This window comes from Archocentrus centrarchus, chromosome 3, assembly GCF_007364275.1.
Source record: "Archocentrus centrarchus isolate MPI-CPG fArcCen1 chromosome 3, fArcCen1, whole genome shotgun sequence".
Classification (NCBI taxonomy): Eukaryota; Metazoa; Chordata; class Actinopteri; order Cichliformes; family Cichlidae; genus Archocentrus; species Archocentrus centrarchus.
In genome coordinates this window covers 13,733,346-13,800,919 of record NC_044348.1, presented here as the reverse complement: position 1 = coordinate 13,800,919, position 67,574 = coordinate 13,733,346, and the positions used below count along the sequence as shown (strand labels likewise).

At 40.1% G+C, this 67,574-nt stretch overlaps 2 protein-coding genes across 3 annotated transcripts; both read left to right on the top strand.

The window, feature by feature from the left end:
- Nucleotides 1-8,488: 8,488 nt before the first annotated feature.
- On the top strand, nt 8,489-43,513 carry ano5b (anoctamin 5b). 2 transcript variants are annotated; one of them, XM_030758572.1, is made up of 21 exons: nt 8,489-8,782; nt 13,021-13,065; nt 24,838-24,896; nt 27,539-27,646; nt 32,310-32,378; nt 32,599-32,883; nt 33,060-33,179; nt 35,001-35,116; nt 35,196-35,330; nt 36,475-36,580; nt 36,883-36,943; nt 37,324-37,475; nt 37,584-37,658; nt 37,742-37,988; nt 38,076-38,254; nt 38,395-38,492; nt 39,168-39,298; nt 39,417-39,622; nt 39,741-39,919; nt 41,316-41,421; nt 41,542-43,513. In XM_030758572.1, exons 1-21 carry the CDS (start codon nt 8,707-8,709, stop codon nt 41,764-41,766), a joined length of 2,778 nt encoding a protein of 925 aa, XP_030614432.1. In that variant the 5' UTR covers nt 8,489-8,706; the 3' UTR covers nt 41,767-43,513. The 2 variants fall into 2 exon arrangements, with proteins under 2 accessions (XP_030614432.1, XP_030614440.1); XM_030758580.1 differs by lacking the exon at nt 13,021-13,065.
- A 1,883-nt stretch (nt 43,514-45,396) lies between these two features.
- slc17a6b (solute carrier family 17 member 6b) lies at nt 45,397-58,884 on the top strand. Its single transcript, XM_030758592.1, has 12 exons — nt 45,397-45,984; nt 47,956-48,211; nt 49,175-49,293; nt 50,950-51,064; nt 52,294-52,381; nt 52,503-52,589; nt 52,989-53,131; nt 53,322-53,471; nt 54,287-54,419; nt 54,768-54,878; nt 55,968-56,095; nt 56,362-58,884. Exons 1-12 carry the CDS (start codon nt 45,911-45,913, stop codon nt 56,701-56,703), a joined length of 1,746 nt encoding a protein of 581 aa, XP_030614452.1. The 5' UTR covers nt 45,397-45,910; the 3' UTR covers nt 56,704-58,884.
- The last annotated feature ends 8,690 nt before the right edge of the window (nt 58,885-67,574 follow it).

Sequence of the window (67,574 nt, the reverse complement as noted above, 5' to 3'; positions counted from 1 at the left end):
TACAGAGGAACCTTTTATAAAATCAGCTTGGGTAGTGTTGGCATATATACTAACCTGCAGCCTCTGCAGCTTATCAGTAACACGTTTCCTCATCCTGTTTGATGGGTGGTTTTCTCTGTAATCACATTGTCTTTTTTACTTGGTTGTCCTTAGGTTTCAAGCCCAGTTGAATGTTTATAACATGGTTTGGGAGTGGAACAGTAGTCGGTAACTGCGGTTTTCATTATGTAATTATTAAATGTTACATTGTTTAAATGATATACAAGCTTGGGTGTTACACAAAATTAGAATTTAAAAAAGAATTAGAGAATTGCAAGTTCTCCTTTATTGCCAACAATCAGAAACAAGATTGTAAATACAAATTATTTGAACTGTTATAAATTGAAACAGCTTGTAGTTTTCTCTGTAATAAATTTTTTTTGGAGAAGTTTACTCGTTTCTTCATTGAATACCACTAATGGATCACACACAACATCTGGTGATGTCAATAAGAAACCTAACAGCATCTTTAAAGGGTCCATAGTTATGATGAACCACGTTTTGGTAAAGTGAAAACAAGTCAAAATGAGAACCAAACTCTGTTTCAGTCCACTGTTTGGCTTCTTCAGAGGAGAAAGGCTCCAGTCCAAAAATGGAATCTCTCTTCAAGGCTGATCCCACCTCCTGCTGATACAGGTCAGCTGCAGCGGCAACCATTAGGCAGAAGTTCCTCAGCAATTTTTGCAGGACACCCCCCTTTAGCCAGTTCATTTGGTATTCCTTTTCCTGCATGACACACAAGTGTGTTTTAAGGGTTTACAAATGAATGAGTTAAAATTTACTTGGTATAGTAAAGTGAACATAACTGCAACAGATTCACAGCATTTAGAAATATGAGCTTATCTTATTACTTTAGTGTTGCTTCAAAGGGGTGATTATGTGTTCATTGAACAGATCTAGATATAAATACAACAATAAAAGGAAATCTACACAAAATAGCAAAATACCCAAATAACTCAGGACAAATCGATGAGGTATTTTATAAATTGAAGCTGCCCCATCTATTGAAAATTTCAGTCAGTAGTGAATATACAGATATGCAAATAAGCTACACATTTGTAAATGCAGTTCATATCAAAATTTACTACAGAGTGGTAAACTAAATTTAAATTGCTTTGTGAACAAAATATTCTTGTAACAGAGCCAGTAAAAAGGAATGAATCATACCTGGGATTCTGTGTGCATTCCATGCCTCTACAACATTAGTGATACCAATCCTGGCCATCTGGCATGTCAAGTTTGACACACAGTACTTGGATGTGCTGTCCTCCATGTCCAGTTCCTCCATGTCCACCAGTTGTACCAAAGCAGTCTTCAGAGGATAGTTGACTCGGGCATTTACCTCTGACCACATTCTCTCAATCACATGGTTCTGTGCATATTTTAAAACAGCATGACTCGACTTATTCTCATCTGAAATGAGTTTACAAAAAAAGAAAATATTTTACCACCACATTGTTACCCTTGTAGAAGGTGTCTGAATGTAGGGCTGCCTCTGACAATTGTATCTGTATTGTGCCAGCCTTTCCTGGATGAACAGTGCCAGGTAAAACTCCTTCCCACAGTCAACTCTGACCTGATCCCACAGTCCACAAGAAAGCAGAGCAGGTCTGAAGATAAAACACACAAACATAAACCCTTTAAACCTAACAAGCATCCCAGCCACTCCTAAAGTAACGATAAAAAAAGTATTTAGTTAAAACTGGACGGAGCAATAATAGACTGAGGAATAAATGAATACTAGTAGCAGTAGTCAGGTTATTTTACCTGTACACATCCTCGTAAATGATGATGATTGTTTTTTACCGGCATGGTGGAATGACTGACAATCTTCTTGCTGAAACCATCAATAGCCATGACATGGGTCACTCCAAACATAACAAGTTTTTCATTTGATCTAAGTGAAGCTTATGACCTAGGTATTCTGCATTGTAGGGTATGGGGTTGAGAGTTCGGGCACCTAAAATCAAACAAACTATAAATACTTCAATATATTTGCAAGATTTAGATTCTCAACACCAGTGCTCTACTGGAAAACTGGTATTTAACATTACCTGCTGTCTTGCTGCATGATAGGGTTGATGAATGCTTATCAACACTTTGCCCACTCTGCTTCAGAAGCTTTAATGCCTTTTGCAGAAAGATATCCAGTCATCATTTTTCGACCAAAAGATGATCCAGTCTAGAAGTGTGTGTGTGTGTGTGTGTGTGTGTGTGTGTGGGTGTGTGTGGGGGGGGGGGGGGGGGGGGGGGGGGGGGGGGGGGACAGACTTCACAGGTCACTACATGCTTGGAGAAAAAAAATGGGAAGCTTGTGATGTTTGCAAAGCCCAACATAGTGACTTAAAAAAAAAGTTTAAGCACAGAAGCTGACAGTTTATCCATAGAGGCACTAAATAGGGAAGAATACTGTTAAAAATAACTTTACATTTCCAGTGGAATGTTGGAGAAGTAAGACTGTTAATACTTATCATGTTAATAATGTGACAAGTGAAATATATTATTTGGATAAATTATGTGTATAGTCCTTCCATGCATTTTTATCCACGTATCCAGTTCAATGTGGGAGACTCTCACCCTCACCCCTCTGGCAGCTGGAGCCTATCCCAGCTGCCAGATGGGGTGAGAGGTGGGTTACAGCCTGGACAGGTCGCCAGTCTCTCGCAGGGCTAACAGTGTATTAGCCATTTAATTGAATCTGTAAATTGTAAGCATACGACTGATGTCTGGCTTCCCATTAGCTTGTAGTCAGCTTTTTAGCTATATTAATGTAGCCATTGCATATTTCACAAAAGCATTCATCATAAAAATAATTATAACAATGAAAAACTTACCTCAGCAATACCTTCAGCGACTCCATCTTCAAGCTGGCTGTCTGAACAGAATTGTGTGAGCAGCCCCTGCTCAGCACCCCATCTCCGCACATTCCTCTCAGAAAAACCCCGTCTTGTTCCGAAGTGGGTGCATAACATTGATGCGATTTCGCTACAACACTTGCCATTTCTTCTGCTTACTGCAATAAAATCTGCATATTCGTGCAACGACATGTCTTCTTAGATGTATATGTGAATCATGGCTACTAATCAAATCAAACGTACCGCCAATGTCTGCGTGTGCCGCGAGAGTTCGATCATTTCCGGGTCAAGATACAAAATGAAGAAAAATGAGAAATCCGATTTCCACGCCGGATTTTTAAAATCCATTTTTAAATTTTTAATCAGGAAACAAAAATCGGGAAACGGCTCGTTTTCCATTTTTTTATTTTCCCATTTGAAATGAAAATCAGGAAACGGTTCGTTTTCCGTTTTCCGTTTTAAACTTTGAAACTAAAATCGGGAAACGAGAGGCGTTTCCCGTTTTTCGTTTTCTGATTCCTAAACGAAAATCCGTTGGCCGCAAAATACACGGACCTTATACTGAGGCTTTTATAGCAGTTATGATGTTTAATACTAGGGCTAATGAAAGGTAGATCTGAGATTTTGATTTTTCCACAAAACGCCTGTTCTAGATCCAGCCATGGGTTGTCTAATGAATTGGATTTGATCCACTTTGAAATATACTGCAATCTACTGCTTAAGAAATAGTAATAAAAGTTTGGTAATTCCAGACCTCCACTTTGTTTTGGCTTTTGTAAAGTTTTTAAGCTTATTCTTGATAGTTTGTTTTTCCATAAAAAATTTTGAGATGTTTGAATCTAGTGACTTAAACCAAGGAAGAGAAGGTTTATTAGGGATCAGTGAAAATAGATAATTAATTTTTGTTAAAACCATCATTTTAATTGGCAGCAACTCTCCCATGAGTGATATAGGTAAAACTATTCCAACTTGTGAGATCATCCTCTATTGTTTTTAGTAAGGGGGTATGATTTAATTGTACCAAGTCTGAGAGCTGGCGGAAAAATTTATGCCTAAATATCTAATATTTCCTGACTTTAGTGGGGCCCTAGAGGTTCTATGGAAAATTACAATTTAGAGGCAAAATTGTTGATTTACTCCAATTGATAGGAGTAATCAGATATAGATGAGAACTATCTATTAGTGTGATAGTCTTCAAGAGAGAAGCTTGTGAATTCCCAAGGAAAAGTAATACATCATCAGCATAAAGGCTAATTTTATGGTCCATATTTTCAGTTTGAATCCCTTTAATATTTGCGTTTTGACGGATTGCTGCTGCTAGTGGCTCAATGAAATTACAAAAAGAGAGGGAGAGAGTGGGCAGCCCTGCCTGGTGCCCCTCTGCAGACTGAAGCTTTGGGAAATGAGATCATTTTGTCCTAACACGTGCATTTGGGGAGCTGTGTAATGTTCTGATCCAGTTTATAAAGGATGAACCGAATCCAAATTTTTGTAGAACTGCTAGTAAGAATTTCCAATTTACCCGATCAAATGCCTTTTCTGCATCTAAAGACAACGACTGTCATCTCTAATTTGTTAATAGAACAATAGTCTATTATATTTATCAGTCGATGTGTATTATTGGCTGAGTGCCGACCTTTGATAAAGCCTGTTTGATCTGGATGTACAATAAATGGAGTAATACTTTCTAATCTTTTGGCAGGGCTTTGCCAGAATTATTTTAAGATCTACATTAATGAGAGAGATTGGGCAGTAGCTGGATGGGAGTGTGGGGTCTTTGCCTGTTTAAGAAACAGGCTAATGTTAGCAGAGTTTAAGGTTGGAGATAAGATGTGATCATTCTGAATCTGAGTTATCATTCTGAAAAAAATGGGAGCTAGCTCTGACCAAATTCTTTATAAAAGTCGGCTGGAAACCATCTGGGCCTGGGGCTTATTATTTGGGAGATGCTGTAGGGCTTCACTAAGTTCAGACAATGAAAGAGGTAAATCCAGAGCTGCAGCCTGTTCGTCATTTAGTTTTGGTAGATTTAAATTGTTAAGAAATTCTTCAATTTCAGTATCAGATGGGTTAATCTGTGGTGAATATCAGCTTCATAAAAGTCTTTTAAAAGAGTTATTTATTTGTTGTGGGTCATGAGTTATGTTAACAGTTGAATCTTTAATGGAATAAATAGCTGTTTTTTCTTTATTTAGTTTTAATTGGTTGGCCAAGAATTTTCCAGATTTATTTCCATGCTCGAAGTTTTCTAAACGCAGCCTCTGCAACATAAATTGTGTCCTTTTATCAGTTATTTCATTTAATTCCAATTTCAGTTTCCTCAGGTTGTTAATTATATGTTCTTGTGGTGAAGTAGCATAGGCAGTTTCTAGAGATTTAATTTTCTGTTCTAATTCTAACACAAGTGTTTTTTCCTCATTTTCTTATGCGAGCAGTAAGATATTATTTTGCCCCGCATTACTGCTTTTCCCGCTTCCCAAAGAACACATGGTGATATTCCTGGCAGATCATTATTTTCTAGATATATAGCCCACTCCTTTTTGAAATAATTAATGAAGTCTTGTTCTTTAAGTAATGATATATTAAATCTCCAGTTCCTGATTGGTGGTGTAACTCTTTTCTGTGTCAGAGAGAGAGACACCGGTGCATGATCACTGATCGTGATAGGGTGAATCTGAGTGTCTGTGGTGTCCATCATCATGGAGCTGCTAACTAAAAAGTAATCTAAGCGGGAGTGAGACTTGTGTACTCAGAGTGGGGTGATGTGAACGCCAAGCATCACAAAGACCAAAATCCTTCATGTACTGTTTAAGAATGTCTGCATATTGACAGTTCCTTTGACTCACTGCTGTACTGAGCCTGTCAATGTCTGCATTAAGTAGTAGGTTGAAGTCTCCTCCTATTACAAGTGTAGTGGCAGAATGATTAGATAGTGAGGTGAAGAAAGTATGAAAGAAGGAGGGGTCATCAACATTTGGTCCATATATGCTAGCAATACATAATCTATATTCTGAATAGATAAATTAAGTATTATAAATTTACCTTCAGGGTCTATTGTAGTGTTGCTAATGTTAAAGTTTATCTTCCTGTTAATCAGTATGGCTACACCTCTTTGTTTGGTGTTATAGCAGGCTGAGTAAGTGTGAGAACTGTAACTGTGGAGAGGAGAGAGTGTGCACAGATGTTTTGGACACATGTGTCTCCTGTAGAAGAACAACATCTGCTTTTAAGTCTTTTAACTGATTAAAAATTTCAGTCTTTTTTCCCTCGAACCAGCTCCGTGTGCATTCCATGAGACAAATCTGAGTGTGCTCATGTTTGAATTAACTGATGGACTGTTGTGTGCTCACTAAAGATGTGTGTGTATATGCGCTGTATGTTGGTGTGTGTGTGTGTGTGTATGTGTGCGTATGCTCTGTATGTTGGCGTGTGTGTGCGCTTTATGTTGGTGTGTGCATGTGTATGTGCGCTGTATGTTGGTGTGTGTGCGTCTACGCTGTATGTTAGTGTAGTAACTTGTAGCATTGCAAGTGACGTAAACATACTGCTGATTGCAGAGAAAAATAAAAATAAAAAAGACGTGAAAAAAGTGACCTGAGTGACATAAGACTGAAATAAGAAGAGGGGAAAACAAAACAAACAAACCCTCACGGCACTATGCTGATTAATCGGCGTTAATTACTATTTAGACAGTTGAATATACATTTCGAAAACTGCAGAGAAAGAAGAAAAAGTAGAAAGAAAAAAAAAATAAAGAAAGAAATAAAGAAAACTCAGAAAAGAGCATTAATGTGGCCACAGATCACCTGAACGATCAGTAGAGCCATGGCATGGTGTTTTTGTCGCGGTAAAGCTGTCCGTTTACATACAGTTTGTCCACGGCGATGACAGCCCAGGAGCCTCCCTGCATGAACTTCTTCCGGATGGGGAACAGGACCTTGCGTCGCTCCAGGATCGTTGACGCTGAAGTCCGTCCCTCTCAGCTCCCGGCCGCGGCTCTTCACCAGCTCTTTTTGCTTGAAGTGTTCAAATTTGGCCACGATCGGTCTGGGTCTGCGTGCGTGCCCCGGGTCGTTTCCCTCCCAGGCGGTGGACTCTATGGAAGGCGATGGTCTTCACGGTGTCCTCCGGGAGCTTCAGGTGAGTTTGGATAAACTCCTTCACTGTAGTCTCCGGGTCCTCCTCTGCCTTCGCCGGGATACCTGAAAACACAAGATTTCTCTCATGCTGCGGGCATGAAGCTCGATAACAGATTCTTTGATTTTCTTATTTTCATCTAAGAGCCAGATCATTTCCTCGGTGAGGGAATTCACCGACTCTCTGAGGACAGCGTTTTCAGCAGCCAGTGTTTCCACCTGATGCTGGCTGAACTCGACTGACTCCCGCAGGGCCTGAAACTCCTTGTGGAGGATTTCAACCAGGGCCAAGCGGGCGTCAAAGCTTGACAGCTTGTTGTTAATGGACTCCAGAATGCCCACAATATTGGTGGTGGGTGGCGATACCGCCTCTGGGGAATCTTCGGGGCGGCTTCTTTTCGTGGACGGAGTTCCCTTGCTGGTGGAGGGAGTCAGCGTCTTGTCGGTTTTCCCCATAACGACTCGCTCAAAACACCCGTCGATGTAACGCAGCAGACTGTCCAGGTCCTCTTCACCGTCCTCCAGATTGCTGAAAAGAATTTAAGTTAGGCTAAAAAACTACCTATATTAGTTTTAAGCCTGTCTACTTATAAATTGGCGGAAAAAAAGCTAATCACTAATCACTCAAATGTTTGCAGAAAGAGTCACGACGCCATTGACGATACTGCCGAGATTCACAAAGTCTCGCTTGACTACAGCATAGCCTCAGTTATATATTTTAATTTTTTACAGACCCTTGGTGCAACCCCTCAGTTCATCCGCCGTTTTTAGCCCCTTTCTCTTTAAGCCAGCTTTCCTCTGATTGATCTGATTGGTTGACTCTTGCAAACAGAAGGTTTGAACAGCAGGTGGGCGGGGCTTCTGTGCACATCTCCAGAACTATGCCTAACATTATCATAAAGATTACTTGCACTTACACAAACCTCAATTATTTGAACCTTTAGCCATGTTAAATCCATCACTGTAATAGTAAATGTATATGGCAGAAACTAAGGAAAAGTCCTTTTAATGTAGGCCTGAATAAAATAATAATAATTGCTAACCCTTCATATTATCTGAAATACTGCTTACCCTCTTGTTACAATAGGAAGCTATAAAAACAAAGAACTTAAGATTCAGTACATGTGTGAAATATACAAAATGGCCACAAGGTGTCCTCAGCCTTGTTGTTTTGCTGCTTCCTTTGTTTGCGTTTTTTTTTCCTTTTCAGCTCATACAGGTAACCCGCGCCACCGAAAAAATTGATCTATAGTGCACTTTCACAAAACCGACTCACTGCATAATTTTTCCTAATATTTCCTACATGCTCTCTCTCTCTCTCTCTCTCTCTCTCTCTCTCTCTCTCTCTCTCACACACACACACACACACACACGCACGCAATTTTGCCGACAAAAAAAAAAAAAAAAACAAAAAAAAACGACAGCCACTCCCCTTTATTCGTGCCCAGTCTCCTCGGGTAGCGCTCTGGAGCTCTGTTTGAACCGTCTCAGTGAAAAAAACGATTATGATACAAATATGATCCATACACCATCCCTTGACCCGGATCGCTGATTTCAGTGTCTGATCATCCAATGCGCTCGCTGTGGATTCTTCACAGACACCGACAGGAGACAGCGGCATCCTCACCGCCTTCCCCACTTTCCTGAGGAGGTGAAGCGGTTACAATAACAGCGCTATGAAACGAATAAGTGGAAAGGCGAAGGATGAAACGTTGATCGAGCTGCAGAGCGCCAGGGATTCACAGGTTGCAGGTAACCACGTAACTACACAGCCGGGACGGTTTTTATTTCTAAATGTGGTAGCTACTGTGGCAGAATGACACTCTACAGGTTATAGTAATAATAACCCACTGATTAAAATCATCTTTTGAACAGGACAACCATATCAAGGTCCGTGTAAACTCAGAATTCAGCAGTGAATGGTGAATATTTATACCAAAATTATATCCTCTAGTTATTTAGTATACGCAGTAAAGCCAGGTTAAAATGTGTCCAAGCTAATAGGCTGTAATGTGGTTACTTGACATGTGCTTGTCTATAGTTAGTGATGTGCGTTGCACCCAAGGTCCCATAAACAAAACACATCAAAACAGACATGCAGGTTGTTCTTAGTCTATTGCTCTGATACAGGAAAGTCCCTCAAAACCGCGAGTGACACTGAGGTCACACAGATAGTCTGTTTCCCAAACTGAGCCAGACTGTATATTTATTTTTAAGACGGGGTTTAATTAAAGTCATATCACTGTAAAATCTCAGTATGGACTGTAATAGACGATCCTAGAAGAATCTCAGGCATTTTGTTTTTAATGAATTAAGTTAGAGGAAAAGACAAACGAAGTGAAACGTGAGTAAACAGTTTTGCTCTCTGTCAGGCCTACCATGTGTCCCCTTACCTAATGGGATTGCCCTCTGTGAGATAGGCTTCACTGATGGTTCACAGTCTGAACAATGTGCAGCTGTAGAATTACTTTCAGATATGATTGCATTATATTGGTTTACTGTGATTTGTTGCTTCCATGTGGACATCAGAAAGTGAGTGAAAATGATGGAGCCTCATAATTCTTAATAATTTGGTTCTGCGGTCATTTTGGTCCTGAGAGGATGACATTAATCAGGTGATATTTCTGCACAGGACTTGCACCCGGCTCCTGGAAAATCTTATCAATGATGCATGAATGAAATGATTTACTTTCACTTCCACATCTAAAGCAGTAGATTTCTGAGTTAACAAGCACTATGCCTCAGTGTCTAAATAATCCATGTCTGGTGTATCTCATAAACAAGAAGTCTTAATTTAGTCCTGTTCCTCTCACTGACATTTAAACTCCATACACGTGCAGTGGTAAACTTTTCAGCCTCACCAAAATATGTTTCATTATGAGAAAAGAAAAGAAAAAAACATGTATAGTATTTATTTTCCAACATTCTCCTTCAATTAAACCGTGCTGAGTGACATTTCAATTAGACCTTCCCCTTTTGTATTTGTGTACCCTTTGCTGTGTTTATTTGTGGGTTGTTTATGAAGATATGTTGCTGTTTAGTGAGCAGTAGATTAAAAGACTGGCCTGGCTCTACAAAGGCTTTGTTCAGGCTTTTATCAGGGCAGACTTTCAGCCGCAAGTGAAATAGGAAACAAAGGAGGCGAAAGAGTCTGTCCTCACCTCGGTGTTTGTGCCTGTGTGTATGCCACCTTGTTCACAGCTGCTCAAACATTGATTTATAGTCATAAATGGCATTCTACTGCTGGATAAACAACAGATGAGCTTGGACATTGGACACAGTTTGGTGGATGATTTTCTAAAATCAACCTGCTACTTGTTGTCATCCTCTGTCAGTAAATCTTTTTATTTGCCTGTGGACAGTCAGGGAATCAATCTTATGACTTGACACCACTTTTAAGTGTCCCCAATATTTACTAATTACTCATTTATATCAGGATTCGCCTCCTTCAAAGGTGATCTCAATCTGCTATCTGCGGTACAGCTGATGAAGTCATCTGCCAGTCAGAGGTGAAACAGAGCCAAAGCAGTTGCTATGGAAACATGCTCTGTAATTAAATTACTCCCTTTAAAGGAGGCATAATAGTGAATTAGACTGGAAGGCAAGCAAGACTTCCTCTCAACACGACTACAGTAAAACTGTATGAGGTTTCAGACTACAGCCTTTTTGTTTTGAGCATAAAATACATTTTCTGGTCTCTAAATTTAGACCATCGCTGCCCTTTCCCTTGGCCTCCTGCTCTGGATAAATTGTGTAGCGACAAGTGACAAGCTAATAGAAAACCTTCATGTGTTTTAGTAAGGTGTCGGGCCTCTGCACGATGCCAGAACAGTTTCAGTGTGCCTTGGAGTTGATTCTCAAAAGTTGTTTTCACACATGCACTGCAGCCCTGAACTTCTCTAGACATCCCTTGACATGTGGTGCATGTGAGAAGGCAAATGTCAGCTAGATTGGAGATTACCTAGTCTTTAAATAGCGGTTTCCTAGTGCAATGGCTGTGTGATATTAAGAGCGTGCTGATGCGTGAATAGCGCTTCTTAGAATTCTTTGCACTTGCAGCTTGAGAATGGGCCTGCAGGGAGGTCCCTCACACAGAGCATTTACAGTAGCGTGAAAACGCACAAAAAAAAGTGTTTCCCATTCTGTCTTATTTGAGAAAGAACAACAACACCTATCCTGACCTGGTTCTAGATCAATTTCCCCAAAGCTCCTGTGAAAATGCCTCAAGTCTCTGGAACTCTGATGGAAAGATGGAATACCATTCTTCCAGAAGATATACCCTGATCTGGTGTTTTGATTAGGTGGAGATCTTGTGACTGAAAGCGCAATATCAAATGATTTGTATAATTTTCATACTGATCAAATCATTCGTGCCGCTACATCCCATCAAGATAGAAAAGTTTCATCGCAGGACAAAGGTGAACAACTTTGTACTGATTCTGATAAGGAGATTCAAACTATACCAGCAAAAATTCCCCCGTAGCACAACAGAACCAACAATATCCTTACTGTAGGAGTTCAGGTTTTCCTTTAAATTGTCACCAGACTATATGTGTATTCTTTACAGGGCAGCTTTGTGTGCAGGAACTAGACTTGTTGTAGTACAATATTGCTTGGTTGCTAATCTGCTTATAGGGTGAACAACCAGCCCAAGGCTTGCATATCATACGAGCAAGAAAGCTGCTTTTGTGTCCTAATCTATCTTGTCCAGTGTTCCTTTGAAATGGTTTTTGTCGAGCATCTCTTCCTTAAAAGACCATCAGAGATCTCAAGTGTTGAATTTCATGAATTATGCCTTCTGCACTGCATGTGACCTCTTCAACAGTGTTGAAGCTTTCCAGTAACTGTCAGAAAGCCACAACAATATCCTGATGATAAGAAAAGAAATTTGAATTCTTGGCAACAGTGCAAGCATGATGTAAATGTGAAAACACAACTGTCAACATTTCACACAATGCTTGCTAAAAATAAAAGACAGTATCTTTTTTCGCTTCATCAATAGCATTGAATTGTATATGTTTCACGCCTCACACATTCAGATTTTTACCAAAAACTATATTCATCTGGAGACAGGAAACGTTGGCTGGCTGATGGAGAGGATGTCTTGTTCTTGAAGACAGAGGCCTGAGTTCAAGCTCAGGATGTTGTGGTTTCACTGTAGCAGGGTGTGCACTGTTTCTGCAAGATTAGCAATATGTTTGTATTTTGGTATTAAATTTTACATTTTAATCCAGTTCTTTTCAGAAGAGCCTGACATACATGCCTAATGCACTCATCAAGACAGCCTTTTGGGTTGTGTGATACTGTATATTAGATGACTTTCAGTGTGAATCCCTAGTATTGCTCATTACATTAATATTTCATATAAATCGTTGTGCAACTCAAGCATTTGGCATTAATAAAACTCATGAACAGAGAGAAGCTGTGGAGCAATCTGTGACATGTTTGTATTACTTCTCGAGAAAGGATTATGTTGTGATAATAAACTAGAGCTGTGTTTTCCATTTGTTGAAGTGCAAGGTCAAATGACGTTTTGAAGAGCTCTTAATCGAGTAAAAAATAGAAAGTTTGTTTCAGTACGCTGAGCGGGGCAGTCTAGCTCTGTGCCAGCCACACTGCAGAGCTACACGAGAGCCGGTACCGGTGCCTCTTTTGAACCATAGGCGCCCACGCAGATTGCTTGAGTCATAGTAAAAACTATTTGCTTGATACTGAATCAAAGGTGCAAAAACACAGCGAGTGCTTTTCATGCTATCAACAGTGCTTGTGCAGATGCTCTGCACCATATAAAAGCCGTGGTCTGATTTCCAGCAGTGATAAAGGACTTTCAGGCTGTTTTATAAAAGTCTATGTTAGGTGTGCTTCCTTGTATAAGTGAAAGTCTGATGTGTTTTGCAGTAAAGAGTGCCTCGATAATTAATAACCATTCTCTTGTCCTGATCTACAGTTTAATATTACCTAACCAATGTCTGTCTGTCTGTCCCTTAAAGATGGTCCTGCTGTGTTGACTGCATTCAGGATTAACCTGCATCCAGGTACGGGCAGATCAGAGGCTTTATGTGATGCCTGTCTGTCCGTCCTCATGGCATCATCTCTTCTATTTTTCTTTGATTCCACATACACTCTCACCATGCCAAACTCTCTTCAGCAGTGAACAATTTCAATGTGTTTGCTGCTTTGTTGTGTAAGTTTGTTGCTGCTTTCCTGTTTGTCTGCTAGTCAGACTCAAATGTCTGTCTGCCTGTTCTGTCAGCTTTCATCTGTTTAGCTGTCTGGCGTTTGATACATTAATTTGCTGTGTTCTTGCTACTGATGCATGCACCCATAGGCTGCATTTAGTGATGTGCACATGGTGTCTCAGTTGTGGCTAGGGTACTTTACCATTTATATCATAAGGGAGATAGATACATTTTTTAATCAAGAGAATTTTCTGGACTGTGCAGGGTCATTTTGTTAATGCTCTGTAAAAAAATCAATTCAATTCAATGGCCCACTCTTGTTTACAGTGTGGCTTTACTTCATTGAAGTTTGCAGGCATTAATTCATGCATAGCTCTATTAGGGTCCAGCCACAGCATTTAGATCTAGACTTTGATTCTTTTCTTTTTTCATCTGCTGTAGATTTGATGCTGTCCTTGGGATCATCGTCCTGTTGTGTGACCTGATTTTAGCCAAGCTTTAGCTGTTTGACAGATGTTCTCACATTTGATTCTAGAATCGTTCGCTATACAGAGGAGTTCATGGTCAACTCAGTGACTGCAAGGTGCCCAGGTAATGTGGTTGCAAAACAAGCCCAAATCATCACCCCTCCACCACCGTGCTTCACATTTGTTACGACATATTGGCCCTCATATGCTGTGTTCACCAAGTACGGTGGTGAGGAGCTCTACACCCAGAAGTTCTAGAAGTCTTGTGGTTTGTGGTTATTTTGCGAACGTAAGCCATGCTTACGTGTTCTTTTTAGAGAGAAGAGGCTTTCACCTGTCAACCCTTCCAAACAAGCCATACTTGTTCAGTCTGTTTTTAATTGTACTTTCATGAACTTAAACATTTAACAGGCTAACTGAGGCCTGCAGAGTCTGAGATGTAGCTCCTGAGTTTTCTGCAGTTTCTCTGAGCATTGCACGGTCTGACCTTTAGGTGAATTCGCTGGGACGTCCACTCCGGTGAAGACTGACTGTCTTCAGTATTCTCCACTTGTGAATAAACTTTATTATTTTAGAATGATGGACTTCAGATTGTTTAGAAATAGCCTTATAACCCTTTCCAGATTGATGAGGAGCAAAAGTTGCTTCTTTGAGATCATTGCTGATGTTGTTCCTCCTTGTTATTGTTTTAACACATCTGAATGCTCCAGACCAGCAAACTGCTGAAAGGTCTCTCGCTGATGCTGATGATCAGTTAATCAAGTGCATTTGATTAGCTGCATCTGGCTGCTACTTACTCTCTTCATTCTTATGGAAGCAGTGGGGGTGTATTAGTTTTTCACAGGACTGCATACAGTCATACGGAAATACTTTAGTACTTTAGTATGTAAAGTACTTTGTTTGACTAAATAACTTGTTACATTTCATCTCTGTTGGTCTGTTGTTTCTGCCTTGTACATTAGTCATTCAGGTGTGAACAAAGGGCATTATGTATTGTGTTTGTGTGTGTGGGTTAGTAGGTGGCTGACGTATATTTTCACATCCCCATATCTGATAAACACTAAACCCAAGACATTGATTCAGACTGAGAAATGCAAGTTCTCTTCCATAATCTTTCAGTGTGAGGAGGCCATTGGCCTTACAGTTTCACATACAAAATGAAACTGTGTGTGTATCTCATCTCATCTCATCAAGTTGCAAAAATTAGAGACAGATTTTCTGTAACAGACAATCCTGTAACAGGAATGATTGTGCTATGGTAAATTTGACTACCTTAGTCTTAATAACAACTTTGCTATTGGATGCAAGAGAATATTTAACATATGTCTTCATCAACATATCATCCTGTTTGCAGTCACAGTAGCAGGCTGCCTGTTTAGGTTAAAAAAAAAAATGGCTTACTTTAAATAAAAAGTTAACACAGGGTTTTCTGTGTTTCCATATCATCAGATTGTCCGGATTAGATCATTGTTGGATTGTAGCACTGAGGGAGGAGTCATAGCCCCTGCTGTTCTTCTTTCTTCCTCAGGAAGATCAGCAGCATCTTCAGAGAAGTAATACACTGGCAAAATATCTCCTCTTCTGTTCTACTGCTGTGCTGTAAATTTCAATTCAATTTCAATTTTTATTTATATAGCGCCAAATCACAACAAACTGTCGCCTCAAGGCGCTTTGTATTGTGGGTAAAGACCCTACAATAATACAGAGAAAACCCAACAGTCAAAACGACCCCCTATGAGCAGCACTTGGCGACAGTGGAAAGGAAAAACTCCCTTTTAACAGGAATAAACCTCCAGCAGAACCAGGCTCTGGGAGGGGCAGTCATCTGCCGCGACCGGTTGGGCTGAGGGGAGAGAAAGACATGCTGTGGAAGAGAGCCAGAGATTAATATCAATTAATGATTAAATGCAGAGTGGAGTATAAACAAAGTAAATAAGGTGAATGAGAAACAGTGCATTATGTGAACCCCCCAGCAGACTAGGCCTATAGCAGCATAACTAAGGGATGGTTCAGGGTCACCTGATCCAGCCCTAACTATAAGCTTTATCATAAAGGAAAGTTTTAAGCCTAATCTTAAAAATAGAGAGGGTGTCTGTCTCCCGAATCCAAGCTGGAAGCTGGTTCCACAGAAGAGGCGCCTGAAAGCTGAAGGCTCTGCCTCCCATTCTACTCTTAAGTATCCTAGGAACCACAAGTAAGCCAGCAGTCTGAGAGCGAAGTGCTCTGTTGGGGTGATATGGTACTATGAGGTCTTTGAGATAAGATGGTGCCTGATTATTCAAGACCTTGTATGTGAGGAGAAGAATTTTAAATTCTATTCTAGATTTAACAGGGAGCCAATGAAGAGAAGCCAATATGGGAGAAATATGCTCTCTCTTTCTAGTCCCTGTCAGTACTCTAGCTGCAGCATTTTGGATCAGCTGAAGGCTTTTCAGGAAGCTTTTAGGACAGCCTGATAATAATGAATTACAATAGTCCAGCCTAGAAGTAATAAATGCATGAATTAGCTTTTCAGCATCACTCTGAGAAAGGATGTTTCTAATTTTAGAAATATTGCGCAAATGCAAAAAAGCGGTCCTACATATTTGTTTAATATGTGCATTGAAGGACATATCCTGGTCAAAAATGACTCCAAGATTTCTCACAGTGTTACTGGAGGCCAAAGTAATGCCATCCAGAGTAAGTATCTGGTTAGACACCATGTTTCTAAGATTTGTGGGGCCGAGAACAAGAATTTCAGTTTTATCTGAATTTAGAAGCAGGAAATTAGAGGTCATCCAGGCCTTAATGTCTTTAAGACATTCCTGCAGTTTAATTAATTGATGTGTGTCATCTGGCTTCATTGATAGGTAAAGCTGAGTATCATCTGCATAACAATGAAAATTGATGCAGTGCTTTCTAATAATACTGCCTAAGGGAAGCATGTATAAAGTAAATAAAATTGGTCCTAGCACAGAACCCTGTGGAACTCCATAATTAACCTTAGTGTGTGAAGAAGACTCCCCATTTACATGAACAAATTGGAGTCTATGAGATAAATATGATTCAAACCACTGCAGTGCAGTACCTTTAATACCTATAGTATGCTCTAATCTCTGTAATAAAATGTTATGGTCAACAGTATCAAAAGCTGCACTGAGGTCCAACAGGACAAGAACAGAGATGAGTCCACTGTCAGAGGCTGTAAGAAGATCATTTGTAACCTTCACTAAAGCTGTTTCTGTACTGTGATGAATTCTGAAACCTGACTGAAACTCTTCAAATAAACCGTTCCTCTGCAGATGATCAGTTAGCTGTTTTACTCTTTCAAGAATCTTTGAGAGAAAAGGAAGGTTGGAGATTGGCCTATAATTAGCTAAGACAACTGGGTCAAGTGATGGCTTTTTAAGCAGAGGTTTAATTACAGCCACCTTGAAGGTCTGTGGTACATAGCCAACTAATAAAGACTGATTGATCATTTTTAAGATTGAAGCATCAATAATTGGAAAGACTTCTTTGAACAGTCTAGTAGGAATGGGATCTAACAAACATGTTGCTGGTTTGGAGGAAGTAACTATTGAAGTTAACTCTGAAAGATCAACTGGAGCAAAAGAGTCTAAACAAATACCAGCAGTGCTGAAAGCAGCCGAACATGAAGAATAATCTTTGAGATGGTTATGAATAATTTTTTCTCGAATGTCTAAAATTTTATTTGTAAAGAAATCCATGAAGTCACTACTAGTTAACGTGAAAGGAATACTCGGCTCTACAGAGCTCTGACTCTTTGTCAGCCTGGCTACAGTGCTGAAAAGAAACCTGGGGTTGTTCTTATTCTCTTCAATTAATGATGAATAGTAAGATGTCCTAGCTTTACGGAGGGCTTTTTTATAGAGCAACAAACTCTTTTTCCAGGCTAAATGAGCATCTTCTAATTTAGTGAGATGCCATTCCCTCTCCAGCTTTCGGGTTATCTGCTTTAAGCTGTGCGTTTGTGAATTATACCACGGAGTCAGGCACTTCTGATTTGAAGCATTCATTTTCAGAGGAGCCACAGTATCCAAAGTTATACGCAGTGAGAATGTAAAACTATTGACGAGATAATCGACCTCACTGGGAGCAGAGTTTAGGTAGCTGCTCTGCACTGTGTTGGCACATGGCACTGAAGAGCATAACAATGAAGGAATTAGATCCTTAAACTTAGTTACAGCACTTTCAGAAAGACTTCTACTGTAATAAAACTTATTCCCCACTGCTGTGTAATCCATTAAAGTAAATGTAAATGTTACTAAGAAATGATCAGACAGGAGGGGGCTTTCAGGGAATACTGTTAAGTGTTCAGTTTCTATGCCATATGTTAGGACAAGATCCAGAGTATGATTAAAGTGGTGGGTGGGCTCCTTTACATTTTGAGAGAAGCCAATTGAATCTAACAATAGATTAAATGCAGTGTTGAGGCTGTCATTCTCAGCATCTACATGGATGTTAAAATCACCCACTATAATTATTTTATCTGAACTGAGCGCTAAATCAGATAAAAAGTCTGAGAAATCAGACAGAAACTCTGAGTAGGGACCAGGTGGACGATAGATAATAACAAATAAAACAGGTTTTTGATTTTCCCAATTAGGATGGACAAGACTAAGAGTCAGGCTTTCAAAAGAATGAAAACTTTGTCTGAGTCTTTGATTAATTAATAAGCTGGAATTGAAGATTGCAGCTAATCCTCCTCCTCGACCTGTGCTTCGAGCATTCTGACAGTTACTGTGACTCGGGGGTGTTGATTCCTGGTCTCAACCCTGGGTAGTCAGTTTTTAGGAGGGTTAATAAATTTCGCCAGATTTCTAGAAATGAGAGCTGCTCCATCCAAAGTGGGATGGATGCCGTCTCTCCTAACAAGACCAGGTTTTCCCCAGAAACTTTGCCAGTTATCTATGAAGCCCACGTCATTTTTTGGACACCACTCAGACAGCCAGCGTTTCAAGGAGAACATGCGGTTAAACATGTCGCTCCTGGTCTGATTGGGGAGGGGCCCAGAGAAAACTACAGAGTCCGACATCGTTTTTGCAAAGTTACACACCGAGTCAATATTAATTTTAGTGACCTCCGATTGGCGTAACCGGGTGTCATTACTGCCGACGTGAATAACGATCTTACCAAATCTACGATTAGCCTTAGCCAGCAGTTTCAAATTTCCATGAATGTCGCCTGCTCTGGCCCCTGGAAGACATTTGACTATGAGCGCCGGTGTCTCTAGCTTCACGTTTCTCAAAACAGAGTCACCAATAACCAGAGTTTGTTCCTCGGCGGGTGTGTCGCCGAGTGGAGAAAAACGGTTAGAGACGTGAACAGGTTGGTGGTGTACCCGGGGCTTCTGCTTAGGACTACGCTTCCTCCTCACCGTCACCCAGCTGGCCTGTTTTCCCTGCTGCTCGGGATCTGCTGGGGGGGAGCTAACGGCGGCTAAGCTACCATGGTCCGCACCCGCTACAGGGGCCTGGCTAGATGTAGGATTGTCCAGGGTGCGGAGCCGAGTCTCCAGTTCAGAAAGCCTGGCCTCCAGAGCTACAAACAGACTACATTTATTACAAGTACCGTTACTGCTAAAGGAGGCCGAGGAGTAACTAAACATGTGACACCCAGAGCAGGAAAGTGCAGGAGAGACAGGAGAAGAAGCCATGCTGGTAGTGAGTCGGCTAAGGGCTAAGCTACTAGCTGAGCTAAGCTAGCGAATTTCTAAAAACAAATAAAGTGAGTAATGTGAATACAGGTGATTCAGCAAAGAGTATGCTATTTAAAGTAGGTGAAGATTACACTAAAATATGTTATTATCCAGATAAATCGAGTTATACAGATATAACAGCTAACAGACAGCAAAACACTGTGCTCCGAAACAGGAAGAGGAAGTGATACAATACCGCACAATCTGCTCCTGTGGTCCAAACCGAGACGTTCCCGTGATCCCAGGAAAGCAAAACTGTCAACACCTCCACTTACACATTTAATTATTTAGAATGTGGTCACTCCTCACTGTCCTTAATGTTGCTTGTGGTGTAAGTGAGATGTGAAACAATAATTGAGGGGAGATGTTTCATAATGAGCTACAGTAATGGGCAAAAGTCTTGAGCCACCCCCATTTTTCAATATTTTGCTAGGAAAATGGGAAATAAATGAGGGATTTCTGCAAAAATACATGGAAATACAGAATATAAGGGAAAAATAGAGTTTGTACAATTCCAATCTGATATGACCTTTATTCTTCGACATGGCCTGAATTCTTCATAATTCCATCACTTTTGACAAGATCTCCAACAGCACTGGCTGGAATGCAGCCCCAAACCATGACAGAGCCTCCACCATGTTTTACAGATGGCTGGAGACACTCACTGTTGTACCTCTCTCCTGACTTCCTCTGTACATACTGGTTCATTCTTTGAGCTAGGTGTCTTGTTTATGCTTGAATGATTCATAGGTCAGTGTTAAACAAACAAAACAGTTCTCTGAAAATGGTCAGGTACAAGGACTGGACTGAAAATGAGTGGAAACCAGCCAATATCCAAAGAAAATCTTTGAAAGACCTTCAGAAAGCCTGGAAAACGATTGCTTAAGAGCACTTTAAAAAATTACAGGAAAGTATGGCTCCTTGGACGCAAAATGCACTACTCAAAAAATTAAAGGAACACTTTTTGATCAGATTATAGCAATAGTCAGTTAAACTTCTGGGATATTGATCTAGTCACACAAATAGCAGAGGGGGTTGTTAATCAGTTTCAGCTGCTTTTGTATTAACGAATGTACACAGGTGCACTAGAGGGGCAACCATAAGAGCAAAAAAACAGCAATGGTGTTACAGGTGGAGGCCACTGACATTTTGCTCTCCTCATCTTTTCTGGCTGTTTTTTCTCTTGTGTTGCATTTGGCTGGGGTCAGTGTTACTACTTGTAACATGAGGCAATACCTGGACCCTACAGAGGCTGCACAGATAGTCCAACTCCTACAGGATGGCACAACAATGTGCCATCAATGTGTCGAAAGGTGTGCGGTGTCTCCCAGCACAGTCTGAAGAGCATGAAAGAGAATTCAGGAGACAGACAGTTACTCTAGGAGAGCTGGACAGGGCCGTAGAAGGTCCATAACCCATTAGCAGGATGGTATCTGCTCCTTTGTGCAAGGAGGAACAGGATGAGCACTGTCAGAGCCCTACAAATGACCTCCAACAAGCAACTTGTGAGACCAAACAATCAGAAACAGACATCATGAGTGTGGCCTGAGGGCCCGACGTCCTCTAGTGGTAGTGGATCAGTGATGGTCTAGGGAGGCATATCCACGAACTGTAGGGTCGCACAGACCTCTACAGGCTAAGCAATGACACCCTGACTGCCATTAGGTGTAAGGATGAAATCGTTGGACCCACTGTATGGGTTCCTCCTGCTGCATGACAATGCCCGGGTTCCTGTGGTGAGAGTATGCAGGCAGTTCCTGGAGGATGAAGGAATTGTTACCATTCACTGGCCCCCATGCTCACCTGACCTAAATCCAGTAGAACACCTCTGAGACATTATGTTTTGGTCCTTGCACCTCAGATTGTCCAGGAGGTCAGTGATGCCCTGGTCCACATCTGGGAGGAGATCCCCAGGACACCATAGTTTCATTAGGAGCATGCCCTGACATTCTCAGGCATGCATACAAGCACGTGGACGCCATAAAAAACTACTGAGTACCATTTTGAGTTGCTGCAATGAAATCAAAAGGGGCTAGTCTGCCACACAGATCGATCGATCGATCGATCGATAGATAGATAGATAGATAGATAGATAGATAGATAGATAGATAGATAGATAGATAGATAGATAGATAGATAGATAGATAGATAGATCATAGAATTTGTGATGGTTATTTTCTAACAGGTTCTTAATTCCAGTGGTGTAGAAAGTAAAGATACAAAAATAGTTTATTGAAAGTTTGTTACGGTGGCTCTAAAAGTTCAGTGGACAAGAAATATAACTGCTGTAATATTGTGTTATTTGTAGCTCAGTACAGTATTTGGTTGTGTTTGCTCTATTTTTATAGTTTTGTTTTATATATGTGCTGTGAAATTAGTGAAGATGTACTTTCAGATTTAGTTGTGTTTAATCTCTTTGCATACATTTTCTCAGCATGTAGTGCACTGAGCTCTCAGTGCCATCATCAGTTGGTTATTTTATAAAAGAAGTAGAGCTACAGTAACTTATCTCCAGGACTTTTTCTAATGTCTTGTCTTGTTTACAAAGAATAAAAATAAACATCCACGCCAAAAAAGGTGCTGGGCCAAAAACAAATAATAAAAGAACCAGTTGCACTGCAGGACCAATAAATACAGTGTGTACAATAAAAAGGCAAACCTGGAGCCCAGAAGTGTGTGAGCTGTCTGACCTTTTCTTTTGATCTGAATTTTAGTCTTTCAGTACAGACTTGTCATTGGCATAGTGGAAATTGTCTGCACACTTTGTGTAGCCAACTAAAATCATCAGTAATTTGAGTTTGGCCTGTAGGTGTCAAATTTATAACAACCTAGGGCTGCAGAAGTCTAGTGAAGTTTAACAGATTTGTGGGAAGTGCAGTAATTATGAAGTAATTCTGAGTCATGTGAGTGTTAACCAGCCTGTGAGGCTTGAAGTTATTTTAAGTCTCCCAGCTATAAAGATGTGCTCACAGGGGCGTGGCAAATGTCTTATTTCACACTTTTTAAGGAAGTGGTCTACACTTTAAATTCATATGTTTCTTTCTTTGCTCATTCTCCACTTCTCCAAGTTTCATTAGATTCAGCTTGGTAGTTTTAGGTAATCTTGCTTATATAAACAAAAAGACCAGCAGACGGCACAGGCCACATACCCCTGCATCGGCTAATTCTTGTAACCTTTTGCTTCCCTCTGCTCTGTCTGAACACCAGTACAGTACATGTCTCTGGATAAAATCAAGTCATTTAGTAAAAGACAACAGTTGATCGTGTTCTTGGCTACGTCTCACACAGATAACCACTCTGATGAGTTTACGCAGATCTATTTCCAGCTACCTGCAGCGCAGTGCCCGTGAGTTGAGGCATTCACAAAATTTTATGAATTGTAATCACTAGATAAAAACAGCACATCTCTCAGGTGGATCTCAGTCATGTTACTCACTGCTTTGAATTATTTCTGTTGGGTTATATCAGGATCAATAGCCAGCAGCAGATGATCATTTGTGACACAAATCTTTTGGAGACAGTTAAAAATAATTCACAAGTTAGTTTCATGAGTTTATTAGCATACTTTTTAGTGCTCATGCTGACAGCAGACTATCTCTGCTACTGTAAAGAGATAGCAGGAAAAGTGTAATTGGGTTAAATGGGTTGAAAGCAGGTTAGAAAACATAAATAAAGGAGTCAGTGGTCCTAGTATTCAATTTTGCGTGACTATAATACATTCTTACTTAAATACATAGTAGTAATTTCCAGTGAGGACACATTTATGACCATCTGTTTCAGTAAGAGTGCCTGCTGCTCTGTTTCACAGAAGGAAAGCTTCTCTGTGTTTTGTTCCACTCTGTCGCTCTGTAGAACTCACTGCTGGACTTTTGCCTTTGTTTGCTCAAGCCAGGCTGTGATACCTCTGGATGGCTGTGCATGGTTGGAGGTGGACCAAAAAAAGTGAGACAAAATAGGAAAGAAGGGGGGGAAACAGCTCCTATAAGGTTAATGGAAAGTCATGGTGTAATTTGACCTTTATAGATCCCCGTGGATTCTTATACACTGGCTGATGTGCCGGATTTTGATTACCAGTGCCTCTCCGGGACTATCACTGAGCTTCCACATGGAGTACCTCTGCCACTGGCTCTCATTGCTGCCTGTCAGACCCTCCTATCTAATGAAAGATTTCTGCCTGTGTGGCTCAGTTTAAGCTGAGGGAGACGGGAGCGTTTTGTGTTCTTTGTGTGCTGTGTGTGTGTTTCTTTTTGGAGCAGGCTGGACCCTGTGGTACAACAGCGACCCCAGTGTCCAGCTCCTCCCTCTCACTAATGTTTTCGTCATGCAGCCTCCCCCACAGGAAGTGCCGCTTTCCCACCATTCAGGAATAATAGGGGAGCAGGCAGCAAGCAGAGCAATGCAACATGAGCACATTCCCTCTGCCACGCAGGGCCAGAGAGCCTCTGCTGGAATGTGGTGTGCCATTGAACAAGTGTGTATGTGTGATTTGGCCTTTGTGTTTCTCCAATGTCGTGATGGTCTGTATCTCCCAAGATTGCCTGTAGACTTTTTACTGGCCCTTGTTAAAGTGAGATGCATGTGCAGCCGTAACAATTATTTGGCAGCTGATTCTTCTTAAAGGAATGTTCTTGTTATGTGTAAGCTTTGATTTTTCCTGCAATCAACATTAATGAAACTGCTTTAGCTAAGTACATCCTGTCACTGAAGATGTTATTTTTAGGACTATTGTTTCCCCTCACTGGGTGTGGGTGTAAACAAAAAGGTGAAGCAGATGTTTAAGAAGTCAATGTTAAGAAGATTTATTGAATAAAATCTGCAAATTTGTAAGCGTGTCCATTTTTAAGCATAATTCAGTTCAACCAGCTACCTGTCCCTTGGTGACCTGTTTGAGTTCAGGTGCTGCTAATCCTTCAGCCTGCAGTAGCCTGAGCTACTGTAACCAACAAGACCATAAAGACCTACATGAGGCATCCATTTGCTGACATGCACAAATATATAATTAAAAAAGAAAATTTAGTTTTTCAACCGGGCAGCACGATGGAGCAGCAAAAAGTCTTGGGATTGTGGGGCCTTTCTGTGTGGACTTTGCATGATTTCCATGTGCCTATGTGGCTTCTCTTCAGGTACTCTGGCTTCCTCCCACAATCCAAAGACGTGTGTGTTAGGTTAACTGTGTCTCTGTGTTAGTCCTGTCCAGGATGTACCCCAGTTTTTACCCTGTGACCCTGAAATGGATTGGAGCAAAATGGATGAATGGATGGGTATTAGACTGCTTCAATTACAACCCCCAATAATAGTTAGATAATAACTATGCTGTGCTATGATTAATTACATACAAAGACTGAATTCTGAAACATGAACAGTATTGGTACGGCATTCACTTGTACTGAACTTTTTTTTAATAAGCTGCATAATTTTTGTGCCTGGATGTGCAATTTATTCTTTTCTTCATTTATTTTTCAGATGAAAGCAGCGGAAATGGATCTTTATCCCAAAGGACATCACTGCCTGGACATAGAGAAGTAAGTTCTGGTGTGTCTGTAAGCATTTCAACACATTCACCGTCAGCTGTCAAAGAAAAAGTGAGATATTTTGGGAATGATGACTGAAGCTAAGCCGTTTTTTGCTAGTTGTATGAGAGGAGCTGGTCAGTTCGGTGGTTCAGGACGAGGAAAAGCTTTTTTTTCCTTTCCTTTTTTTTTCAAAAGTAAACAAATGTGCCCACAAACACTGATAAATGTGTTATGCCTCCTTTATTTAATACTGTACATACTGGCTGCATTGAATTGCTGCTCATTGCTTAACAACTTCACAATGACGACAAGAGCTGCAACCATTTGGATGTCGGCTGCCGCTTCTTATTTCTCTACTGAAACCAAACAAGCATAAATCAAGAGCATTTTTGTGTAGATTGTGAATTACCTTTTAAATCCAAGTAGTATTTGTTTACGGTCCAAAATAAGATTTCCATTAACAGTTAATAGAGCTGCCTTTTGTTATTTGTGTTATTTGCTTTGTAGCCAACAAGATTGTTTATGTCAGTGTTGGCTGTAATTTTATAATCTTTGATGACCCTTTGGTGACTCACCCCTCTGATTGTTGAGACATGAGATACCCGGGTATCAAAGAGTGAGACTGAAATAGACTGCCGCTGCTGATGTAGGAACCTGTTGTCAGTGTTTGGTTTTTAGTGATATAATGAGGTCATTCTTCAGATGAACTATCCATCTTATTGATAACAAAAATTATGGTATATTTGTGACATGCATGACTCAGTGCATGAACATGGAACACCTTCTAATTACTGCTGATCTGCAAATAACTGTATTTTTTTCCCCTCATATGTTCCAGCTTCGGCTAATTTTTTTTAATCCTCCCTCTGTTTTTTAGCGCTGCATCTGAAACAGTCTGCAGTGCAAACAACAGTCTAATCAGAAACTGACTTTCACCTTCAGCGCTGTGATAATGTGACAGCAGCGATCTCACAAAGTAGGGGAGAGGGATGATCATTAAGCCACTAAGCACCCCCGTTTCACAGTAAAAACTACTGTTAACTAAATTAAACAGAAACTGACCAGATTCAGAGCATCAGGAGACTCACAAAAAAAATCCCAGAAATATTCCTGCTGTGTGTCAACCACTTGACTGATTGTTGACATCCCTACAAAGATGAATTTGCAGGATGACGGGTGCTGCTGTCTGAAACATCCTGCAGTCATAGAGGGCATCTCTTTAAAAAATTGCATACACTGTCTGTTGGCTCTGCAAGTAACGGTGCTTCTACTTTGGTGGGTTGATAGAGACGAGCAGCCACACTACAGTGTGAAAAGTTCAGCCCTCACCTGACTGTCATTCACTGCATCAGTCACAAGTCAGAGCCTGCAGTCTGAGATGCTGTAAAACACGTGACAGAGCCAAGCTACTTTCAGATATATTTATTACTCTCAAACTGTGAGAGTCTGCTGCTGACCTCAGTAAGCGTGAGAAAGTTGCCTAATTCCCTGTTTGGAGATTTGCAGATGTGGGTTAAAGAGGGGTGAGACGCTGCAGATAATACTCCACAGCACAGCAGAAAAAGTCACCAAGCAGACTGTTTTCTTAAGCAGAAGATTTTTAAAAATTTTTTAAATTGACAATATTTTGTGCTGTTGCATTTTGAGATTCTTTCATAGTTTAGTTCAAATTCAGCCACTCTGGCTTTTAGCATTTTGGTTTAGTTTTTAAATAGTTGTTAAATAAACAGTGACATGGTGTGATGAATTTAAATAATTTAAGAGTCTGCTGAAGACCAGTTGATTTTTTTTTTTATTATGTACTGATTTGTAAAACTTTCACATTGAAAGAAGATGTACTGTTTTTTTCTACATGACAGTTTATCAGTTTCACAATCATTTTGTGCTGTCGAAGTTTAATTTAATATTGAAGTTAAAAGGCACAGCTGACCAAATAGGGGAAGGAGGATTTAAATCTGGCATGTTGAACCGTTTGTCTTGTTATGTTTGACTGGATGGCCTGAAGAGGAAAACAGGAGACTGAGAATACTTCACATGTTAATTTCATTCAAAAAAACAAGTTTTTTGTAAACACTGTGCTTGTGTGTTTAAGTAAGTGAACTTGTTTAGTTGAATTTATAATTATTCTATAAATGTGACATTGACAGCAGTAAAATATGCTAACGGGGTTCAGAGTATTTTTTTTTTTACCACAAATTGCACCCTGAATATAACAAGCTGAGTCACACTCCTTTAGAGGAATGCCTGTTAGTGGATGTTAGGGTCTGATAAAAAAAGAAAAAAGTTGGGTGGAGTGCAGTAAACTGCTGCGGCAACTTGGCACTCAGCGCCCTGGTCAGATCAGTATAATAGTCTGTAGTTCTTAAAGTGTTTCTACCCAAAAAGCGTTCTCTTGAAATACTTTTCAGTCCAATCCCATGTGCTGAGAAGTAGATGTCATGTGAAAGTAAACTGCATGTATAATCCCTCTTCTTTATATATATATATATCCAGTTTTATCCATTAGTGCAGGCCTGAATCAGTCACGTCTGTCCTCGAGACTCTCATTTGAATTTGTTTGTCGGTATGTGTTGTGCTGCGTGTCTGTTTGCTTTGGCTTCCCGCTATGTCTCACAGCTAAAAGCTCTACTTTGTGGTTGTTTCTCCGGCAGACAGACAAGCTTCAACCAAACAAAGACACCGTGTTCTTCAGGGACGGAGTACGAAGAATAGACTTTGTGCTGTCTTATGTGGATGAGAAAGACGGAGAAAAGAAACAGGTAAGTGACAAGTTCTTGTCACTTGCCTATTCAGCATTTTAAAATGCTGCCAGCTTACACTATTACACAATTTCTGAGCAGAACAGGAATCCATGATCCTGTAAAGAGGAAATGAGATTCAGCCCCTTTTCTGTGAACATATTATGTTTGTAACTGGAAACCCCCACTATTAATCATGTGAGTCGTCCCATGAGCCAATATACGAAGCAAGGCGAAGGTGTGAAACCTCTGTAAGACATGGTCCCACCCCACCATCACGGGAGCTGTTGAGGGTGAAAGGTGAAATGTCTTCATGAACCTAAAGAAGACCAGTTGCCTTCTTTTCAAGCACTCAAGAAGGGGTAGTGTCATACAGCTGCAAGCCATGACGCATCCTTACAGCGGACACTCGGTAGTCTAGTCAGCAATGAATCAAGATTTCAGACACTTAACTGGTCATCATCAACTTTGCATTATTCATCACAGCCATCGCTCTGCAGGTCCATTACAGGAATCTTGGCAAAAAGTGATATTCAAGTCTCAGAGACTTCTTTTGGTTACATTGTAGATGTATTTGGGGGGTGTTATAGAGTGGATAGATTAAATTAGTTTTATAGTGCCCCGCAAAGTAAAACTGGGAGCAGTTCTGGACACAGAGCAGTCGGTGAACATTAAGAGACAGATATATCCTTAAGGAGCTTTGAGAGGCCAAAAACAGAGTTTAAAGGAGTAAAAATTTGACCTACAGTTGCTTCAGATACAAAAGTTCGAAGTAAAGAGAGTGCCTGCTGTCAAAATCAAAATGCAGCTGCTATTTCTATATGGTATTTTGCTCACAGATTGATTTTGCTGTCCCCAAGTAGTAAAAAAATAATGTGTGTGTGTGTGTGTGTGTGTGTGTGTGTGTGTGTGTGTGTGTGTGTGTGTGTGTGTGTGTGTGTGTGTGTGTGTGTGTGTGTGTGTGTGTGTGTGTGTCGGGGGAGGAATAGTAGCAGAAAACTAGAAAAAGTAATACAAAATTCCCATAGATACAAAGCTATTAAAAAACAAAGGAGTGGTCACCTGAGGGATTTTACTATGAAGCAGGTTCAACATGGTCAGACATTCTTTTATGCACAAAATGGATCAACTGAACACTTTCTCCTCCAATCAGACACATTATCAGAGGAACTTGTGATAGAGATCTATAAAGAATATAAAAAAGTATGATAGCAAGATGCAACGCTGCAAACAAGACAAGAGAGTGATGCTGCAGAAATGTGTTAATCCATTGATTTGATCGTCATAAGTGCACAGAGGTCTAAATAGATTAATGATTTTATGTTATCTGCGTGTTCTCTGTGCTGCTGTTTATCTCTAACATGAAGCAGCACTTTAGAGCACTGACACTTTAAACTGCATACTTAAACATTAAAGGTTGCTCAGTGTATTCAGGTGATAAATATCTTGCAGATATAACTGATCTGTGTTTTAGTAGCTGCAAATCCAGCAGTGTAAAAAAAAACAAAAAAAATTGACTTGGCAGCAGGTAAGGACCAAACTTACATTATACATTTTTGGCATCATCATCTGGGCTTTACTCAGTGGTGTTTAGCTCTACTGGTTACATTTATAAAACATATAGTAGAGTACAGTAGAGAATCTCTATGGCACTTACAGGATACTGGCAATAAAGAAATAGAGAAAATGTGGCGCTTCCAGCTGAAAACTAAAACATAATCCAGTCTGGAACAGGGTTATTATAGTTAACGAAAACGAACGAAATAACGAAAACTGAAATTGAAAAAACATTGTCGTTAACTGAAATAAATAAAAACTAAAATTAAAAGGAAGAAACGACAACTAACTAAAACTGAATTGTGAGTTTACAAAACTAACTAAAACTAACTGAAATTATAGATATTGTTATTTTTTCAAAAGTCTTGTGGATTGATATGAAATCATTTTTTTCCTCTCTCCGAGTTTAAGCTCGGAACGCCGTCGGGCAAATGGGTGCGCATGTGCGTGCGTGCGCACACCGCGCTGCTCCTCAGAGAGTCCCATGTGGTGTTTTTTTTTTTTTTTTTACTATGATAGCACAGATAGCAGCGAGTGTCTTGTTGTGGATGATGTTGTGGATGATGTACGGAACACTTCTTAGTCAGGAAAAAAAACACCAACATCAAAGTAGACCTGAGAAGCGCACACAAGGCAGCTACGGAAACCGCTCTCATCCTACAAGGCAACCCGGCCTGCACCTCCAGAGAAACGTGACTACTCGTCGGGTCAACGCAGCCCACAACGTTGTGTTTAGTCCTTGTGCGTTTCCGGCTACTTTATCAGTCAGATAATAACAATCAGGACTAATAATCAAAGCATCAATATAAGGACTCACAAATGTCAGCAAATTCCTGGAGGGAGCTGCTGAAACTATGGGAATGGACGTGAAGAAATGAAGAAAGTGAAAAAACAGGGACAAATATGTTTGCACCCTAAAAACTGAGCACAAAGAGCGAGGACCAAAAAACCCCCAGCACACAACCACAAGGTAATTAACACACGCAATCCAGCTATACATGCATAAATGCGGACATGAGGTCGAACACTTCCGTAGGCTACATAGGCCGCAAAGACCCTGCAAGTCTAATCAGCGAGCATCTAACCAAGCTAGCTCCAAAACAGAAGCAGCATCAGGTGGAGAGAACATCAGGATGCAGCTGGATTTGAGCTTTGACTCCTTCAAGGAGTTTGTTTTTGTCAAACACCACATGTAGCTGTTGTTAATCTGCTGCACTGATGCTGAAGTTTATTGTGGAGTTTATTGTAGAATTTATCGAGTTTTGGAGTTCATATTGTTAGCAGTTTCTCCCTGTTGATGTTCATGTGTGTCCTTAATATTACACACATTTAGCATGTAGTTCTGCTGTCTGTGAACAGTTGGTTGCTGAATTTATTTCTTTAAAGGGTATCTTTAAAGCGTACCTGATTAAGTATGAAAATACTAAAACTAATACTGAAACTAACTAAAACTAAGCATAAAACCAAAAATAAAAACTAATAAAAACGAGCAAAACCACTCTGAAAACTAATTAAAACTAACTGAATTAGAGAAAAAAAAATAAAAACTAACTAAAACTAAACTATAATGTAAAATCCAAAACTATTATAACCCTGGTCTGGAAAAGCTTAATGTGTTGAGCAAAAGTTACTATCCTGATCTTGATCTGACTTCATGGTACACCCTGCTGAACATGCTTTATATAACACAAAAGTTGAACACATAAGAGCTCTGATTCACTACTTCACAACAAATTCCAGTATTTTCTCAAAGCAATGTGCAAACAACCTCCAAACCTGAGACAAATGCTGGTAAAATTGGATCTTGTCCCTTTTAAAAATGCTTTCCTTATCCCTCTAGTAGGGAATTATCAGTGGGGTTCATGCACACAGAGTATCACACACACCCACTCGATAACAAGGAAAACTGTGAAGTGACACAACAAATGCTGTGTGTCTCATCAAATGTTTGTGTGGTCGAGCATGTATAGGAAAAACACACAGAGCACTAAAATCCAGGGTAGCAGAGCACAGGAGCTGCATCTGGACACAGGCCCACTGCTACCTGGTTGCATTTCAGGGTGGAAAATCACCATGATCCACTGATATTGAGCACACCAGATCTCCAAGGAGGTGCTATAAATACCCTTGTACTCTCGAGAAGATGTTTATATTTTCACTCTCCGAACCCGCACAGTCAGAGGTCTGAATCAAGAGTACGAGATCAAACATCTCCTCTGAAATAAATACGGTTGTAGTATCTCTGTATTTTTTCTAATTATACAGGTCTACTCTGGACTTGTGCTATATACTTAATGCTATTAACTTTAATAGGGTGTTCTATTTAAACTTATTTTGATTTGAAGGTGCTAATTCTAATAGAGAGGGGATTGCATCCTCTAAGTATTTAGTTAAAATGTAAGATTTCTTCTTGAGCTAATTTGTAGTTTTATTTTGGTGCCTGGTATTACTGCTGTTTTCTATAAACGTTATGTGAAGTGCATTTACTTATTGAATTGCAAATGTTTCGTATACAAAGCATCCTTATGTTGACCACACCTGGCGCCACAGGGCTCATAGGGGTGCTTGATATGTAAATATGAGTGTGGTCATATTTCCATATTTCCAGCTTCACTCTGACCAGGAGTGAAGCTGGAGCTGATTTGAATATTTTTTTTAAACTGTCATCCTGTTTTTTTGTAGCTTGATGTCTGCATTTGTCATGTTTTATTTTTATTAGTTCAAAGTGCATCACATGAAGGTACATTGTTTTTAAGTGTGTTATTATATCATTGAATTGTCATGTGACCAGTTCTCATTTAGTACTGAAGGTCACTTTTGCACCACTGTAGCAGGCACATGGAACGTCCTGCAGGCCAACAATCAACATGCTCACCAGTGCATGTTACATTTCCTTCCACTAAAAGTGTCACCTTTTCCCTGAATCTGTGTTTTTACCAGTTTAAATCAGAATCCTGCTTTAAGAAAACCGCTTTAAAGAGTTTGAGTACTCATAAATACTCAAAATAAGCAGGAAAACTTGTCTGAAATGAGTTTGGCTGAATGTCGCTGTCATGGATAGGTAATAAGGAAAACAGGTGTGAGTCTGTTTAGCTCCAGTGTTTGTGGTTTGTGTGTTTATCCACAGGAGAGGAGGAGGGCGTTTGAGGCCAACCTGGAGAAAGCAGGACTGGAGCTGGAGACGGAGGACAAATCAGTAAGAAATTGATCCATGTAGTTCCTGCACCACCTAGTGGACTGTGTGTTAAGGCACAACAAATTCTGCAGAAAACGATCTTAAAGGGATGGTTGTGCATTTTGCACTGCCATGATTTTACTGCCACATGTTCTTAAAGAAACTGGTCTCAAAAATCTTGGCCCACAGTTACAATGAAGCTTACATTGTATATTTTGGTATGCACTCATTCTTCCACCAGGACTCCAAAGACCAAAAGACTTATTTCCTCAAGATCCACGCTCCATGGGATGTTCTGGCCACCCACGCCGATGTCTTGAAGGTTAAAGTTCCCTTCAAGGAGAGTGATATTCCTCATGGTCAGGATGTCCCTCTGGAGTGGCTCTCGCGACCTTTTCGACTGCCGGAGCACATCATGAACCCAGAACCCGACTATTTCACCTACCACTTCGACAAGACCAAGACTGACTTCTTCCTCATCAGGGATAAAGATACTTTCTTCCCACCATCCACAAGAAACAGAATTGTTAGTATTTGAAAGCTAAATTTTAAATCTTGTAATGATTTTGGTATTTATAAAAGCAGATCATTCTGTGGGTTTACCCCAATTACCCTAGAAATGTTTTGCATCAATCAATCAAATGGCTGAAAGGATAAATCCAAATCCTTTAATCTCTTGTTAAATCTCCTCCTTGCTGATAGGTGTTCTACATCCTGGGTCGTTGTTCATACTACAAAGAGGGGCAGAAAGATAAAGACAAGACGGGAATCAAGCGATTACTCAGCAATGGGACCTACACGGCCGCCTTCCCACTTCATGATGTAAGACACGTGGTTAAAAGCAGCTTTTTCTAACTTTATCTGGAATAATAAACACTCAAGGATAAGACTGTCCTTGTTATATCTGCCATATGACGGGGGGGGGGGGGTTACAATTACCCAACCTATTATGGTATTATTGGGCAGCCCAGATTAGAGCAGCTATGTTTTATTTCACTACCAGCCAGCCCCCAGCATGGGTCACAATCGAGTCTCAGTTAATTTACATTCCTATAAACTTATACATGTACTCAGCGGACCAGAGAAAGCTCATCAAGCAAACAAAAAATCCTTTTCTGAAAAATACAATGGTGATCTGGCAAAAAGCTCTTGATTATTTGGAAGAAAAACAACAACTATCCCAATTTTCACCCATTTTTGGCAACATAGACTTCCGACCAGGCAGAGCAGACGCAGGTTTTAAGGTCTGCTCTACCAAGCTATAGCTAAGGTGTCTGATCTTTATACAGGGGGGGTATTAATGCCATTTGAAGAACTAAAAAACAAATACGACATTCCTAAAAAACATTTTTACAAATATCTTCAGGTTCGGAGTTTTATCTTGTCCAAGCAGCAAAATAATCTTGAACTACCCTCTTTATCTTCATTAGAAGTCATTACTATGAAGCACCTATATGGTAAAGGACAGGTGTCCCTGTTTTACTCTGTTTGTTGACAAATGTAAGGAATCTTCGATCAGTATTTTACAAGCATGGAGAACAGATTTGAGAGAAACTGTATCTGACGAGATGTGGTCAGAGGCTTGGACTTTGGCTCATACTCAATCTGCCAACTCAGACTCCAAATTATTACAGTACAAATGGCTAACAAGGCAATATATCACTCCGTCTAGATTACACCAATTTAACCCTGATATTCCTGATACATGCATTAAATGCACTCACCAGAATGGATCTTTATTTCATTGTATGTGGGCATGCCCTTGGGTGTTACCCTTTTGGAAGGCTGTGTTGACTGTGATTGGCCAGATGATTGGTAAGGAGGTCCCTTTAAATCCTAAAATGTGCATCTTGAATATCTATCTGGAAGAATTTGCTATTTCAAATAATCTAAAATCCCTACTTAATGTTTACTTTTTGGAAGCTAAACGCTGTATTGTGACCTCATGGAAGAAAGAGACATTATGTGGAATTGCACAGTGGATTAAAGGAATGTCTTTGTACTTTGCTCTTGAGAAGATCAGCTACTTTACTAAGAACAAGCTTGATAAATTTTGGGCAATCTGGGCTGTCTTTTACTGGTCCAAAATCATATCCAACTCGACATGTGAAAGAGATCTTGTAATATGGTCATTTGGTAAGAAAATTTGCTTGGTCTGTTGGTAGGTCTGCCTTTTTTTTTTTTTTTTTGTCTGGGGGTATATTTATGCTTATGTATACATGTATGAATAGACATATTCTCTTGCTCTTGTTAAAATCAATAAAGAGATGTTTAAAAAAAAAAAAGCAGCTTTTAAATACAGAGAATGAATGCTTCCTACACCACACACAACATTAAAATCCTTATTATGTGTAGCAAATGACAAATTAATTACAATCATAAATGCATTCCTGTATAAGTAAGTTTTACTCTTAATGCTACTTGTGCTGCTTTTACCTGTGTGGCTTTTTTGAAGTAGTAAATTAGCCTGAAAAATGTTGAATTCATGATTTGATCAAGACCCATTTTAGAGAATGATTGTTCATCTTTAAGGAAGGAGTTTTACAGTTCAAGAAACAAATATTTCAATTTTTTTTTCTTTAACTTCCAAGTCTGCTTTGTTCAGCAGGCCATATTATTGCATTGTGTCTTTTTTTCTTTCAGTGTCGGTACTGGAAAAGGGCCAGAAATGCGGAGTGTGAGAGTGAGCGCTACAACTTGTACAAGCACTGGGCGAGGTTTCTCTGCTTTTACAAAGAACAGCCTCTGAACCTCATCAAGTAAACAAACACACATTTCAAGAATGGGATCTTCTGATGTCTAAATTATCTTGACATTAAAGTGTTTGTCTGCCTGCAGGAAGTACTATGGGGAAAAGATTGGGATCTACTTTGCCTGGCTGGGATTCTACACAGAGATGCTCTTTTTTGCAGCTGTAATGGGCTTTATCTGTTTCACCTATGGAGTGCTCAGTTATGATGACAACATAACAAGGTTAGTACCACCAGGGGGCATCGCAACATTCTGGCCAAATCTAAGTAAACACTTTACTACACCTAAGATTATACACTTAAAAGTCTCTTTATTACTGTAAGTACACCTGGTAGAAAACCAAAAAACAGCAACCGTATTGTATACTCATCGAGGAAGACATACTAAAAGATTTAAAGTTACAGACGTTCACCAACAAGGGGACTGGTGAAGTCAGTGAACTACACTATTTTACCTGTTTAACACTCATAAGCTTTTTAGCTTACCCCAAAGGTGTGTGCTGGGGTTAATGTCAGGGCTCTGTGCAGGACTTTCAAACTGGCTAATTCTACATAAACCACATGAACCAAAGGATTGGGTCACACCTCTAAATCTGTGAATTCAGGTGTTTTCAGTCTCATTGCCACAAGTGTATAAAATTAAGGGCCTAGCCATACAGCCTGCCTTTACAAACATTTGTGAAAGAATGGGTCATGCTACCATTGATCATGTCACGGGTTGCTGTGCGGCAGGTGAGGCAAGACCCAGAATGTAGGACTCAAAGGACGAAACGGTAACTTAAGCGTAGTTTTATTGATAAAAAACACAGTTGTCATGGCAGGTGATACCAGTTGTCTACCTTCTCTTGAATATACTAAAACTAGGTGTCACAATCCCTAAGCCGTCTGGTTTTTAGTCCTAAGTGAACACAAAAAATACTTCTGAAAAACTCAGCAGCAGAGTCTGCAGTGTCTTCTAGGAAACAGGACCTGGTTACTCAAAAAACGCACAACGCTTGTTGTGAGTAATTTCATGTATGACCTGCTTTCCGCTGTCTGCATTCACTGACCAAAGAAGTGTTGAGCAAACTACCGTTACAGCCGAGGGAAATGACTGAATATTTAAGTCCTGTTACACGCTTATCACAGAGAGAACACTTCAATCTCAGCTTGAAAAGAGAAGGCAGACATTTACAGCCATCTTTCATCCAAACTAAGCAAACCAAAAAGTCTTGATGGACAAACAACTTTTGAGGCCAGAGGAAAACATGAATGTGTGTTTTTTTGGGTGGTGTCCCTTTAATGCTTAAACTACTACCAAATGCCCTGTTTAGAATGTATATAATTACATACAAGCTCTTCATGTAGGGTTTTTTTTTTCCTTTTAGCAAAGAAATATGTGACCCTAAAGTAGGGGGCAGTATCGTGATGTGTCCTCTTTGTGATAAAAACTGCACTTTCTGGACACTCAACTCAACGTGTCACTCATCCTGGGTAATTATTTCACTTCATTTCTTAATTAGGCACAATTCTAACATTTATGTGTACAATATAGTTGATAAAATTAACATATATGGTTTCAGTTTACTCAAAGCTCTGTAGAAGTCAATGAAAAAACCTTAAATTATTCTTCTGATATTGACTAATATGTTTTAGGTTGACCACAATTAATCATACAAAAAGATGAAATAAATTGCATGCTGCTGAGCAACCAGCATGCAACCCTGTTTGTGCCCAGCATGGGACTTCGTGTGCTTCTCTAAGGAACCTATGCTCTTCCATATCCTCTCTTCCAGCAATCCCATCTGTTTGACAATGAGGGGACCGTATTCTTTGCCATATTTATGGGGATTTGGGGTAAGTGTCAGTCTGTGCTGCTCTTACTGGTTTTTAACTTGTGTAGAAGATCCAACAAACCCCCCCCTCCTGTTGGCCAGATTTTCACAGTTAAAGCCTTTTCACACTTAAAAAGCATCCAGCTTTACCTAAACTGCCTCAGCCCCCCCCCCCCCCCCCCCACCCCCACCCCTCCACCCCGCACCCCAAAAATTGCCAGCACAATTATGCTGTCCTGCAAAAGCAGTAGGGCTGTTTGCTGGTATGCTGCACCTAATGCAGCATAAAGCAAAATAGATTTGAAAGTTATGGCATAAAAAAAATGAAGGATGCTGAAACATGCCTGTCATTGTACACCCACATCAGTTTTGATTGCCACGTTGTTTCCCTAATGTTGACAGTAACTCTGTTTTTGGAGTTCTGGAAGCGGCGCCAGGCCCGACTGGAGTACGAGTGGGACTTGGTGGACTTTGAGGAGGAGCAGCAACAGCTTCAAATTCGGCCTGAGTTTGAGATCAGATGCACTAACAGGAGACTCAATAAGATCACACAGGTGCTTCTTTTTTCAAACAGTTATAATAGGCAGATATTTTTTTTGGTCCAGTGACATCAAAACCATGTTGCCTATCTGAGCTTGAAATAACAATAATTTATCTTTCAGGAAATGGAGCCATATCTTCCCCTCCACAGCAGGTGTGCTCGCTACTGCCTCTCTGGAGCCACTGTGTTATTCTGGGTAAGTGATTATTCACCTAAGTTGCATGTGTGAGATTTCATAAATAGTCACAGCTTTATACTACATGTGTGTTCTCTTCACAGATCTCTCTGATTTTGGCCTGTATTACTGGGGTCATAGCATACAGGCTGGCTGTATATGCATCCTTTGCAAGTATAATTGGCAACCATGAAGGAGAGACCGGCAGCCATGAAAACAAGACCCTGCTAGTGGGCGGGTTGATCACTCCACAGCTGGCGACTTCTGTGACCGCTTCCTGCATCAACTTTGTCATCATCATGATTCTCAACTTCTTTTATGAGAAGGTGGCCATCTGGATCACTGATATGGGTATTGAGATTTGATTTGGCACACAGAATTGAAACAAATGATCTACTGTCTGATCTACTAATTAATGATCTACTTTGCTTCCTGCAGAAATACCAAAAACTCACCTGGAATATGAGAACAGGTTGATCACGAAGATGTTTCTGTTCCAGTTTGTCAACTACTACTCCTCCTGCTTCTATGTGGCCTTCTTCAAAGGCAAATTTGTGGGTTATCCAGGAAACTACACGTACATGTTTGGCAAATGGAAGAAATTTAGGAATGAGGAGGTAATTTTTAAAATATAGTATATGTGCGTTGTTTCTTTTTGTTTCTTTCTGTAGAAATAGTCTTTATCTTAGGATAGCTTTAACAAGAACTGTGTCAGAAAAGTCTCTTATATCTTTTAACAAGCCTCTTGCTGTCCTAGTGTGACCCCGGAGGCTGTCTGATAGAGCTGACCACACAGCTGTTGATCGTGATGGCTGGGAAACAGTTATGGGGGAACATTCAGGAAGCCCTGTTGCCGTGAGTCAATCAAATCTTTGTCCTCTCCCCAGACTGTCCTATTCTGTCCAAAATCAGCAATAAGATACATCAAGACTGAGATGCGGTCAACTGTGAAACCATGATCAGCTCCGAAGTGTTGATGAAACTGCCAAGAAAATACTTTAAAGCTAAAGTAGACAGATCAGAAGACCACAGGCGTATGCAAGCTCTTTAGTCACACAGGTCTCAAACCCCTCCGCCATTACATCCCACCGTGGACTTGCTGTATTGCTCTTTGTACTACCTCACTTCACCTCACCTGTTTGGTCTGAAAACCCTTTGATTGGTAAAAGTCTCCCATTATGGGCTCAATTTTCTAAAACCTGAAAACAAAACCCAGAGGAGGTGCAGAGAGTTTCCTCTCTTGTCATGCAATTTTGGTAAATTATGCTAAACGATTTACTGCCTATTCCAGCTTAAATGAAGATTATTAGCAGAATTGAGAGTGTATGGAGCATAAATGGAAATGGCATCACAGAAGACAGTATTTGTAAAAATGCCACAAAATCACACAGGGAACTGCAGCTGCTAATTCTGCAGTTTTTGTATAATGATGTCACCATCCTCGCTCTGAAAATCTCTGTGCAAAGTCTTACCTTTATTTAATCATTACCAGTTTAACATATATTTTTCCATCATGGGCTTTTTGGTTAGGTTGATACGTAACTGGTGGAGCAGCAGAAAGGGACGGCACAACCCTGAGAACCATTACAGTCGATGGGAGCAGGACCATGTTCTGCAGAACTTCAGCCAGCTGGGCCTGTTCTATGAGTACCTAGAGATGGGTGAGATACTTTACTATTCTCTTTGATAAATGAAAATATAAATTACAAGCCACACTCATCAGGAAATGTCTGCTAATAACCTTCTTCTGCTCACTGGCTGTTCTCCCTGTAATCCTAGTGATCCAGTTTGGCTTCATCACTCTCTTCGTGGCCTCTTTCCCCTTGGCCCCCCTCTTGGCCCTGTTCAACAACATCCTGGAAATCAGGGTGGACGCTTGGAAGTTCACCACCCAGTTCAGGAGACCAGTGGCTTCCAAGGCTCGAAACATCGGAGCATGGCAGGAGATCTTAAATGCAGTGGCTATTTTGTCTGTTGTCACCAATGTGAGTTTTTTTCTTTTCACCAAATGTAAAACGAGGTTAAACTTCATGAGATAATATATCTAATTCAGCCTGAAACTAAGTTGCAAAAACAGCCTTTTGTGAATCTTTTTTGTTCCAGGCTTTCATCATGGCATTCACCTCTGACATGATCCCCCGTATGGTGTACCTGTACGCCTACAGTAACAGCACCAGCATGAAGGGCTACATCAACAGCAGCCTGTCAGAATATAGAATACCGATAAAACCACAAACCATGACTGAGGACAGCTGGCTTCGTCACTTCAATAAGACGTGCAGGTATTATAGCTGAAAGAAGCTTTTAAAATATTTTGAGCATATTTAAAGCTACACTAATAAATATTTTTCTATAAAGAACAGTGTAATGTCCACTGACAGTCATTACAAGGCTCTGTAGTTCATGCCACTCAGTGGAGTGTTTTAGGATCTTTCATCTCAGGTTCAGACTCACTGACCTCACAGTGCTGCTTCCAGCTGCTACCTGCAGTAATTTTTGGTGAAAAGCCTTTCATAAACGCTCTGAAACCAACAAACTTTCTCCGGCATTTATGGATATCAAAGAAGCAGAGCAGATTTTTGTCCAGAAAGGTTCAACTTACCATTTGTATAGATAAACTTTGCTTTTCAACTTATACATGTTTCTGTCTGTTATCTGAGCCTTTTTATACACTCACTGGGTGTTTCATTAGCTACACTTTGCTAGTACCTAATGCCTTCAGAATGGCCTTAAATCTTCATGACACAGATTCAGCAAGATGCTGGAAAGATTTCTCAGAGATTTTGGTCCATAATGACATGATAGCATCACAGAGCTGCTGCAGATTTCTCAGCTTCACGTCCATGATGTGAATCTCCATGACCGTATCCCAAAGGTGCTCTTCTGGATTGAGATCTGGTGACTGTGAAGGCCATGTGAGTACAGGGAACTCATCGTCATGATTTGAGCTTTGCCTCACACCATTACAGCACCAGCACTGGCCTGAATCTTTGATACAAGGCAGGATGGCTCCGTGCTTTCATGCCAAATCCTGACCCTGCCGTCTGAATGTTGTAGCAGACATCAGACTAGGCAACATTGTTCCAAACTGTTGTCCAGTTTTGGTGAGACTGTGTGAATTGTAGCCTTATTGTCCTGTTCTTAGCTGACAGAAGTGGCACCTAGTGTGTTTTTTTTTTTTGTTTGTTTTTGCTGCTATAGCCCATCTACTTAAAGGTTTGAGATGTTGTGTATTTAGAGATGAGCTTCTGCATACATTGGTTGTAAGGAGTGATTATTTGAGTTATTGTTGCCTTCCTATCACCTCTGGCTATTCTCCTCTGACCTCTGACATCAGCAGGGCATTTTCACCCTGAGAACTTCTGTATACTCTGGGTATGGTTGTGTGGGAAAATCATGCTAAATCAGCAGTTTCTGAAATACTCAAACCAGCCTGTCTGGCACCAGCAACCATGCAAAGTCACTCCAATCACCTTTCTTCCCCATTTTGGTGCTCAGTTTGAACTGAGCGGGTTGTCTTAACCAAGTCAACATGTCAAAATGCACTGAGTTGCTGTCATGTGATTGGCTGATTAGATATTTATATTAATGGCGTACCTAACAAAGTTACCAGTGAGTGTGTACTGACACTGTACATCACTGATTGTATGATGCCCCTCTTGTTGTTGTTGTGTACAGATACCGTGACTACCGTCACCCTCCAGGACATGAGAATGAGTACAGTCACACCATGCAGTTCTGGCATATCCTGGCAGCCAAAATGGCCTTCATTATTATCATGGAAGTAAGACAATACAGCTTTCCCCCACATATTACTCAGAAAAATACCCAGAATATATCCATAAATACCCAGAATTAATGTTGGAAAGTGAAAATTTACCATGTGAAAATTCTCCCTATGCAGCATGTGGTCTTTGTGGTGAAGTTCTTCATTGCATGGATGATCCCAGACGTCCCGTCAGATGTGAAGGCGCGCATCAAGCGAGAACGCTACCTGATCCAAGAGTACCTGCATAACTATGAGGTGGAAACGCTCAAACTGCAGCTGAGTGCCAGCTTCATCACAGACCCGCAGTCGGAACTGTCCTTGACGCCAGACAGACACGAAATGCTTTCCGAGTGCCTGTAGCACCCGTGCCACACCTCCAGCTAACCAAGCCAAGAGTGGATGTGTCTGCGTATTTTCCTCTCCCTGAGAACAACCGTATGCAAGGGCTTCTGTCTTTGAATTAAAAACGCTATTTGTTTTATTTTGGATGGACATTAAAGCCTTCCATCATGCACTCCTATGTTAGGATCTGTATATCATTTAAAATCCAGTGCAATGTAACATTTCATTGTGCTTAAAATCAGCTTCTTTTGCAGATGAAGCATTCCTGTGCCACAAAAAGTGTCTTTACATTCTTTATTTGTCATAAAAACTTAATCTCTCTGTGTGCTGATACAGTTAAGGTTTTTGATCTTGAACATGTAACATTAGGTGTAATTCCTCTTTAGAGGGCTGATTATGATGTCAATACTTTCATATTCTGCATGTTAGGATGAAGGACTGAATATTTAGAGAAGATGCATCTCAATTGTGAATGTAAACACTCATATATGGAAATATTTAAACACAAGTCAACCGACAGTTATCCCTCAGACAGCTCCACTCTGTTTATTTTTAAAACTTTTCTTTTTTTTCTTTTAATTGGTAGCTGCATAACATTATGTCCACTGATCTGTAGCTGGGCTATGATACTACAAGCTTTGTTGTTTGAGTGTATTATATGTTGGGAAAAGCTCTTTAAAACTGTGCATTACAAAACCAAGTACCTCCATTATACTGCAGTGATACTGTAACCATCAGAAGTGTGGTGTTATTCCACTCACGCTGACCTGAGTTAGGGACCGCAGGAGTAATGCGATGAGACAGCAGCTACAGGCTCACGTCTGATCTTCTACATGTATTACCAAGTTGCTGCAGGACTAATTATAGGATTACTGCAAAAAAGTAATAAAAAAAAAACAGACTACATGAAGAACATGTCGGCAGGGTGCTCCACAGATCTGCTGTTTTAATGCAGTTTGTTTGGATGACTTTAAGCTGGTAATGTGTCTGCTTTACTTCTCCCTGTTTATGCAACAAATGGCCAGTGTTTTTTTGTTTTGTTTTTTCTGTTTTTGTATTGTTGTGTAACCACAAGCTGAGAAATATACAGAAAGCAGACTTCTTGTAGCCTGGTTAGGATATGTATGAGTGAAATGAAATCGTTTTAGTAACCAGCTCATTAAACCATAGCTGGTGTCTCTGTGTTGGTGTAAATGTAAAGAAGTTATTATCTTTTTTAATTAATTGCAATTAATTTATTGATCCATTTCTGCTGTGTGGCCTGAAGCATTTCTGTTTAGAACTACTCTTTTTACATTTTTACAGTTGCTCATAAATGTCCTTGCAGCACCTGGGCTCTTATTTTAAATTGTCCTCTTCACCTCATAACTGGCCAACAAGCAATGTTAATTCAGCCAATTCTTCCAGTGCTTTTTGTAATAGAAATCATCACCTTGTCAAGGGACCAGACCAATGAAAACAAATAGCTCCTGCTTTTTATTTGATATTAGACACAAACAACTGATTGCTTTTTTTAGTAAATTGATCATTTGTCAGATACTGTTATACTTTTAGATGTTTCTATGTTTATACTTGATCTACTTTGTGATTTAAACTAAAAAAATATCCAATCAGCTGTCAGCAGGATATATTTGACAGTCAACATCCAAGCCTGACTCACTCCAATCTCAGGATTTAAAATCTCTCATTGTCTGTTGAACATGACTGTTTACAGAGGCGTCCTGCAAAGTGCATGATGTATTTCCCAATAAACTAATGCCTTAAACATCTGTCTTTTATTTGTCTTTGTATGATTTTGTAAAAAACATTTTTCCTATCTGAAGTGAATATCTGTTTGATAGTATTTGTTATCGCTGCAAGCTATGTGCAGCATGTTGGTTTTGTGCATAAACTGTGGCCATGTAAATATCTTGTCAGTATTATTCCAAGTTTGCTGTTGCCTATTTAACAGGAATTAGCAAACCTGTTAAAATTCCCAATAAATAAAGAAAAAGAAATTTTGTTTGAGTTTTACTTTCAACTATTAAAAAAAGACATTCAGTGTGTCTATACTGTGCATCTTCCTCCCACTTAAAGATCTCATCCAAACTTCTTTTAAGATATGCTGCATTTTTCTCCGCAATAAATAACTCTTGAAACCAAGCCCACTCCTCATTTACAGAAAAGTCAACATTTGTTGTAAAAGCTGTGGAATAATGTGCTACCTACCATACTGTGCATAAATCTTGAGCCACCCCTCATTTCTTTCTCAGTGACACGTACAACAGTCAGTGTCTACAGCCATCTGTGCCTGAAGACACAATTTAAAATTGTTTTTTGGTAACTTGTCTGATATGTGTAGACACAACACTAGTTCATCCCTTGACTTGTTGAGGTGCCTTTTGATGCTTAAATAAGTCATAGGTCAGTGTTAAGTGGTACAAACAAACAAACAAACAAAAACATTCCTATGAAAATGGCTAGATACAAGGAATGGACTGAAAATGTGAGAAAAAGAAGCCAATGTGCAACGAATACTTTGAAAGACCTTCAGAAAGCCGGGAGAACTATTGCTTAAGACTTTAAAAATGACAAGAAAGTCTAGTTCCTTGGAAGGAAAAACATAATGAAACGAGGGGTAGCTCAAGACATTTGCACAGTACTGTATCTAATCAAAAAGTTAACTCTGTATTGTGTGTGTGCGTGTATGCATGTGTGTGTAGTGGTGACATACCAGCTTATAATTTTACTATATATATATATATATATATATATATATATATATATATCTCATCTTGCAAAATACATACAAATACAAAATATATAACAATAAACACTAAACAATGTGCATGAATTGAAGGAACAAAAATGTTTCAGACTGCTTTTTACAACCACCAGGTGGCGCCCCATACCGACAAATAACAAGAGAGAACCTGGTCCTCCCAACCCCCTCCCATAATTTTTGTCTGTTAGTAGCGCAAGATCTTAAATTAAAACGCATATTATTATTATTATTATTATTATTATTATTATTATTATTAATATTATTATTATTATTATTATTATTATTATTATGTCGTATGTAGAAAGAAATCTCATTTAAAAATGCTTCCAAGATTGTCTTCATGCCTTTGCGGGAAGATGCGGTTGTCGGGGGGAGGAAAACGGGAGACGCTTAAATTATGGATGGATTCCTGCGTTGAGGAGAGGAGCCTGTTGGAGGGGAGCAGTGGGATGGGTGGGTGGAGGGGGATCCACTCCTGCTCATTTGGTTTCCATAGCACCGCCCTCAGGAGAGCTGCAGCTTTCAACTGTACTGTTGATGTTAATATATATATATATTTACTTTTTAAAGCCTTAAAAAATAAAGCATAAAATGTGTACAACTCAAAATGTTTCATTTTGTCTCACATTTCAGCTGCGGAATAAAGTGAGGGATTGAAGGCAGATAAAACAGATCGTTCTATTCCCCACAATGTTTTATGAATTTACAGGTACAGACAAGCTCCTATAGCTTATATATTTTCATATATAGAGACACCGTGTATGTTAGCATGTTATATTTTGCGTATGGCCTTCATTTCGGCTGAGCAGCTGGCCAGATGTTGGACGCGGAGCTGCTGTCGCTGACCTCGGTGCTGAACACGACGTCAGATGAACCTGCGCTCACCACAGGAGACACGATACAGCCTCACTCCCTCTTTGATTTATTGAAGCCACTCCAAACGCCCACTCTCGCTTTCTGAACTTTAACTTAAAAAAAAATTTTTTTTCCTCATTCATTAGCTCTGTTTCCCCCTCTCTTTCTTTTTGGGTGCGAACACAGATCCATATCGCTCCACGACGCTGGCTATCAATTTTTCGCTCGTTTTCGTCGTGATGCCACTTGGCGCGGCTACTGTACGCGAGGCAGGAGATGAGTTGGTGGTGGATGAAGGCGAACTGGTCGCTTGATCCCCCTTTTTTACACCGAGGTCTTTTTGCCTTTGTGCTCTCAGTTTAGCGCTGAGAAATATTCTCGGCTGTTGGATCATCGCCTTCCTGGGCTCAGATTTTTTTTTTTTTTGGCAACTTCGTTTGTTGTTTTCCTTGCAGCCGCTGCAGTCGGACATCCTGCGCTGTAACATGACGCTTAAACAGTAAAACAAAATTGAGAAAACAGGCCTACATTCAGAAACTGGATATGGAGTCAGTAAAGATGAAAGCCACGGCGGGGGTGAAGGAATTTGCGGGGAAGACCCTGGGTCATATGTACAGGTAGGACAGGCGTTTAGATTTTATTTTATTTTTTTAAATCTGGACTGGTGCATGTGGAATTATCTGACGCTCAAGTGCGATTATTTGCATGCTGGATTTTAGCAAGGTACGAGCCATGGCGACGTGTGGATCCAGGGGGCACCTAAAACTGTCTTACAACTTGCAGGGATGTCTAGTCACGCCTCTAGAAGAGAACAACAAAATTATGCAATCAAATCTGTGTGTGTGTGTGTGTGTGTGTGTGTGTGTGTGTGTGTGTGTGTGTGTGTGTGTGTGTGTGTGTGTGTGAGTGTGTGTGTCTGTGTGTGTGAGTCTGTGTGTGTGTGTGTTACTGGCAAGGTTTTGGATGCCAGTAGATCCTGATGCAGGGGCCTGTACATGAATATGATTGGCAGATAGGTTATACAGGACGTTTAGGCCACGCGAGAAATTTTTGGGATTCATTCATGATTTTAAAAGCATTTCTTGATATCTTTGTGATCGAATAAATGGAATTTCATTCATGTGAATATACAACTAGTTATTTGTGCACCTTGAATCTGTTTGTGCGGCTTTTCTTTAACGTTTGCGATTTATTTATTTATTTTATTTTTTTGGGCAGCAGAATAAATGTATTTTTAGACTTAAAGCTAAATTCACATTAGGCCGATTTCACTGTGAATTCATTTTCTTTGCCGTACATACCACTGGGGGAACTGAGTGCCCCTACTTACTCAAATCTGCAGGATAAATATAGTAAAACAGATTTTCGTTAAACGCGGTGGCTCTCTGTATTCTCTTAGCTGTAACCCCCTAAACAAGGCCTTACAGCTCACCTTACATACTCGCATTTAATTCCCTTCGTTTGCTGTCCGTTTTATTTAGCTTTGAGTGCCTTCATTAATTTGTAGGTACGGGAATTTAAATGTTTCTGATAGAATTTTAGCTTTGGAAAATTAGCGCATTGCGAATAAATGTGATTTTCCTGGACAGAAAAAAAACCCCAAAACATGGGGAGTTTGAGGAAAGCCCACAGACGGCTGTCTGCAGGCTGGAGCTGCTGCTCTGTTCCTGAATGCTAATGAGTGTGAAAGTGAGCTGGCTGCTGCAATGCGGTACAGTCAGGTGCATGTTTGACTTAATTCAGCTTTACAGGGGGACTTTCTTTATTGTTTCCAATTCGAGGCTTTCCTCCCTTCTTAGAGCAAATAAAAACGATCACATTTATTTCTTTCCTTCTTTTGTTTTGTTTTCTTTTTTTTTTAATTATTCGTTGCGGGAGTCATCTGACTGCAGCCTCCCAGATAGGCTCTGACTGTAATCCTCGGTGTGAGAAAGTACTTTCCATTAAGAAAATACAGCACAGAGGCCTAAACCACTCACCGCCCTTACAGCTCTTTGGTTATGGTGATTCTGCAAGAAATGCTTCCAGGATTTGCTTGACTGTGTGACAAGACATCTCAGACAGGATCCCGGTCACACCCACACAAAGTCTGAAGTAACCAGCCCTAATGAAATATTCATGCTAAATGGAAATATTAATGGGCCTCCACTGGGGGAAAATCTGCTAGGAGGTTTTATGTACATATATTTGAGAATAGTCATTTCATATGGTGTTATTGTACTGAGGGACTCAGCAGACAGTGTTATTCTTAAGCGGTAGTAATCGAGACAACTGGACTTCTTCTTTGGTTCTTGAAGAAATTTCACCTCTCATCCAAGAGGCTTCTTTACTTCTAAAACCTGACGGAGAGTGCCAGGTATTTAACCTGTGTGAGAAATGTGGGCCAGATCCGCCTACAAAGGGACAACCTCACTTGGGGTTAAATACCTGGGACTCTCAGTTTTTAGAACGCAAAAAGCCTCTTGGATGAAGCCTCTTCACGAACCTAAAAAGTTAATTTGCCTTCATTTCAAGCGCTTAAGACTACCATGATCTGGATGACTGAGGACCTACACAGAGACAGTATTCACACCAGCTGGCTGTTGCAGGGTTATAGAGAGGAGGCAGAAAACCGGGGAGGTGATCGAGCTCACGGAGGATGGAAGGCCACGGGAGGCCGCTGAGAAGAAACCCCCGCTGTGCGACTGCTACTGCTTCGGTTTGCCCCGCCGCTACATCATCGCCATCATGAGCGGCCTGGGCTTCTGCATCTCCTTCGGCATCCGGTGTAACCTGGGCGTGGCCATAGTGGGCATGGTCAATAACAGCACCATTCACCAGAACGGCAAGATCATCATCAAAGAGGTGTGGCAAAGCGAGCAAGCGAGTACACCGTGTACAGACCAGGCAGTCTGCATCATGGCACATGGCAGCTGGTTATTACTGCATCAAGAAAAAAAAAAGTGCAAACCGAATTTCTCTGCACATGACACAGAAATATGGAAGGCCTTTTACTTTACTTTGTACTGGCCACGAAATAATCCCCCCAAGTTTAAACGAGCCCCGGCAGTCATTGAGCTTCACATAGAATTGTGTGCAAGAATTTTTGATAGGGATAGATGTTTTAAACAAACTCAAACATGGGCTAGAGATGATCCTGTTTCAAAATGACACCAGACCTTTTATGGCCTGTTCTAGATATTCGGCGGGGTAAATAGCTACATTACCACTTTAATACGATTTAAAGTCAAAGGCGTCACTATTTTCTGATTAGTCTAGATCACGTAGAACTGTGTCAGCTGACATAATGTGTAAGGCAGGGTTTTTCTTAAAGGGATATCTCCAGTTACATACAAAAGGCGCATATAGTTTTTAAAATCTACTAAATAACACACACACACACACACACATATATATATATATATATATATATATATATATATATATATATATATATATACACACACACACACACACACACACACACACACACACTCCATCATGCCAAATGTTAACCACATTTTCGTGTTTACCTGGAAAGCCCAACTATTTAGGTTAAACACAGCTGGCCTACTTTGTATTTTAGTATTATTATTTTTTAACAGGAGAATTCGATACTTTAGTAATTACATTAACGCCATCCAACCCAAATAAACACATGTAGCTATTTAATAAACATTCTTTAGATTTTTCCTTTCACAGACTAAATTCGTGTATTTCTTGGTTAAATAGCCACAGTACATGTTACACATTTTAAATTTTCCAAAGCACATAGCCTACTTGTTCATTTTAACCCCCACTGTTTTTGTTTTCCATATTATCTACCAGAAAGCCAAGTTCAACTGGGATCCAGAGACGGTGGGAATGATTCACGGATCTTTTTTCTGGGGCTATATCGTGACACAAATCCCGGGAGGATACATATCCTCCAGGCTGGCAGCTAACAGGTAGGCGGCACCTCCTCTGAACTGCCATAAATACAACACAGCTACCTTCAGATTTTCATGACTTGGTGTGGTCGATTTAAAAAAAAAAATGACAGAACATTTGGTGTGAATTTCGTTTCCTCTCCCTCCAATTGCCTATTGTTTTCTATGTTTGCTATTTTTTTAATTGTGGGAAAACAAAAGTGCAAGCGGGAAGTGCAATAAATTCATCTAACATTAGAAAATAATAATATTAATTAAAAATAAATCTGACACAGCCAAGACCAGGCATGGAAATATTCTTGTCTGAACTGTAAAATGAATGAGCATTTCCCAGTTATATGCGGAGTATCTCTGCACAAAGGGAGCAGACAATCTGCTGCTCTGAAGTGATGCAGAGCTGCAGGGAGGGCACCGGGCTGGCAGGCCTGCAGCTCCCGGTGTCAGGGCTTTCTGCCACCTGTTAATGAGCTCCCTAGGGGGAGCCGGGTCTAATCTGTCGCTCTCTCAGGGCATGGATACCAGACCCGGTCCTGTCGCCAAAGGCTTTAATTCACATGAGCACTGCCAAATGCGTCAGTCATTATAATTACGTTAAACTGCAGAGACTAGGCTGTAATAACACAGTGTGCATTTTAGCGGATAGATGTCGATATGGCGCACACCAATCATTTCTTGTGTAATCGTCTCGATCACATATAAAGAACACGTGTTTCTTTATGATATTTTATAACATTCTTATTTAGGCCCCTGATTTTTTTTAAAGCATCTTCCTGCAGTCTGCCTGCGCGTTGATTGACACGAGGATGTAATCGAATCAATCGGTCTCGTGCCCAACACTAGTCTTCACCGGATTAGGGCTTGCCCCCCCACGTGCAGATGAGTGGGGCGGGGGTACGTGACAGAAATGAGAAATGTCTCTCTCTTTGGCCTTGCTGTGCTTTCTCACCTGCTCCTTCCTACCAAAAAAGATGAAAAAAAAAAGCCTTTGCATGAAAAGAAGAAGAAAAAGAAAAAGAGAAAAAAAAGCTCTTCCTGTGTCTACATCCTTCAGTGTGAGCTTTAAGAATAAGCAGTATTAGGCCTAAATTTAACAACCACTGAAAAATAATTAGCCTACATGAATCTTTTTCTCCCCCGAGTTATTAGTGAGTCATAACGTGCAAAATAGCCGTCAATTAACTGTCCTCGTTCCTTTCGGTCAAATTAAAATTAAAAGTCATTCTTCAGGAGAAGCACGTCCTGAGCTGTATTGAAGTGAAAAGGGTTGCTAAGCGACACATGACGTGGCCATTTACGGGGCGATACCGCTTAAAATATTCATTTCTATGACGTCAAACGAGCGCGTGTAAGGCAAGAGCCAATCAAACCTGAGGACGCACAACGAGACCTGCGTCCACGCGGCTTTTCAGGTGCAGTGATGATTTAAAGCTACGTCGGGAGAATTCAGCCTTTCCACAACGAAGTAAAAACAAAGACATTTATTTGGCCTTCGGAGCAAAAGGACTACGAAAACAAAACAAAAATAAATAAAAAACGGGGCAATATTCACCCACAAAAAGAAAGATCCAATCTACTGTGATATTTCATTATTAAATTATACTGTCATACACTCAGAACAGTTAATTATGAGGGGTTTTGCTGTGTATAAAACATTTATCACTGTGATATTTTCAGGGTATTCGGTGCAGCCATTGTCCTCACCTCCACTCTCAACATGTTCATTCCCTCCGCTGCCCGAGTCCACTATGGGTGTGTCATTTTTGTCAGGATATTACAAGGGCTGGTGGAGGTAAGATACTGTCACCATCTGAAGGAGTATCAAAGCATTCTTTCTTAATTTATTTTATTAGCATTGTTTTTATTGTGTTCATGAATAAAAGTCAGCAATGAATTTATTCTCACCAGTACTTAAAGGCTGCACTGTGTCTGATGTATGTGTATCTGAAGTTTCTGTTATTACTGGTATATGTGGGGATTTGTTATGTCACTGTAGCATTTGCAAAAGAGTCTACTGTATAATTTTAGTCCAGGAGAAAATAAAGAGTGTAACAGGCAGTTTGATGAAATGTGAGATGTACTGTATTGATCCAGTCAACTCCAACTGGTTTTCATGGCTTTGTCCAGCTTATTCTTTCCCCTTTATTGTGACATTTTGTGTCCTGGATGCAAACAAAAGTAAAGTGATCCTGCAGAGAGGAAAATGCCAGTAGGCTAAGGCATATCAGTCCTCTGGTTCTGTAGTGAAATTTGACACTCGTGTTGATGAAATATACCTATTGGAGTGAAAAACATGGGAAACTCATCCTGCAGTTCTTCCATAGGCTATACACTGTGATGACAGATATAAACATGCAAAGATACATCTTTTCCTGGCCATGTGGTAATATTGGCTCGGGCCTCAAAATCCTCGCCTACTGTAAGAAAGGCTGCAGATTGGATTAAACATCAGCAGAGTTTGCCCAAATTAGTGGCTGATTAACATTTAGTATCTACAGGCCTGCTTTGCTTCACGAACAGCTCATCAGGTCATCACGGCACTGAGCAGTTTGTTCATGGTAATTACAGAGGTGAAAATGTTAATTTTGCTTAGTTTTGACATTAGATTTCTGGTTGGTTGAGATTTGTGTCTAAATGAGTATTCCAGACGGACTTTTAGCACATCCTAACCTTGAAAATATCTGTAATATTTTAAACACAGTTTGGTGTAGAAATGTTGAAACCCTTTTCATGAAACAACAATATGAATACAGTAGCTTAAAAAAAAATGGATGCAAACTAATGCATGCACATGCTCTACAATTCTGTCCCTGTTCAAATCCTGACATATTTTTCACACACAACACATCAGTTGGCTGCATTTATATTATCCCACTGGCTTCTGCGACACCAGAATGCATACGTTTCTAGAACAGCTTGTCTGGCTGCTCAGACAAACAGACCAAAGAACATGGAGTTCCTCTAGTGCTTATTATTTCACTGTAATACTGAATACTGAGTGTTCCTGTGCTGTTGGTTTAGGGAGTCACCTACCCAGCCTGTCATGGGATCTGGAGTAAATGGGCGCCACCATTAGAAAGGAGTCGTCTGGCTACCATCTCATTCTGTGGTAAATACGTCTGTGTCTGTTTCTCCTCCCTGATTCAGAAACGAGCTAATATACTTTGCTTTATGGGTTGTGATGTCTGTGCTTCCAAGCACTGAATTCTTTTTCCCTTGCTGTCCTTCAGGCTCTTATGCTGGTGCTGTGATAGCGATGCCCCTGGCTGGGATCTTGGTTCAGTATTCAGGATGGTCCTCGGTGTTTTATGTCTATGGTAGGACTCTTCAGTGAGGGCCTGCATGTGATGTGGAAGCATATTGATGCACAAAAGAATTGGAGCTAAATTGTTATGTATGAAAAAGACATGTAGGTTGTATATGTAAGTGTTTTTAAGCTTCGCTGAAACCTACGAGACTCCAGTGAAAGTCAAATGGATTTAGCCAGGCAGACTGTGCATTGATTTTCTCCCCCCTGATGTTTTGGTGTGTCAATAAATAACCCCCCCCTCTCTTTCTCTGTGGACTGGATACAGTTAGCTTTCCTGTCTGACTTTTATTCTCTCAGGCGTTTTAGAAAGATCAGGCTGCCAAATACTCTGCATGTGCTAAGGTCAAAATTAGTTGCAGTGGTTCTTCTGTACAATTCTAACTTGGCATCTGTTTGTACAATGCAGGATGCGTTGGCATCTTCTGGTATATGTTCTGGATTCTTGTGTCTTATGAGAGCCCTGCTGAACATCCAACCATCACGGATGAGGAACGCTGCTACATTGAGGAGAGCATTGGAGAGAGTGCCAAGCTAATGGGCCCTGCAGAGGTGAGGGGACAGCCTCAAAGGCCTAGGCCTAAATGATAACATAAGTAATGCTGCAAAGTACTCTCTGTTTTCAGCCCTTTGTCTTTTAAGAAGCATAACAAATACTAACACAATACCAGACAATATCAGCCAGGCAAAGCTCTTTATCTTTACATGAACAAAAACTGTGCTTTGTCATAATATGTTCCAGAAATTCAAGACACCCTGGAGGAAGTTCTTCACCTCTATGCCTGTCTATGCAATCATTGTGGCCAACTTCTGCAGGAGCTGGACGTTTTACCTGTTGCTGATTAGCCAACCTGCATATTTTGAAGAAGTGTTTGGTTTCGAGATAAGCAAGGTGAGCTTATGAAATAAGTCAGAAGACAAGCAACAAAAAAGGGAGATACACACACTCAGAGTCAGTCACTTTAAAGCTGAGAGTGACCTTTTGCTCTTGGAAAGATTCATTGATTTATTATGAGAATCAGTGTCAGTGCAGCTGGTGGCCAATTATTCTCTCTCCTGAACTAATACACAGCAAAACAAAGTGATGCAATATACATTTCCACTATATATATATATATATATATATATATATATATGGTTATCTTTTAAGAAGGTCTGTGGTAGCTTTTAGAGGTTGGAAAAAAAGTAAATCAAATAGAATAAAAGCACATTAACAGGTACACATTTAAAAGTCAACCTGCAGCATAGTTGTTTTAAATACTATAATCCGTTTCAGGTTTCTTTTTAATATAGCAACACAACAACTTTCAGATTAGATGAGTGCAACTTTCAAATTCTATGAGTGTGCAAAGTGTGTTTGAGTTTGACATTAATGACATGTTTCCTTCAAACATTTATTTGGCAGCGCATAAAAGGGCATTAATAACATGAATATTTTCCATTTTCTCCACAGTCACTTTGGACCCGTGAGAAAAACACAAATAATGAAAGATACAAATACTGTTTTACATTTGGCAGATTAATTTGTAATTTGTGCGGGGGACTTTAAACATGAAGGAAAAACAATAAAACTGTATTCAGCGGTCAACATCTGCATTCCAAAAAGTCACTTTGATCTTTATCCCATTAAAAAGTATAAATCTCCATGTATTGTGCTCCCATTCAGCTGTGCAGCTAAATTAGTTTATTTTCTGTATGTGGCTTTAGGTAGGCATACTATCTGCCCTCCCCCACTTGGTGATGACCATCATTGTGCCCATTGGTGGCCAGCTGGCCGACTACCTGCGCAGCAGGAACATCCTGTCAACTACCACTGTCAGGAAAATCATGAACTGCGGAGGTGAGAAGTCTGAACTGAAGATGAAATCAAAAATTTCCACACCTCTCTCTGCACAGCCACAGGGTGTTACTTTGATGGTGTCAGATCCATAGTGTTGTTTTCAAAGTGCTCTAAACTGCCAGCTGGGTTACAGAGATGGTTTTGTTTATATTTTTTCAAAAATCTATCAGTTCAATACTTCAGTACATGGGTTGAGTCACTGATTGTGACGGTGCATTGATTGCATATCTGTCACTTATGTAACTGAGTGCAGACCATGTATCATGCTTAATTCAATTGGCACTGTGACCAACTGCCCGTGGGCTTTGTGTGTGCTTGTTTGTGTGACCCACTGTCTCTCTTTGCTAGGATTTGGCATGGAGGCCACATTGCTTCTGGTGGTAGGATATTCCCACAGCAAAGGAGTGGCAATCTCCTTCCTCGTGCTTGCAGTGGGCTTCAGTGGATTTGCTATATCAGGTTAGTAAAGTAAAGCAATCAGAATATATCTGGTACGAAACAGGATATAAATAACTGTTTGCATCTAGTCTTTCTGGATTTAGAGTTTGGGCCTACAGAGAATACATTTTATCATCATTATAGCAGCAATCAGCTACATTATATGGACAAAAGCACTGGGCCACAACTCTTAATTTTTAAATTCACGGGTTTTCAGTCCCCTGTATAAAATCAAGCACCTAGCCACACAGTCTGCCTTTATAAGTGAAAGAATGGGGCATTCTAAAGAATCAGTAGGATACCATTGCATGGGCTAATGGCTTGACTCGTGTTCTTTCTGGTTTTAAATGAAGTATGAAGGGAGATGAGGAGTGGCTGTTTTGGTCTGAGATGCTGCGGCTCTGTGTGTTACATTTGATGATAGAGCTAGGAGATTGCTAGCATATCATGATGAGTAGAATTGGAGAATCAGTGTCTTAGACCAGCAATTAAAAAAAAAATCAGCAGTTATGAAGTTAATTAACATGTCATTTTATATCTATTTAATTCATACAAAAAAAAATCTGTGTTGGTGAGTTATACTTTGAACTATTTCTTAGCTAAATACGGTGGCTTCAAAGAAGATATTTGGAAAAACCTTTTGCACACTAGGATCCTTTTACCTAAACCTTTAGGCCAGCCATTCATTCAACAGATATTACATTTATACTCAGTTACAGATGCAGCAGATATCTGTGACTACGTGCAAAATCAGTTTTTTGTCTGTTATTCTCCAGCTTTCTCCTAGAGTGTTTAATAATTCAGTGCTAGCCGTCTCGGGGGACTTGCCAGGCAGGCAGCATGCAGCAGCTCACGAGGACACTTACTCATTCAGCTAGTCAGGGTGGGGGAGGAGGAGGATGTGTGGCGAGTTGGTGTCTATTTCTGCAACAAGATGGTCACCATTTGTGCTACTTTTATCCTCAACTGTGTCATGGTTCTGTTGTCTTTTAGACTTTACTCATAGCTTTAAGCTTTCTCCCTCAATTTGACTTTTAAATCTAGGGAACTTATAGCTCATAAAGGTAAAGTCTTTTTTTTTTCTTTTCTTTTTTTTTTTTTTGCTGTCAGGCTTCAATGTCAATCACCTGGATATTGCTCCACGTTATGCCAGTATCTTGATGGGCATCTCTAATGGTGTGGGTACCCTATCTGGCATGGTGTGCCCACTGATTGTTGGTGCTATGACAAAGCACAAGGTAAGGGCTTTTCCTTCAAATAGGACTGCGATGAAAATCTTATAATTTCATGTGTGCAAAAATTCATATTTTAAATTTTTTTTCCAACTCTTCATGATATCACTGGCTGCACACCTCACGTTATGTGCAGCCAGACATTTACAAAATATACAAATTATAAAATATTTCCCTAATATTCAGCTACAAGGTCACAGTTATATTATTTATTGAATAGGCTACTTGTTGGTATGACCAGCTTAATTATGTTTTTTTCCTTTACTCTTCAGACCAGAGAGGAATGGCAGTATGTATTCCTCATAGCCTCCATGGTGCATTACGGGGGCGTGGTCTTCTACGGCATCTTTGCATCAGGAGAAAAACAGCCATGGGCTGACCCTGAACTGACCAGCGAGGAAAAATGTGGCTTCATTGATGAGGACGAGCTGGCAGAAGAAACAGGTGACATCACTCAAAGTTACGGTGCTTTCGGCGGGCCGGCCAAGACATATGGTGCAACCACGCAGGTGAATGGAGGCTGGGCTGCCAGCTGGGAGAAGACAGAGGAATATGTCCAGGAAGAAGCACAGGGAGGAGGCTACGGATACAGGCAGGATGAGGGATACTCCTAGACCAAACGCACACTCACTGACATATGAGTAGGTTTATTTTCCTGAGTGTCAGATTTAGTCATAGAAATATCAAGAAATGAGAAATAAGAAAAGCTACAATCCATTGTCGTATTGTTTGCACAAATTCTAAAGAAAACAAAGAAAAAAGAAAAAAAAAAGACCAACTCAATGTTCAACTGACTAGATCATATAAATAATTAAAGATATTTGATTAATAGAGGTGTAACACATATCAAATTGGCAGTCTGTTAACGTATTATTATGCATATTAATGATAGATATATTTATTTGGAGTGCAACTGTGTGTAAAACGTGAACATTTTCATCCCATCAGCTAAGGTTTCCTGACCACACTGAAGCCTATAGAAGTACATAGTAGCTGACCCTTATTAATCAAATTAACAGTTACAGTATGCTGTCCTCCAAGCCAGCCATTTCAGTGTATGAATATGTCACTGCACAATATTGTAAACAGAAATTAGACACTCTCTCGATATAGATTGTACGGTCCTGAATGCACTCAAACTAGTGTGTCCTTTAATGCACATTATTTTTGATTTCTCATCACCAGCTTCTGTGTCCTGAACATGGAAGTGACCTGGTGTGGAGGCTTGAGAAGCAGCACACTGACTTGTGATGTTCATTTAGTTATACATGCAAATGATAAAAATGTTTCCTACCTGTAATTCCTTTTGTAATCCTGTACTGCTGCAATTACGCATTTCATTTCTTTTTTTTCTTTTTTTTTTTTTTACAGCCCGACGCATCTCAGCAGTGTAGTGCAGGTGTTTGGCCATTCTCATAATAACACTCAGCATCACCATCATGCCACTTAAAATGTAGCTGTACCAATACATTTTTGAAAGATTTATCTTAAATAAAACATATGTGAAAGAAATATTGTATAAATTTAGATATAGCTAGACCACAATAGTTATTGCCATTATAAGACCTTATAAAGGATTTGTGCAATGCAAAGACTTTGGGTACCAACCAAAATATGTATAGGAGCCTTACTGGTATAGAAGTGCAAATGTTATAATATTTAAAAAGAAAATAATAAATGATAATTATAATAGAGTAAATAATGTAAATAAAGAGATAAGTGAGTACATTTGAATGCATCCTATAAACTCCCCTGGAGGGTTTAAACCAGGACTCTGACCTACAGTATGATTTGATCAGATTTGACTAAACAGACCTCCAAAAATGCAGGCGTAATAACACTGCAGAAGTTGTGAACCTTCCCAAACAAATATTTGTATGCTTACATACAGGATATCTGCACTTTTCATGAAACAGAATATTTCTATTTCTAGTTATAGAAGAACAAACTGCAGCATTTGGACAAACTGCTTTTGTTCTGTCTTACAAAAAGGAGGTGAGATGAAGCATTTTATGAATTGATGAACAGCGTCCGGTTATCCAAGGTGTTTTAGAATCCTAATTAGAAAGAAAAAGGAAACACACACCAGAACCATGGGTTTGTCTTCATTCTGCACTCACACTGATAAGGTCTGAAGGGGGTTCATTTTGTTTGTTTTATTCCAAGTTGGCACTTCACAGTGTAGATGTGTGTGGTTGTGTATTTATGCATGGAACAAAGTGAAATTTGTAGTTTGTCCTTTTTAACGTTTCTTTTATGTTCCAAAGTTTTTTGTCTTTGTCTCAGAAACTGTTGCTGTCGCTTCGATTTCTTTGCACAATTAACCAAAGGTGAAAAGCAGAGCTGGATTTTAGCTGAAAGTCAAATACTTTTAAGGTAGTACAGACCATCAGCACTGAGGCTCCAGCATATTGGACCCCCCCAGTGTCCAGGTGGCACCAAACATTACTCAGTGTACAAAGCAATAAATCCATAGTAACAGTTCTGGTCAAACATCATGAACACCCATCACGTAACAGTTTTTTTAAAAAAATGCATTTGTTAAATATGTCGTGTTTTTTGTGATAACAAATGTAGAAAATAAACACTTGTAAAGAAAAATATATAAAAATATATGTATGAAATATTGTACTAGAGTCCAACGCAAACGTCTTTGACAACACAAAAAGTCCAAGGAGTTTGTGAAGGGGCTGCTCACCAGATGAGAATGATAAACTGAGCTTTGCCTGAAAGGCAAACGCTCTTCTTCTTCTTCTTCTTCTTCTTCTTCTTCATGTTTCTGTTTTTGTTTTGGTGTGGTCCACACTGAATTTGTGCTGTTGTTGTTCCTTCTCTCGCTCTCTCTCTCTCCTCTCACTCTATTTCCCTCTCTTTCTTTTCTCAGCATTCAGTTGCGTTAATGTCTTTCATTCAGTGGCTGGACCCCCCGTCTGACTTAACTCCCCCTCCTCTCCTGTACAACCACTTATTCAGTGTCACAATATTCACTGACATAAAGGTTGAAACTTAAACATGCCATTTTGAAAAATAGCAAATGTTGCAACCTGAAGTAGTAAGAAGTTTCCTGTTTTTGTGCCTCTGAAGTTAAAGTGTGAGTCTATGGCTTCTGTTGCTGTGTAAATTGAGAGGTTTGTTGCTGTCGAAATGAAATACTCTATATCCTTTTTGATATAAAAAGATGATAAACAAATCTGTTTGTGTCTCGAGTATTTGTACTGGCAACAAAGGTGAATAAATAATGCAACATTGAATAATGCAACATTGAATAATGTAACTTCATTTTATGCTATATATTTAAATGTTGCTGTTGCCACATGCTAACATGCTAAATGGTGAATTAGCTTGCAAAAACTTTTTTTTTTTTATTGCACATCCTGCAGATATGAAGCAACATTGCCTTTAACTGGAGTCATGTTTCTGGCCATCTGGAGCCAATCTTTTGCCTGACTTCAGTGTTTCACTTCTATGTATTATATGGAGTTATAGAATACTACTCAAACGATCATCAGTGATCGTTATCAGGACCAACAATTTGTAAAATGTAGCTTCCTGTGGTGAAAATAAAAAAAAAAAAAACTTGAATGACTGGACTTTATTCACAAACATAAATGAAGCTTCTGAGGTAGAACTCAAAAGAAACTTCATTAAATGCTCATACAGTCTTCATGATTTTTTGACAGTTCTTTTTGTCTCAAAACACATCTTTGTGTGGTCGATCACTCAATCACAAATGTATCTACAAATAAAACATGTGTTTGTATTTCTGGCAGATAGCCATGCATTTTCATCTGGAGGTAAATGTGGGGAAGCTTAAAGCTCGATTTTCTGTGTTGTCTGATTAAAATTAACTCTTGATGCTCTGTCTAACAAGCACTAGTGACTGGATAAAGGGTCAGTCAGGATGAAGGCATAGTGTGCAAACCTTTTTTTAAAAAAAAAAAAACTTTATCAAATTATCCATTTTAGCCACTGTGACGTAGCATTCTCTTTCTCATCATAGGATCCTTTATTAGAGGATGTTCAGATAAATGGTGCTATCTGCATTAGCGGTAAACATGACACATTTAACAGACAACATACTGTAAATATATGATGCAGCAGTATCATCAGATCTGGCGTACAAAGCATGTATTGTATTATATTTTTATTGCTTTATGTGATTGATCAGTATTATAATCTGTAACAGAGCATGTCAAGTACATATTCATATATCACATAACAGGTTTTTGCAGAGTTTGGTGCTAAAAGCACAAAATAAAAACATAAATCTTTAAAAGAATTCACTTCATTCAGGCAATCATAACTGTGAGAGTGAGATTTACATTTCCACCAAGGCCACTGGAAGTACACCGTTAATGGCTGCCCTCCTTCCCCTTCAGTGAAATCAATAGGGTCAGTCTCCAGTGTTCAGCTGGACCTATCGACTGTTCTAACCTCTTAATGGAGACGAGAGGGAGGAGAAGCACTTATTGAGCCATTTGGAGGTGTTACTTCGATTTAAGTGCCGGCTCCTTCCTCCGTCCTCAAATCTGCACAACATGGTTCTCGCAGATGATTGCACAGATACAACAAACCGAAACAGCGCAATAAGCCCAATACAGGTCTCGCCCAGAAAACAAGCAGAATCACGAGCTATTATCAAGACCACACCCAACAACAAACATTTTCCACTGAAGCAAGAGATTTTATTTTAGACATTTTTTATGTGTATGCGATGCAAACATATATAATCTGCAGATCAGTCATTCTGAGCAGAACCACTTCACCCTCCTGAGTTTTTAACCAAATATTTCCCAACCTGAAGTGATGTTCTACCTTTCAGTATTATTGGAATCATATTTTATTTAGCTAATTACAGGTAAATAAAATGTAGTTAGTGGTGTAGTGAAATATGGGATTCTCTAGCCTACTGCAATGCATGCAAAATATGCAATTTTTCAAAAAAAAAAACTAGCAAACAAGCAAAGCCCTGGACATGAACTTTTCCACATCTAGTGTCAATAAAGTTGAGTCGTTGTATCCTTTTCCACTAACTTCCTAATAGGGAGCTACCAGAAAATGTTTGTAGTTTGCCTCTTGAATTTATTTTGCTTAATATATTTGAACTAAGCAATAAATTCTTCAGTCTTGAATGTCATACACTGTGCTAGTATAACTGGGTCACAGCTCCAAAAGTGGCCTACTAAGAGGTTAAAGAGGCTCTTTGCCAATTAAAAAAAAAATAAAATTAATACCTTATTGTGGTCACAGGTCTAAAAAAGTTAAAATCAGCACTCTGTTTTAACAGAAAGCACTTAGCTCAGTCATGAATGATTTTAACAGCAATGTCATCTTTATATTTTGCTCATATTAGGGCTCACAAGTACATATATATGCAGGATAATGTTTTGATAACATGTTCACTCATGCAAAAGAGGAATTGTTGACAATGTATAATAGGCTCAGTTTATTCTAAAGGGAAAATGGGGGTCCCTTTTTTTGTGTGCATTGCTGCTTCGCCCAAGTGTTTGACCTTGACTGTGCAGAATGACGCACTTTGTAAAAAGTTTAACTCTGTTTTCACATTCTGAAGATGGAAAGTTACTCTGTGTTCATCCAAATTTACCTGCTTACCTCAGAGTGTGGCACCACAACTGAGCTGGAAGCCAATTCTTATCCAATACGTAGTTTACACAAGTGTGAAGTAGAAACATGAGTCATACAAATATTCATAGATTCTGGATTTATTAAATAAGCGCTTAGGTGTAGATTTACTAAAAAAAAGACAAATGTCTGAACAGGATTTTTGAATGATTCAACAAACTGTATCATTCATATAATCTTAGGCAGATAAGAATAATGGTAGCAAAATATATTTTAAAGCACAGTCAAAGATATTTAAAGTTGCATTTAACGTTCACCTTTAAATTCTATGTTGCATATACATCCGCTCATCTCTTTTCCCTGTGTGTTTGAACCTAGCAGTTTGTCTTTCAAGTCTTTTTCTGTGGATTCCTGTCTGTAGAGCAGGATATGTAAAATTCAGACCACACATTCTCCCAACAACTCTGACGTCAAACAGCTCTGCAGGAGCTCTGAAAAGCCCAAGGTGACACAGAGATCATTGTTTGATTGATGCACAACTTCTGGATCAGGTGGGTTTCAAAACATATCTCTCCATGCCTTTCCCCCATCTGTGTGTGTGTGTGTGTGTGTGTGTGTGTGTGTGTGTGTGTGTGTGTGTGTGTGTGTGTGTGTGTGTGTGTGTGTGTGTGTGTGTGTGTGTGTGTGTGTGTGTGTGTGTGATTTTGAGTCTTGTCCTGGCTCAGCTCATTGCTCTTGTTAATTTGACAGGCTCAATAAACGTGTCACCATTCACCCATAAATAGTATTTTCTCACAGTCAACCAGCCTGAACCGTCATCCGGCCCCAGTACAAGCGAGGGAGATGACCCGTAACCCTTTGTGACTGTCACACCAATCACCAAGATAAAAACCATGCTGAAATACTAAAAATGTAAAAAGCTAAATCATCAGGGGGAAAAAAAAAAACAGCCTCTCTGTCTGCGTACTAATGCAAGTTCTGTGCAGAAACGCGTCATCCACCAGCCCTTTTGAGCTTTAACTTTTTCATTTGCATCGCGTATATAAATACAGCATGTGGGTGTGTGTGTCTGACAGCATGGATGCTAAACTGAGAGAATGAGTGTGCATATGTTCAGCATCTTAAATTGCTGCTCAAAGGTGGGTGGGGGGCAGGTGCTGCTAAAGCCTCAGGGGAGCTCTGGGGGTAGGGGGGTTGGGGGGGGTGGGGGATGAGAGGAAGATGCCAAAATCACTTTTTAATTACTCAGGGGCTGTGCTCGTGTCATGCTTGGGCCCCTGAGATCCTATGTGCTTCATAAATAACCTCTGAATTTGCACAATGTGCCTCCAGCACCTGTGAGCATCTCTCAGGCTGATGAGAGACTTTTTTTTTCAGAATTCATGCAGTTTTTGTATCAATGAATGAAGTTAATTTAAGGTGCATTAGGGTGAACCTCATTAGTATTTCATCAAATATAAATTTACACAAAATTATTTTTGTTTAATGCCAGTACTACTTCCTGTAGTGCCGTGAGCTGTCCGTGGTGCTCACTGAAGGATTGCTGCATAACACAACCATGGGCGTGTTCACTGAGCTGTACATAGATATGCAGACTGCCGACAAAACACAACATAGCATCATATCGTTCAAGAACTGAAACAGTCCTATTCTATAAGTTGCACTTCTACACAAATGTTGGGTAACAATCACCCCCACAATAGACTCTGGATCAGCGGCAACTGATTTGGAAAGCAGCAGCAGGATCCTCCTCCTGTATGACTCAGGAAAGACGATTGGCCACACACACATCCTCTTTAGCACTATCGCCACAGCTGGTATATATTTAGCAGGCCACCCAATCTCCACAAACGCATACACACAAACTCCCTTTTCCTAACCACACTTCTGTCTCCTCTCTTTATATACCGCCTGCCACCTTCCCAGGAAGTGCGTCATCACCTCGTCAAGGAAGAGCCTCTGGGGCGAGGCACTGTAATGTCAACTATCCTGCATCAGGCTTCATTTAAGAGCTCACACACACAGAAGCACGTCCACAGATACACTTAACAGATGACAGTGAGAAGCCAGGTTATGTGCATGAAGCAGAGAGCTCTGCAGAACAAGGTCACCTTAAAGTAGTTCAAATTCCTTCATGATCTTGAGTAAAACGAGCATTTGATGTCTCACAAGATGCAAGAAGAAAATGTAACCTCTCAAAAAAAACATTTCACAAAATCCCTGGTTCGAGAATTGAATTTGTTGTTGCTCTTTTTTCTTTTTCTTTTTTTAAAAGCTACATTTTCTCATTTACTGTCCATAATATTTCCTCACTGGCTTGCTGATAAAGACTAATATTTGGACAGAGACATAAAAGAAAAGAGCACAGATTTTCAGTACAGGTAGAGGGACACTGGAAATGTGGCTTGATAGGAGGGGGGGGGGGGGGTCTTTTTTCCTGGACTAATGCAACTAAGGCACCTGGAGTGTGTATTTGTGTCTGTGCACAGACATGCATGCACTTGTGTGCCAGTAGCTCCTTATTCATGCTCGCCTCTTAGTGCTCTATCACCAGATGGGAGCCAGCAGTAGATGTGTGTGTGTGTGTGTGTGTGTGTGTGTGTGTGTGTGTGTGTGTGTGTGTGTGTGTGTGTGTGTGTGTGTGTGTGTGTGTGTGTGTGTGTGTGTGTGTGCGTGTGTGTGGTAAGGATGGGGATGGGGGGTGGGGTGCGGGGGTGGGGGGGAGTTTCCCAAACCCCAGCATCAGACCTCCTTTTGTCCTCCTGCCTGTCACCGATGGTTTCACAGTGGGGTGATGAACACACTCCAAATCTCATTAAAAAGTGTGTGGGTGTGTGTGTGTGTGTGGGGGGGGGCTTTTATGTCTAATGGGTTTGCAGGAAACACTGGACAGCAAGTCTGACTTGGTGCAAGCTTTGTTTAGCTTCATATGTATTTTAAAATCAGAATTATTGGTTGTAGCCGTGTGATACGGTCTTCATAAAACAATTAGATTATAAAGATAAATCACAAACACACATCCTTTGAAGCCTTATTGATTTCAAGCTGTCACCACTTTTTGTTCCTCTGATTTCATTAGGTACAGTGCCGTGACACATCCTGATAGAGACGTGTCACATCTCTGTGTTACAGTGAAGAGATAAAACAAGGACAGCACTATCACCATCTGCCCTTTTGTTCTGCATTTAGAGACTGAGCGCAGTACACACTCCTGGCTTCTAGAGCAGACTGGGGTGAATTCATTTTCTATTACTGTCATTTGTTAGATGATAACAACTCTGTAAATACATGGTAAGCGATCTTAATCTTCAAAACAGGCCTTTCATTATCTAAAGTTAAACCACTTGCTGTAATTTCCAGTGTGAATGGCACAACACCAAGCCCCCTTTGTAAAACCTGCAATTTACCCATTAGGGATAGAAATTGCTTTAAAATTGCAGGCAATTACTTCTCATCTACAGCAGAAATCACACGCAGTTGCTCTTCAACTTAAAAAAAAAAAGCTCCTCACACATTTGGCTTTCCACTATCGACTTCCTGCAGCCATTTTTAATGAGAGCCTAATGACACACATTTGCATTCATCTAATGGATTTTTTCCCCCTTTATGTTATGTGACATTGCAGTGATAAAATATCGATGCACGGCGCCTTTAAGAGGCGAGCCTGCAAGAGCAGACACCTTGGGACGAGTGTGCGGGAGAAAAGGGACAGACAATAAACAAATAGGATAAAACACACAGGAAACCCTGCCTCTGATATTTGCTTCTGAAAGAGCATTGAAAATTGTGCAGCTCATACAAAGTAGGGAACTAATACTACATCTCCCAAGGGTTTCATATCACACCCTTGATGTTTGAAGTTTAGGCCAATTTTATTGTTACACTGTGTTGCGCTCCCTACTGAGTGATTGAGTTATGAGTGTTACTCACACAAATTTATAAAGGAGGTTCCTCACCAGCTAAAAAAAAGCAAACTAGTTCCCGATGTATATATTTAATATATAATTCCCTTCTCTATTACTAAAGTGTACAGCATTATTTGGGACAGATGGGGAGAGCTTTGTTAAAACATCCATTAAAAGCAACACCTCTTATGAGTTCTAGATTAACGCAATATCAGACACACCACTAGACTAGACCTGTCAGACCAAAGTAGGCTAAGTGAAGGCTGCAGAAAAGAATCAGATGAAAAGGATAAGATAATGTCATGATCTTTCTTTCATCATATCAGCTTCCTTTGTTATATGCTCCCTTCCTTTGGCTCTCTCTCCCTCCCCTGCTCTCTTCCTCACTCTGTCACTGCTGCATGGTGACTCAGACACTGCAGAGATGCTACATCTGAATGATATACCAGATGAGTCACACACCGATCAGCCACTGTCCAGCTTTCAAAAGTTTTTTTTTTTTTTTTCTTTTTGCATACATGCATGCAGGCACACACTGGCAGGTTATATAACCTCTGGACCACTACACAGGTTCAAAGTATCAAAATCTATGTCAGATTTGGGTTTGGCTCCAAAGACAGTGAGCTGTCATGATGGACGTACCAAACCCTTGTTTTCAGGCTCTCCTCTACACCTATGCTCCACTCTAAATAAACAAACTGATTTTAATGGTGTTCCCTTCACACCGCCCTGACTGCTGTTGCACGAGCAGCATGTACACACTCAGTAAACCTGTCAATCCACTGCTCCACAGAGGGGCAAGATTTCTGTTCATCCCCTTGCTCTCTCTGTCCATCTGTCAGTCTTTCTCCCTTCTGCTCAAACAGTGAGTTGGCAGACTTGGCATTTAGGGTTTTAAACCACTTACATACTTTATTCTCTGCTCTAACAGACAAGCATAGGAAAATTCTTTGCTTCAAGGGCTTCACCAAGTCAATAATGCTCAACAACTCCCTGCAGTGATGCAAGGTAGGGACATTTACTAGTGCACTTCTTTCACGTGCTCCCTTTAGAGGTCGCCACTGTGGATCATCTTCCTCCATCTCACACTATCCACAGCATCCTCCCCTGTCACACCAACCTTCTGCATGTCCTTCATTACATCCATGAATCTCCTCTGTGGTCTTCTTCTTTTCCTCCTGCCTGGCAGCTCCATATTCAACATCCTCTGTCTAGTGTATCCACCATCTCTCCTCTGCACATGTCCAAAACATCTCAGGCTTTTCTCTCTAACTTTGTCTCCAAACCGCCCAACCTGAGCTGTCCCTAATTTCTAATCTTGTCTATCCTCGTCATTCCCAATGAAAATCTTAACATTTTCAGCTCTGCCACCTCCAGCTTGGCCTCCCGTCTTTTTGGTCTCCAAACCATAAATCATATCACGTCTGACTACCATCCATCAAGCCTTTCACTCTCGCTGCTATCCTTCTGTAACTACTGCACTCTTCAAAATTTAAGGTATTTAACTTGAGTATTTCCATTTGATACTACTTTATAATTCCTCTATATTGCATAATTATTTTTACTGCATGGTGAAATGTGTCTGTTTCTCTGCTTACAGTTCTTCAAACAAACAAACAAACAAACAACTCAAGTGATGGCACCTGGGTAAGTACTGTTTAGGGCTTACTACTACAGACCTGAAAAGAAAAGAAAAAAGAAAGAAAAGAAAAAAGAAGCAAGTAAACTATCTCCTAAAGAGTATGTTTCCACACAGTGGGAATTAATTGGTGGGAGTTATCACCCTGAAAACAGAGAACAAAAGGTCAGTTTTAACCCAAATCAGTTTTTCTTAGAGTAAAAATTGGACAATAACCTCCTTGAAATTAGGAAAAATCAGTAGTTGCACTGAATTTTTTTTTGCATTTTGTGACTGATTGTAAGGGGTTACAGCGACCACTTTTGAATTGCACAACTCGCCTGGTGGAAGGCAACCTGGTTCCACAGTCAAACTGGGA

Excerpts from the sequence above, each read along its gene's own strand:
- ano5b (XM_030758572.1), top strand. The coding sequence starts at position 8,707 with ATGAAACGAATAAGTGGAAAGGCGAAGGATGAAACGTTGATCGAGCTG. Across the intron at positions 33,180-35,000 it reads CCGCCTTCCCACTTCATGAT|TGTCGGTACTGGAAAAGGGC; the intron begins GTAAGACACGTG and ends TTTTTCTTTCAG. Across the intron at positions 39,920-41,315 it reads CACTTCAATAAGACGTGCAG|ATACCGTGACTACCGTCACC; the intron begins GTATTATAGCTG and ends TGTTGTGTACAG.
- slc17a6b (XM_030758592.1), top strand. The coding sequence starts at position 45,911 with ATGGAGTCAGTAAAGATGAAAGCCACGGCGGGGGTGAAGGAATTTGCG. Across the intron at positions 45,985-47,955 it reads ACCCTGGGTCATATGTACAG|GGTTATAGAGAGGAGGCAGA; the intron begins GTAGGACAGGCG and ends TGGCTGTTGCAG. Across the intron at positions 52,590-52,988 it reads CTCGGTGTTTTATGTCTATG|GATGCGTTGGCATCTTCTGG; the intron begins GTAGGACTCTTC and ends TGTACAATGCAG.